At 36.4% G+C, this 55,462-nt stretch overlaps 1 protein-coding gene across 5 annotated transcripts; it reads left to right on the forward strand.

Annotated features, from left to right (window-relative positions):
- The first annotated feature begins 4,750 nt into the window (after positions 1 to 4,750).
- Positions 4,751 to 35,916, forward strand: LOC112392265 (zinc finger protein 566). 5 transcript variants are annotated; one of them, XM_024733907.1, is made up of 5 exons: positions 4,751 to 5,984; positions 15,066 to 15,127; positions 18,280 to 18,406; positions 18,707 to 18,805; positions 33,867 to 35,916. In XM_024733907.1, exons 2-5 carry the CDS (start codon positions 15,119 to 15,121, stop codon positions 34,889 to 34,891), a joined length of 1,260 nt encoding a protein of 419 aa, XP_024589675.1. In that variant the 5' UTR covers positions 4,751 to 5,984; positions 15,066 to 15,118; the 3' UTR covers positions 34,892 to 35,916. The 5 variants fall into 5 exon arrangements, with proteins under 5 accessions (XP_024589675.1, XP_024589676.1, XP_024589673.1 ...); XM_024733908.1 differs by having other exon boundaries at positions 18,710 to 18,805; positions 33,867 to 35,725; XM_024733905.1 differs by lacking the exon at positions 4,751 to 5,984 and adding an exon at positions 11,913 to 11,980.
- The last annotated feature ends 19,546 nt before the right edge of the window (positions 35,917 to 55,462 follow it).

Consider the following 55,462-nt stretch of genomic DNA (forward strand, 5'->3'; position numbering starts at 1 on the left):
GAACCGCAAAAAAAAAAAAAAAAGTTAAAAACAGAACTACTATATGATCCAACAATCCCACTTCTGGGTATATACCCAAAGATAATGGAAACAGGATACTGAAGAGATATATACACTCCCATGTTTATTGCATCGTTATTCACAATAGCCAAGGGGTACGGAAACAACCTAATTTCTCTTCAACAGTGAATGGATAAAAAAGATGTGATATATGTATATATATATATATATATACACACACACATAAACACACAGTGGAATATTATTCAGCCATGAGAAAGAAGGAAATCCTACCATTTTCACAACATGGATGGACCTCGAGGACTTTATGCTAAGCGAGAAAAATCAGGGAGAAAAAGACAAATACTGTATGTTATCACTTATATATGGAATCTAAAAAAAGCCAAATTCATAAGAACAAAGAGTAAAATGGTGGTTACCAGGGGCTGGGGGCATAGGAGAGACATTAAAGATACAAACTTGCAACTAGTAGATAAATAAGTCCTGGTGATCACTGGATCACCATTAGCACAGTACATAGCACAGTACAGTGATTATATGCAACAAATTTGTATTATAAACATCACACCAGCTAACAGACTAGCTCTTAATAATTCCCACCACAAAAACGAAATGATAATTATGTGACATGATAGAGGTGCTATCTAATGCAACAATGGCAATCATATTGCAATATATGAATGTATCAAATCATCATATTGTATACCTTAAACTTACACAATGTTATATATCAAATATAATTCAATGTAAAAAAGAAATTAAATTCATAGTTTAAAAATTCCAAAAAGAGAAAATTCCAACCCAGATGGTTTTGCTATTGAAGTCCACCAAATAGTTAAAGAATACATAATGGAAATTCTGCATAATCTCTTCCAAAAAAACAGAAGGGAAAATGTCCTAACTCATTTTATGAGGCTAGCATTACTCTGATACCAAAACCAGACAAAGACAGCACCAAAAAAAAAAAAGTAAAAGTACAGACCAATACCGTTGTTAACATAGACACAAATATGCTCAACAAAAAGTTAGCAAATCACAACTAGCAATACAGTATGTATCACAAGCAAGTTGGGTTTATCCCAGGAATGCAAAGCTGGTTTAATATTCAGAAATCAATTAATGTAATCCACCATATTAAACTAAAAAAAAGAAAAACCATATGATCATATCAACTTATGCAGAAAAAGCATTTGACAAAATTTAATGTCTATTCATAATAGAAACTCTCAACAACCTAGGAGTAGAAATGACTTTTCTTAACCTAATAGAGGACCTAACACTAGTGGTTAAAGATTGAATGCCTTCTCTCCCAGATCAGGGATAAGACAATGATGTCCACTCTCATTGCTCCTATTCAACATCATACTGGATGTCCTAGCCAGTGAAATAATAATAATACCCCAAAGTCCACTGCAGCACTATTTACAATAACCAGGACATGGAAACAACCTAGATGTCCATCAACAGAGGAATGGATAAAGATGATGTGATACATATATACAACGGAATATTACTCAGCCACAAAAAGGAACAAAATTGGGTCATTTGTAGAGATGTGGGTGGACCGAGAGTCTGTCATACAGAGTGAAGTAAGTCAGAAAGAGAAAAACAAATATTGTATATTAACACATATATGTGGAATCTAGAAACATGGTACAGATGAACCTACTTTCAGGGCAGGAATAGAGATGCACAAGTAGAGAATGGACATGTGGACACAGGGGGGAAAGGGAGGGTGGGACGAATTGGGAGATTAGGATTGACATATATACACTACCATGTGTAAATAGATAGCTAGTGGGAACCTGCTATAAAGCACAGGAAGCTCAATTCGGTGCTCTGTGATGACCTAGATGGGTGGGATGGGGGGGTGGGAGAGAGGTCCAAGAGGGAGGGGATATATGCATATATATAGCTGATTCACTTCATTGTACAACAGAAACTAACACAACATTGTCAAGCAATTATACTCCAATAATAATAATAATGATAATAATAACAACAATGATAACAATATGAAGAAGGAGAAGGAGAAGCAGCAGCAGAAACAGAAGCAGCATACTGTGGAACACAGTACGGTGGTTCATCAAAAAACTTAAACATTTAATTACCATATGATCCAGTAATTCCACTTCTAGGTATACCCACCAATTAATTGAAAGCAGGGTTTCAAAGAGATGTTTGTATACCAGGTTCACAGCAGTATTACAACAACCAGAAGATGGAAACAACCCACATGTCCTTCAAGAGATAAACAGACAAACAAAATATGGTATAAACATACAACGAAATATTATTCAGCCTTCAAAAGGAATGAAATTCTGATACAGGCTACAACATGGGTGAACCACGAAAGCATTTATACTAAGTTAAATAAGCCAGGCACAAAAGAACAAATATTGTATGGTTCTACTTACATGAGGTACCTAGAATAGTCAGATTCATAGAAACAGAAAGTAGTATAGTGGTTACCAGAAGGGAGGGGTGATCACTAATTATTGTTTCGTGTGTACAGAGTTTCAGGTTAGGATGATGAAAAAGTTCTGGAGATGGATAGTGGTGGTGGTTGGACAACAATGTGAATGTACTAATGCCACTAAACTATACATTTAAAAATGATTAAAATGGTAAATTTTATCTTATGCATAATTTATCACATACACAAAAAAGATAGGCCTAGCATGGAAACAAATCTGTTGGTCATGAGTCAGTAAATGTTGCTGAAGCCATCGTAGTGGGATATAGTTGCTCAAAAAGAAAAAAATTACAGATTAAGAGAAGATGGTCAATAACAGAATCCTGACTTTAAGAAGGCCAAGTGGAAAACAATTCACTAATGTTTTTGTTGCTGTTATTTTTGTTTTAGTCATCAGAGGATTAGAATTAGAAAAATGAAAGAGAAGTTTGAAGGAAGTCAAGGAAATTGTCAAGAATGGGGTTGTGATACCTTTCTGAAAAGAAATGTGATGAACACAAAAATCTTGGATATGCATCATCATAACTAGATCTGTAGGATAAAATCCCAGAGGTGGGATTGCTCAGTCAAAGGATAAATGCGATTGGAATTTTGAAAGATGCTGCCAAATTGCCTTCCAAATAGTTTGTACCAATCAGCAGTCCCTCTAACAAGGTAAGTTTTCAAATTTGGGGAATATTTGCCATTCAAGTCTATAAGAAACAGTATCTCTACATAGTTTTAATGGCATTTATCTTCTTATGAATGAGGTTGAGTGTATTTTTGCATACTTGAGAACAATATGTAGACTCTGTTCTGAGTATTTTTTGTTAATCTCGTTCTGTTTTTATTGGGTTGTTAGTCTTTTTTGTTTAATCAATTTTTTTGAGTGCTCCTTATATACTAGGGAGATTAGCTATTTGTAACAAAAAATGCAAATTTTTTCCAGCTTGTCACTTTAACTTTTTTTTTTTTCATGTAGTAGCAATGATTCTCCTTTTACATCTTGATTTTGGGATTTTGAAGTTGGGAAGGCCTTCCTCATTCCATGGTTATAAATTAATTTAAGTTTTCAGACTTTGTAATTTATTTTTTTGTTTAAGTTTTAAGTTTTGACCCATTTGGAGTTAACTCTGGATTCAGTACATGGCATAATCTATTTTCTTTTTTCCAGAAAGGCTACCAAATTGTTCTTATTACCATTATTGAAAAGTTCATTTTTTCCAACTGATTTGAGATGCCCCATTCACCAGACACTACAATTCTTTATTTGGTTCCATTTTTGATACTCTGTTCTGTTCCACTGGTCTGTCCAGTCAGATAACTAGCCCGCATTATTTCAAATCTTGAAGTTTTAGGGTATCTTTTGTGATCTGGTAAGACTAGCCCCAACTACCTCCCACTGCCTTTTTTTCCCCCAGATATACTGTCTATTCCTACCTTTGTCATTCTACTTGAACTTTAGAATAAGCCCTATTTAGAAAAATATATTATTTTCAATGGGATCATATTAAATTCATAAATTAATTTTAAATGACATGTTGATGATGTTAAAGATTTCTATTCAAGAATATGGTATAACTTTTCATTTGTTAATTCTTTGTGTCCTTCATAGTGTTTAAGTTTTTTATGTAGGTTTTATTTATTTATTGCTAAGATAATTCTTAAGCATTTTCCTATTCCAAGGTTTTGTTTGTACATATGAAGTTTATTTACACGAATTTTATACCCAACAGCCTTATTTTCCCCTTTTATTTAAAACTACATTAAAAGTAACTGTAGTAAAATTCTTGGAGAAAGTATCTTTGCAATTAGAAGCAATTTATTTCTACACCTAGCAAAATCCACCTGGCCTGGGGGTGGGGGGTAACCCGGAAAAAAAATTTAGTAAATCCATTGATCTGACTAGGCTCCTTGAAGAACTTTAAACTTAAATTCCTTGATCTCTCTAGACCATGGTGTTTTCATCAGAAAATGGGAATAACACTCCCTAATTCATTTCTCTGCTTGTTTCCAATGGCCGATACTGCCCATCAAACTTTAAAGTCATTTCTTAGTCCAAGACTTCACAAATCAGCTCCCTTAGACCTAAACCCCTCCCCCAGGACATTAAAAGAACACGTAAGATTGAATGGCTATGACTCCAGGGTCTGGGCTCTAAGCAAGAGCAAGCACCCCATTAAAAAAAAAAGAAAATAGAAAAAAGTTCCTTTCAAACCGACTTTCTTTTTAACGAAAGCGCTGTTTTTATTTCTATTCCATGATTGACGCTTCTGGTTTTACATAAAAGTCAAGCTTTCAATAATTTATTAGCTCAGTTACGTAACCTTTCTCCCATCAAATCTAAAAAAAAAAGAGAGAGAAAATGCTTCCAGATCTATCCTTCTTGTTATTGTTTTCCAATGAGGCTCAGGGATTATTTTCCAATATACAATCCCAGTCATACATACGGTGATACTCATTTAAATTATCAATGACACAGACACACACATACAATTCTGTTCCTGCCCCTCTCTACTACCCCCAACACCCTAAGTCACACACATCCGGGCTTTCGTTACTTTGCCTCCTGCACAACCTGCCTCACCGCCCCCTCATTCTCCTCACTCCCCGACTACCACCGAGAAATCAGTAAGTAGCACAGAACAGCATCAACCCCCTTCGCAGCATCGGAAACGCATCCCGTTTTGTTTACCCCTCCCTGTTTCACGTTTAGCGATTCCTCCCCCTTCAACCTCCCCAATATCTTTGCAGGTTCCTGGTTTCCTCCCCTTTGTCCTCCCTGACTAGATTTGGGTCTCAGAAGCTCAGGTCCCAAAAGCCCTCTGCACCGAGGAACCCACAAACCAAACTCATGCCCGAAAAGCCAAAACGGCGACCCAGGATGCCTACGCACTCCTTGGGCGCAGTGACACTCCCAGAAGTCTCCGGGGTGTGACCAAGCGCAGGCTATGAAGAATCAAGACGAATTTCAAACGACCCATCCACCGCTTTTCCTGCTCCCTGACTACATTTCCCAGAAGGCTCGCCTGTGCAAATTATCTCCCTTTGCGGACTAGTTCTTTTCTTCCAGAGCCTGTTCAACTCCAGGGGATAGTAGGGCGGGCCCGGAAAGTCCACTTTCAAACGCTTCAGAGTGAGCTTCTTTGGGAGTCACGGCCCGAGGCTGAGCCAGGCTCCGTGAGGCCTCCGATGCGCGGTTTGATGACGGAATGCAATCCTTTCGGCTGGGTCGCAGCTGAGCTCTGAGAGGAATCCGAGCGGCCGGCGGTCATCTTGCTCACCGCTGCGACGTCTCTGACTACACTTCCCAGAGGACTTCTCGGCAAGAACGTTATTCTCGCTTGAATTCAGCCTCAAAGTCACGCGCTGGCGGGACCCTCAGGTCTGCACGGGTGACTGTTCCAGTCCTGTGGAAGGTTGTGCTGCTTTGGAAGCTTGGAAGACCTGAAGGGCGGAACCAGAGGAGAGGGCGGGACCGGAGCCTCGGCTTTGTACCGCTGAGGGGGTGAGTTTGAAATTGTGTGATTGTGTCTGTGTAGTGGTATGTGATGAATGAACGCGTGATTGTGTCTAGCTGTTCCTGTAGTGAGCGTGTGTGTGATTCCAGTGATAATCGTGTGCAGCAAATCTGAGAGCCTGTGACTGTGCTGGTGTGATGGGATGCGACCCAGTGATGTGCGTGTGATCACGTGCGGCATTGTATGTCGGGGTGTGAGGAGCTTGTGACTCGGTGGATGTGATACCGTTTGTCCCCGTAGAGGGGTGTGACTGTGCGACTGTGGGCTGCAGAGTACACGTGGGGATACCTCTGGATACTGTGTGGTTTTAATCTGTGGTTAGTGTGACTGTGACTGTGCGACCATGTGCAGGTGTGCAGTGCCTGTGACAGTGCCGGTTGTGAATGACTGTCCTCTTGGTAAATGTGTGATTGTGCTTATGTGACCATTTGAGGCCCTGAGTATGCGACCCTCTTGTTGGGTTGTGGGTTATCTCTAGCTGTATGTCACCATGGTGATTTAAGTCTGTGTGTGATTATGTTTGTGTGACTGGCTAAATGTATGAAGTTTTTTCGCTTATGTTTACCTCTTTAAGCATTATACTGTAGTTTCCCCCCGTTTTTAAACTTTATATGAATGCTGCCTTACTGTCTTTTATCTCTAACTTTGCTTATTTGTGCAACTATGTTTTTGAGAATTATGCATATTAGATCTAATAGTGGTTCATTTGTTTTCCTTGCTATATTGTATTCTATCCTTTAAAGTATACTACTATTATTCATCCCTTCTAGTAATGATGGACATTTGAGTTATTTCTAGTTTTTCACTTTATAGGCTATGCTGCCAGGAGCATTCTTTACATAGGGTACAATGCATGAGTTTACCTACCAATCGAGTTGCTAGGTCATATATCTTCCACTTAACCAAATAGTGCCAAAATATTTACAAAAGAGGGTGCCAGATTTATATTTGCACAGCAGTGTTTGAAAAATCTCATTGCTCCATGTCCCTACCAAAACATGGTTCTGATAGTTTTTTAAAACGTTTTTGTGACATATAGCACATATACAGTAAAGCACACAAATCTTCAGTATACAGCAATAAAACAGTTTCCTAGATCAACATAAAGAACTTTGCCAGCACCCCAGAAGTTTCCCTCATGCCCCTTCCCAGTTATTCCTCTCCCAGAATCAGTATTCAGAATTCTATAACCATTAATTAATTTTACCCATTCCTGAATTTCATATATAAATGGAATTATATGGCATGTGTTCTTTTATGCCTGGCTTCTTTTGTTCCACATTATGTCTATGAGATTCATCTATGTTGTTGAGTGTAATTGTACTTAGTTCTCATTACATTTCGGGGTATACTGCAATTTATTAATTGATTACACTGTTCAGGGACATTTGATATTTTCTATTTGGGGCTATTACGAATTGTGTTGCTGCTGTGGTTCTACTGTGGTTTTGGTGAACACGTAAATGCTCTTCTCTTGAGTAAATATTTAGGAGTGGAATTGCTAGATCATTGGGCAGGCATGTTTAATGGATACTACCAATATCTCATGTTGTACCAATTTACATTCCATCCAGTAATGTATGAGAGTTTCAGGTGTTCCCCATCGTTTCCATTATTTGAAATTATCAGTCTTTCAACTATTCTGGTGGATGTGTAGTGGAATTTAATCACAGTTTTAATTTGCATTTCCCTGGTGTGTAATGATGTTCAGCACCTTTTCATATCTTTACTGGCTATTTGAATATCCAATTTTTAAAAGTGTTCTCTTGTCCTTTTAATTTTTTTCATTAAAAAAACTTTTTATTTTCATATTGTAAACATAGTGCAAAGAATTCCAATATACTCTTCATTCAGGTGTTCACAGTACAATTATGAAAACCAGGAAATTTACCCTGATACAAGACGTTTGCTAATTTACAAACCTTATTTAAATTTTGCTAATTGTCTTATCAGTGCCTTGTTCTGTTCCAGAATCCAATCTAAGTTCCCAGATTGATTTAGTTGTCTTGTTTTGTTAGTCTCCTCCCATCTGACATAGTTCTTTAGTCCTTTTTATCTTTTATGACCTTGACACTTTTGAGGAGCACTGGCCAGTTATTTTGTAGAATGTCTTTCATTTGGATTTGTCTGCTGTTTCCTCGTGACTAAATTTAGACTATGCATTTTTGGCAAAAAGATCACAGAAATGATGTTGTGTTCTTCTCAATGTGTCATATCAGGAGTTATATCAGTATATCTCATTACTGGTAATGTTAACTTTGATCACTTGGTTAAAGGTGGTGTCTGCCTGGTTCCTCCTTTGTAAAATTACTGTATTCCTCTTTTTATTTAATAAGTATCTTGTGGGAAGGTGCTTTGGGACTATGCAAAAATACTGTTTCTCATTATACTTTCACTCATCAATTTTAATATCCATTGATAATTCTTTTTTTTTTTCTTGTGGTACGCGGGCCTCTCACCGCTGTGGCCTCTCCCGTTGCGGAGCACAGGCTCCGGACACGCAGGCTCAGCGGCCATGGCTCACGGGCCCATTCGCTCCGCGGCATGTGGGATCCTCCCGGACCGGGGCACGAACCCGCGTACCCCGCATCGGCAGGCGGACTCTCAACCACTGCGCCACCAGGGAAGCCCCACTGATAATTCTTATCTGTAACAATTATTACTGTGATGTTTGCCTAGTGGTGATTTTCCCTTTCCATAATTCCTTCTACATTTATTAATTTAAATTCTAGTGTAAAGAAGAGTTGTCCCTTATTCCTCATATGTTTGTTCAATTATTTATTTATGAACTCATATATATATATATTATTCTATGCGTTCATAATCTATTATTGTTACATATTTTGTTGCTCAAATTGTCCCATATTTGGCCACTAGGAACTCCTTCAGTTTGACTTCTGTGTCCTTTCAACATGCCATTATTTTTTTGAGCACTGTCTTACTTTCTGGCACCAATATGTTCCAGGCTTGTATTTTTCCCTCCACTAGCCCTGGAATCAGCAATTTCTCCAAGGAGCCATGGTTTCTTTTATTGGAGAGTGGATTTATAAACCAAGCTCTGGGCACTTGGTGTGCTCATTTCTACCTGGGTGTAATTCCTCTAGTTCCTGGCAACGGACAGAGCTAGAAAATAAGCAAATGTATATACACACATCTCTATCTATCTATCTATCTATCTTTATTTGTATATATTTAAAAACCACCAGTTCATACTTTCAATTCCAGTCCAATACCGTGGGATTCTGTCAAGAACTGTGAAGTATCTGAGATTTTACCCTACTTATAAGTTAAAAGTTAGCTTGGGCAGCTTCATGGATGCTGGTAGAAGACATGAGATTTCGAGTCAGAGATGAAAGTTTCCTGCTCATGGTGGTAGAAGTAGCCAAAGTATCAGTATTTTCCTTGCACTGGTTCACTTGCACCCATAGGGTGATGCACAATACACAGGTATTTATGTGCTCCCTTGAATTTAGGGAACCTGGATCTTTTATAATGGGTAATAAGCATGCCTGGCTTTTGCTCTAGAGAGAGACTATCTCTGTCCTCCAAGGCTGTTCATTATGTAAACATCTTGCAGAAATTATCCAGAATAATAGCACTTAGTCTCTGATCTGGCAACATGTGCAGAAACATGCAAGACTCATGGAGGATTGTCTTCTTTGAGGTTTGGCCATTTCCTTATTTGTGACTCTTTTCTCCAACAGTGAGAAACCTGCTTCTTAGTATCAATAATTTTTTTACATATATCCTAGAATGTATATAAAGTAGTTGCAGAATTGCTAACCCATACTTATGTAAAAAATAAATGTACTAAGTACAGTAAAGTGTTTGTGTGCAACTTTTTTGTTCTTTAACTTAAACTTATATAGTCAAAACTGTTTCCAAAGTTACTCAATTTAGTTTTCTTCACTACCCTCTTCAGTATAGTTTTGTTACTCATTTTTCCTACATTTAGCTTTGTGTGTTACACTTTGGGTTCCTTCACATCCTGGTTGATTGTAACATGTCATAATATTTTGAGTATGAAAACATTAACATGGTTCCTGCCCACTTCTTGTACATAATCAGTCTCGTTAGTTTCTGTTTTTATCCTTCTGGTATTTCCTTTGCACAAATGAGCAGATACAGGTACTCTTTTGAATGACCTCTTTTTTTTTGCATTAAAGATAACATATTCTAGGTACTCTTTTGAACATTGCTTCTTTCACTTAATGACATATCCTGGACATTATTCTACTGCAATTCAAAGAGATACTAATAATTCTTTTTTACAGCTACATAATATTCCAGTATATGGATTTAATCATAGTTTATTCAACCACTCTCCTATTATGGGAATTTAGGTCAATATTTTACTACTAGAAATAGCGCTGCAATGAATACTTTGTATGTATGTATTTTTGTATTGCTGGAGGTGTATCTTCAGAGTAGAGTCCTAGAAGTGGGATTGCTGGGTCAAAAGGTAGGTGTGTACGCAGTTTTGTTAGGTATTGCTAAATTCTCCTTTAGAGCTGTTGTACCAGTTTTCATTCCCACTTGCAGTGTGTAAGAGTGCCTCTTTCTCCCCACAGCCTAGGAGCAGAATGTGTCCTCATGCATGCCTTTTGTTTTTACCAATCTAAAGCATGAAACATAGTATCTCGGTGTTGTTTTCTAATTTATTTAATTATGAATGTGCTTGAACATTTTAAAATCTTTTTTTGTGATTGCCTATTTATATCTTTCCCCATTTTTCTAGCAGTTTTTTAGCACTTTGTCTTTTAGGGTTAGTGGTTTTTTTATATCTTGAAAAGAAATCTTCGATTATTCCCAAGGTCTTGAAGATACACTCCTATGTTTTCTTTTAGAAGCTTTATAAATTTATCATTCACATTTAAGACTGTGATCCATATTGAATTAATTTTTGTGTATGGTGAGAGGTAAGGATAAAGGTTATTTTTTTTCCATTCAAGTACCCAGTTGTTGCACCACTATTTTATTGAACATACCATCCTTACCCATCTGAATTGAAAGGAGCTTTTATCATAAATCAGGTGGTATTATAAATGTGGCTCTCTTTCTGAACTGTATTCTTTTTTACTTTTTGTCTTTTGGCAGTACCACTGTCTTGAGATCTGTAGTATTAATCCTCTGACTTTTTTTCTTTTTCAAGAAATCAATTTCCTGTAGATGTTAGAATCAACTTGTTAATTCTCACCAAAAAAGAAAAATCGTTGCTGGGATTTTGTTTGTGTATCTATTTGTTAATATGGGAAGAATTGACATCAATATTGCATCTTCCAACTATTAAATATGGCTTATATGTACATTTGTTAAGGTCTTTAATTCCTCTCATCAGTTAGCTATGGTTTTCAGTGCACATCTTTTGTAGATTTATACCTGGGTATTTGCACATTTATTGTTGAAATTGTAAACAGTATTTAAATTTTGAAAAATTTCCAATTGCTGCTAAAAGTACAATTGCTTTTTGTATTTGTCCTTGTATTTAGCATCTACAAAAACACCTATTGTAGATGCTATTTATCAGGTTGAGGGAGTTCTCTTTCTCATTTGCTAAGACTTTTTTACATTAATGAGGACTGAATTTAGTTAAATGCGTTTTCTGTGTCTATGAAAGGATCAAATGTGGTATTGTTTATTATTAATCTGGTAAATTATGTTGATTTTCAAAAGTTGAACCAACCTTTTATTCCTGAAATAAACCCTACTTAGCCATAATTTATTACATTTTCCCCCCAGTGGGTTAGATTTGCTAATACTTTTTGTAGAATTTCTGCATGTGTGTTCATGAGAAATATTGGCCTATAATTTTCTTTTCTTCTAATGTCTTCATTAAGTTTTGGTTTCAGGCTTACATTAGCCTCAGATGAGTTGGGAAGAATTCCTTATGTTCTCTTTTCAATACATTGTAAGACTACAGTTAATCCTTAACTTTGGAAGAATTCACTGATGAAGCTATCTGGGCCTGAAATTTTCTTGATAGGTAAATTTTAAATTATGGAATCAATTTAACTTTTCAGCTATTCTGTTGTTTCTGTTTGTTTTGTCAGTTTTGGTATTTTTTCCAGGAATTTGTCCATTTCATCTAAGCTTTCAAACTTAAGAACATAAAGTTATTAGTATTCTCTTATTATCTTTTTAATGTCAATGCTATCTTTAATAATGTTCCCTTTTTCATTCCTGATTTTGTTTATGTTATCCCTTTCTTTTTTATCAGTGCTGTTGGTAATAGATCTTTCATTCCTCTGGGTACTATCAATAATTTTTCCTTTCTCTTTGGTTTTCAGCAGTTTGACTCTGATATACTTGGTTGTGGTTTTGCTTTTGTTTTGTGTGTTTGTTTTGTTTACCTTATCTATTATTCTTCAGGTTTGCTGAGCTTCTTGAAACTTGTTGAGACTTTTAATCAATTAATCTATTCAAATTTTTTAAAAATGTTTTTTAAATTGAAAAAATTTTTTTCAGATCAGTCTTCCCCATAGGCTCTTTGGTTGTTGTTTAATTTTTTATTTTAATTTTATTTATTTTTTTTATACAGCAGGTTCTTATTAGTCATCAATTTTATACACATCAGTGTATACATCTATTCAAATATTAATTCCTCTCCAATCTCTTCTCCTTCTGAGACTCCACTTAACGTTTGTGGTAGATCTTTTAACTGTGTCTCGTGTGTCCTTTATACTCCTGTTATTTTTTTTCTCCTGCACTTCATGTGGATATTTTTTGTTGGATTGTCTTTGAGTTCAGTGATCCTGTCTTCTGCTTGTCTGATCTCAAAACCATGCAATGACTTCTTTGTTTCTTTTTTTTTTTTTTTTTTTGTTTCTTAATTTGCCGAAATTTTATGGATTTCAATTCTGTTTAGTTTCTTCATCTTATCATCCATTTGCCTATCTTTTCCTTGGTTGCCTTTAACATTTTAATTATAGCCATTTAAAATTATTTGTTTGCCAACTCCAGTATCTAAATTGTCTTTGGTTCTGCTGCTGTTTTCTGTTTTTATCTCCTTGCATGTCTAGTAATCTTTAATTGTATGATAGATATTGTGTCTAAAACAACCATGGGGACCAAAGCCAGCTACTACCTACTTCTAGCCTTCTCATTATATAAGAAAAATTAAACTGCTTTTCAGGTCTCTATTACTAACAGACAACTACAGTTCCTAGCATACAGGAAATTTTCAGGGTAATACTGGGAATATTTAATACATTACATTTTTTTAAATTAAAAGAGGTGTGTTATTTAGAAGAGTGCAAAATTCTCAAAAATTTTAAATCACTTATTAGATTGTAAGACTCTCTTCTGTGTAGTGGTATCTTTTGGCAGTGCTCCATGCCCCAGGTGTGGTCACATTGCAAATATATGATGGTCTTGGCCACAGAGATTGTTGGCTTTAAAAGGGAGGAGCAGATCCTCCAGATGCAAGAATTCAGCCTGGGAGGATACCATCTGGGGCAAAGATGAAGAGGGTTGGGAATGTGACAAACATAGTATGGAGTTATTGAAGTGAGATGTTTCCTGCCCATTCTGCTTGGAAGGTACAGCACTTGAGGAAGTCCCTTTAAAATCAGGGAAAGACCAGGAAGAGAGACCAGAAAGGGGGACTTAAAAGTGAGGCGTATAGCAGAAGGAACTCTTTTCAAGTCTTTCTGGATTACTGTTGATTCTTTAGTATCAACAGTGCCCTCCACAGTCCCCCCTTCTTCTTTTAGCACAATACCTGGCATGTAAGAGGCTATGTGGTTTTTAAAAATACTAAGAACTTAGTAAGTAGTAATAATAGTTATTTAAAGGAATGCCTTCAGGTTTTAAGGAAGAGGCATTTGTGGATTACTTTGGTTTTCATTTCCTGGAATGTGCTTACCTGTGGGGGAATGCAGTGAGTAACTAGGGGTAGAAGTAGCCATTAAATAATTTATAACATGATACCATGGTGTTACTTCCTGAGTGGTTTTACATGAAATTATTGATAAATTGTTTGGTGATCAAGGAGCTTGGTATATATAGAGGATGCTCACTGCCCTTTACACTTTTATAATGCTCAGTTTATTACATTCCTATATCCAATAAACAAAAAACCACAAATTTTCTTAAATATTTAAACTTCGATGACAAATTCAGTTACTCCCCTTAAACAGTTTTAGACTTCTGTTAGTATAGAAGCACACAGAATATACACAATTATTATGAATTTTATTACTATACTTATAGTCAAAAGCTATTCTAAAGCATCAGTGATGTGGGTTTAGTCCATTTCTATGTTATTTCTGTAGTTTTAAACTCCTTTATATTGTTATGATAATTTTAGTATCTTCCCCAAATTACTGTAAATTCTGTAAAATTACTTTGTTTGCTTTTCTGGATTTCAGTTTTCTTAAGTCAAGGCTCATTAACCCCAAAAGTCTTCTCAACTAGGCAAGATTAGAGGATCTGGTTTATCAACTAGATGTTTCTTGGTCAGGACTTGGGACCTGATTGTACAATCCAAGATCATTGAAAATTGGTTTGACCAATGTATATCCAAATTAAAATGCATATGATCAACTTTTAGGAATTAATCATTCAGAATTTATATACAGGTAAAATGATATATGTACAAGAATATATATCACAGCATTGTTTGTTATAGTGAAAGACTGGAAACAACCCAAATGATCATTGGCAGCAAATTGGTTGAATGAATTAATGTGTATTCATTTAGCATAATCCAATGTAGCTAAGAGAATTATGTACCTCTGAATGTACTAGTTGGGATCTGGTCCAAGATATATTAAGTAAAAATAGTAACAGTGTGTATAATGTGCTATAATTTGTACTTTTAAAAAGTACATCTTTGTGTGTATATGTGTATATATACAAGCTATGTTTCTAAGCCATGTCAAGTTGTCCAGATCTATCTGGCTCTAGTCAAAGCTTGAGGTTTCTGGAGTAGGGGATAATGAGAGATTTGCCCATTCTTCTCACTGATACCCCTCAACTGTTTGTGTAGAATGAACAGAGGGGAAATGATCATTCTGGGAGCTATGAGGCAAGTGGGGTCTTATATAGCTTCTTTGTGTTTCCTCCAGCTCTGCCTTTTTCCAGAAGAGGAACCCAGAGGAAGACTGCAAATATCAAAGCCATGGCTCAGGTGAGATACTGTTTCTTTTTGCTCAAATAGAGTCATTTTTACCCAATACGTGTAAATATTTGCTTTCCTCATCATGAGCTTTTAGGTGTTTTAAAAAAACAACTTTCAGACAGTTTAGTTATAAGCAATGTCAAAGTTCTCTTACTCTTGCTCTAAAGAACAGGTCTCTAATAAGCCAATTCAAAAATTTCTCTCTTGGTGGAAATATTTATAGAAAAAATAAGTGGTTAGATAATCATTGTTGGAAAAAAGGAAGGAATGTTTGGTTAAAGATCTTTATACTCTTAAATTACAGATAACTGTTAGAGGGCTGAGGGGTAGCTAACAAGTTCCTCTGAAGGGGTCTTAATCAGATTAAAATCCATTAAAAAATTGCTTATGGAGTTCATCAAGTATCTTTATTTGTTCCCACAAATTGTTAATTACATAATGTAAAAACAGTCTGACTGAGACCAGGTTTGGAAGAAAGTTTTTTTCACTGGTTAACATGGTCCCCCTTCAGGAACCTGACCCCTATTTCCTCCTAAACAACCCAGTGCCCTCCACAGTGCCCCCTTCTTCTTTTAAACAGTGTTTACAAATTCATTTAGTAAGTCCTTCAGCATCTTCTATCAGAGTTGTGTCAGAAATCTTGGTAGAACAGAAATGTGTTTTCCGTTTGTCAATCTAATTTGCTTTGGACAGTGATTTGATAGGATGGAGATGGGTAATTAGGGGCACCTCATAGGGAAAAGCCCTGATCATCTCCATAGACCTAGGTTTTCCAGTAAGAAAGTATGTGGAATGGTTTTGATTTCATTCTTAACACACAGAAAGATCTCCTATGTATGAGACTTTCAGGTTTGAAGGTATGACTGGTGGTTGGTACAAAGCTCTGACACCCTACGAGATCATCCATGATAGACATCAGTAATGCCATTGTGTGAAACTGGATCACGTTCTGCCAATTTCCTGTCGTTCGGAACAAAGGAAATTTACAGTTGAGCAATGGGCAGTTTTAGGTGAGATTGGGCCAATGTTGGGAAAGTCATTAAACATCACCTTCAGCCTCAACGTCTGAAAGCAAAGAAGTTGTCATTTATGTCCGTATTATAGAATATTATTCAGTGAAAAATATATGCTTATGGAAAGAATTTAACAAGGAATAACTTATTATACAGTAGTGTGACATTAGAATGGATCAGTCTTGAATTATATGCAAATTTAAAATATTTTTTAAAGTCATATTATACATGTTCAGAAGTAAATAGTGCTATTTCAATTTGGCTCCACTACCAGTTCCACTCCCAAAAGGTAGCTGCCCTCAACTCTTGAATATTGATAATCAGTTTTACTCATTATCTCCTGACTTACTGCAGAGTGGAAAGGACATTATACTTACATATTGCACCCTTCATTTCCTCTGATTCTGTTATTATATCACAATTTTTGGTTAAATCAATAGTGTACACATTCTTAGGACTGCAAATATCACTCACTGCTGAGCCAACTCATGGCTTTTTTCTGTTACAACCTTTCATTTTTCCTGGGGTTAACTGCTTTCTTCCCCCCATTTTCTTAGTTGTCCATGTATTTACATCCAAAATCTCCAGAATCACTGCCACATGCCAATCAATACGTTTTCCATCTGGTCAAACACATCAATTCCTTTTGAACATGCGTCCCTATTCCCTTTTTCACCCTGCTCCCATCTAGTTGCTCTCTAGGTCTGTTTCCCAAAGATTTCCCTTCCCCCCCACCCCCGGATTTTCCTTCACTGTTCTCCCATGTTAATTCACTTATTTCTTGAATCCCATGTCTTCCTCTTTTCTAGTTTACTCTCTGATTTTGGTGGAGCACAGCCTCTGGTAGTTTCCTAAGAAATTGTGCTGAGTCGTTCCATATCTAGGAATTTCTTTTTTCAATTGTCACAACAGAATGAAAATTTGGTTATAGATTTCTAGATCAGAATTTCTTTTCTTCATCAGCATATTGAATTGTTCTTACCAGTTCTTGTTTTTAGAGGTTTTCTTAAGAACACCATTGCCTCTCTGGTTCTTTTTTTTTTTTTTTTTTAATTTATTTTTAATTATTTTTTTGGCTGCTTTGGGTCTTCGTTGCTGTGCGCAGGCGTTCTGTAGTTGCGGCGAGCAGGGGCTACTCTTCATTGCAGTGCGGGGGCTTCTCATTGCAGTGGATTCTCTGTTGCAGAGCACGGGATCTAGGTGCGCAGGCATCAGTAGTTGTGGCACATGGGCTCAGTAGTTGTGGCTCACAAGCTTAGTTGCTCCGCAGCATGTGGGATCTTCCTGGCCCAGGGCTCAAACCCGTGTCCCCTGCCTTGGCAGGAGGATTCTTAACCACTGCGCCACCAGGGAAGCCCCGCCTCTCTGATTCTTGATGGCTTTTGTCCAACCTGCTTTTAATGTCTTCTTTTTATCCCTTATTCTGAAATTTTACTTATAGCTATTTTGCAAAAGATAGTCATATATATTCATAACATATTACATGACAAGCATTTGCTAGTTGTTTGTGTATACTATTTCATTTAATTAGGAAACTCATCTTGGCTGGATTTTGTACCTTCCCAGACTTACTTGGATAATGGAAGTGTCCCATTATACACAGGCAATTTCCTTGGAGGAAACAGATGACGTGGAAGCTCGGTGATTCAGTCCTGCTTATTTGTTTACAGTCCTCCAGATGCATCCCAGACATTCAGCCCCACTCTGTATGCTTGCTGGTTTTCACTTCTTCTAGCTTTATTTTAATTAATTAATTTATTTTAATAAATACATTTATTTATTTTTGGCTGTGTTGGGTCTTCGTTGCTGCACGCAGGCTTTCTTTAGTTGCGGTGAGCGGGGGCTACTCCTCCTTGCAGTGCCCGGGCTTCTCACTGCGGTGGTTTCTCTTGTTGCAGAGCACGGGCTCTAGAGCGCAGGCTCAGTAGTTGTGGCACACGGGCTTAGTTGCTCCGCGGCACGTGGGATCTTCCTGGACCAGGGATCGAACCTGTGTCCCCTGCATTGGCAGGCAGATTCTTAACCACTGTGCCACCAGGGAATTTCCTCTTCTAGCTTTATTTTTTTCTTCTCTCTTTCTGTCACAAAAACACTTATGTTTATTAATCCAATCTAATTTTTAACAATTTAACATGGTTGTTGTTCCAGGAGTCAGTGATGTTCAGTGATGTGTCCATAGACTTCTCTCAGGAGGAGTGGGAGTACCTGAATGATGATCAGAGAGATTTATACAGAGAGGTGATGTTGGAGAATTACAGCAACCTGGTTTCAATGGGTAAGGATGTCCATAATAATTCAGATTCTGCCTTGAGAAGGTCTCCTTCTTCTGGTGTTATACTCACCTACCTTTCAAGTAACCATTTGGATTTCTACAGCTTGTTTCCAGAGGAATAATTTTAATACTGTAGAGTTAGAAAGAGGAAGCTGCATTGAGTTATGAGGGAAGTTTCAAGTCCTCTGTTATGTTTCATAAATCTGTTGTATCTTTCTTTGACTCTTTCTTAATAATGAAGGGACTGGATTTGAATTCTGGGACATTCTCATCATAAACTTATCTCATTACTTCTTTTGTAAGCAGGACATTCTATTTCTAAACCAGATGTGATCTCCTTCTTGGAGCAAGGGAAAGAACCCTGGTTGGTTGACAGAGAACTAACAACAGACCAGTGGCCAGGTAAGTGAGGCATGGCAGGTAATGACCCAATTGGTCAGTGGAGAGACTGCACCTTTGAGATGAAATCTGGGAAGCTCCCCTTAAAAACTTTAGGCCTGTTGTGCAAAAGTAAGCCTTTTCAGCATGACCTTTCAAATGATCTTACCTTTTCCCCTTAACACACTCCACCTGCTCTTCTCCTCGTGTACTTCTGTCCCAATTCTAAACAACTGGTGCCCTCCTCCACATTCTCTAATAATATTCCTTTCTTTCCAAATTTGGATCTACTTCCTTATCAGCTTCTCATCCTCTTTTGTATTTAGTCTTTAAAAAGCATCACTGTCTCCTGAAATATTTTTTTTTCTACATTACCAAAGACTTATTTCCTTTAGGATTTTTAAGATACAGTAGCTCATACACTCATTGATTCATTCATTTACTGATTTTCTAATGTGTGTGAGGTACTCTACTAGGTACTGAAGAGATTAAAAAACAAATAAGCAGGAATTCCCTGGTGGTCCAGTGGTTAGGACTCCATGCTTCCACTGAAGGGGGCATGGGTTCGATCCCTGGTCGGGGAACTAAGATCCCTTAAGCCACATGGTGCAGCCAAAACTGAAAAACAAAAAATGAATAAGCAATTTCAGAATTTATAGCTTAATAGGGATATTATATATAACTCCTAAAATGTAGAAGCACCATAAGTGAGGTTAAAATAGGGAGCCCAGCAGAAAGTGAGGGCTAAAGAGGTAGAAGAAGAGTTGATCACATAGATGTCATAGAGGGAGATTTGAGCATGCATGTCATTGACTTTAATGGAAAAAAGGAAAAAAGGCTCTGTGCCTCCATTGAGAGCTTAGTGCTAGCAAAGATAAATTAAAAAAAAAAAAAGGAAAAACCAAGACAGCACATTCCTTAATTCAGTATATGTTTTTAAAAAAAAATTTTTATTTTATATTGAAGAACAGTTGATTAACAACGTTGTGTTTGTTTCAGGTGTACAACAAAGTGATTCATTTATATATATACATGTATCTATTCTTTTTCAAATTCTTTTCCCATTTAGGTTATTACAGAATATTGAGCAGAGTTCCCTGTGCTATACAGTAGGTCCTTGTTGGTTACCTGTTTTAAATATAGCAGTGTGTACATGTCATTCCCAAACTCCCAATTTATCCCTCCCCCCCTTCCCCCTGGTAACCATAAGTTCATTCTTTAAGTCTGTGAGTCTATTTCTGTTTTGTAAATAAGTTCATTTGTATTATTATTTTTTAAAATTCCACGTATAATTGATAGCATACGTTATTTGTCTTTCTCTGTCTGACTTCACTTAGTATGATAATCTTCAGGTCCATCCATGTTGCTGCAAATGGCATTATTTCATTGTTTTTAACGGCTGAGTAATATTCCATTGTATATATGTACCACATCTTCTTTATCCATTCATCTGTCGATAGATCAGTATATGTTTATTGAATACCTGTTGCATGCCCAGCACTACTGTCAACCTGAGGTTACAGCAGTGAATAGAATGTGCAGACTCTCTATTTCCAGAGTTTACCCTCTGGTGCAGGGAGAGATACACAAATAAATGAATATATAATATATAATCATGAGTGCTGAAAAGACAAACAAGGTGGAGAAAGGGGATGAGGTGGGTGCTATTTTATGTGACATGGTACAAGAAACTTTTTCCAATAAGATGACATTGGGACAGAGACCTGAAGAAGTATAGCTGTAAATCATTGTATGTGATTACTGGGAGGAAGAACATTCCAGAGAGAGGAAGCCAAACATTCAAGGGCCTGAGGCAGGTATGCATTGGCTGTGTGTGAGGAGCAGCCAGGAGGCCAGTGCTTCATCTATCCCAGTTGTTGTTATTAAAGTATTTTCAAATCCAAGACTTCATGTCATTTCACCCTTGTATAACCTCAATATGTAATTCTAAAAAATATGGAAATTTTCTCCCTTATATAACTTTAATGCTTTATCATCCCTAATAACTTTTACACTGATTTCTTGGTACACTGGATTGTTTTAGTGTCATTCTACTGAGTACTAGTGAGAGTGAACATTTTCACCTTAATGGTGCTACTGTTTTTAACTTGTTGGTGCTATATTTTACACTTTTTATCTATTACTGTCCTAAGTTTTTCAGTCAATTTTTATGGACTTTATGAAATAAAAACATTATATACCCATTTCCACAGGGTGCTTTTTACTTTTTAAATTTTAATTTGGATTGGCATCTTTAAGTGTATGCTTTAATGTGTCTGTAGTCAGCTCTTCTGTGGTTACTACAGTTTCTAATTTTAGAAAATTAACTGACTTCTACAAACTTCATAGATATTTTGTTTTTAAAACATTTTTCTGCTATTTTCAATAGCATTTAAATCCATTTTAAAGTTCTTTTACAATAAGCTGTAAATTGAGAGTCCAAATCAGTCCCCCCACCCGTGCCCCCATACCTTATTTTAGCACCGTTTACTGAACAGCTGCTTATATCATCATTGTTTTATCTGCCTGTTCAGTTATAAGTTCTGATTTATGTTAGCTTGTATTTCAGGGCCTCTTTTTCTATTTCTTTTATCCATCTATCCACTTGTACCTGCAGAGATAGACAGGCGCAGGAGACAGTTTAATATATTTTAATTCTTTTTATTGGAAATTATCTCAAGTACAGAAAACTAACAAACTATAGGCAGATATTCAAACAGTTATAGAATGAATTCTCATGGAACCATCACCCAGGTCAAGAACTACAACACTATCAGCACAGATCTCTCTTTGTCCACAGTATCTTTGTGTCCCTTTATACTTTTACCACCTAAGAGAGCCACACAATTTTTTATAGTCAGAGTTGATTCATTTGATTATATGAATATACCACAGTTTATTTTTCAGTTCTACTTTTCATAGGCAGTTAGGTTGTTTCCAGTTTTTGACAGTTATAAATCACTACTATGAACATTTTCTATGTTACTTGAAAAGGATAGAAATGAATGGATCATAAGACATCATATCTTTAGCTGTCCATTTTTCAACTTTTCTTTAATGCTTATACTAGTTTACAATCCCATCAGCAGTATATAGGAGCTCCCATTGTTGCACATGCTTCCTAATGTATGGTATTGTCAAACTTAGATTTTTACCAATTGCTGAGCATATAGTGATACTTTAGTGTGGTTTAATTTGCATTTCCCTTTTTACTGATGAGTTTGAACACGTTTTCATATCATTATTCGTCTTTTGAAATTCTTCTTTAGTCAATTGCCTGTTTGTCTTTTTTACCTGTTTTTCTGTTAGATTGCCTGTATTTTTCTTAGTGATGTGTAAGAGTTCTTTATATATTTTGCTTATGAGTATATTCCATGTTCTAAAAATTGCTAATATCTTCTACTCTGAATTGTTTTTTAGCTCTCTTTATGGTTTCTTTTTGTGAACAGAAGTTCTTAATTTTGGTCAAATTTATCAATCTTTCTTTTGTGCTTCACACTTATTAGGACTTATGTAAGAAATTCTTCCTTGGCCTATATTTGAATCTTATATAAACAGATCATGCTATCTGTACTTTTAGTCCTGTTTAAGAAACCTTTGCTTACCATAAGACCATAAAGATATTCTCCAATGTTTTCTTCTCGATGTATGATTGTCGTTCCTTTATAAACTTTTCTTCTAAGGGGCTAAATTTTTACTCTAATATTCAGGTGTGGTTACCTTTATTCTGCCATATTTTGCTTCTGGTTGTATTTTTAAATCTGAGGAGTTATATCTGTTTCTTGTGATAGGAAATCCTTGGCAGTCATCTCTTCAAACATTACCTTGCTACCATTTCCTTTTCTTTCTTAAGCTCCTATTAAACAGACATTAGAACATCTGAATCACCTCCAATGGCTTAAACTCTTCATCTCTTTTTCCATTTATACTGCCTTTACGTAGAATTCCTTGCCTCGATTTGTATTGATTCACTAATATATTCAGTTATGTGTGACCTTTTGGCTCTTCAGCTTATCCACTGTTTTTTTTTATTAGTATAGTTATTTATAAAATATAGTACATGCACAATAGGATATATATAACATTTAACTAACATAAAATTATAAGATAATAACATGTAAATCTCTAGATTTGCATACACAAGAGATTTGCTAGGAAATACACCTAGGAATATAATTGCTGGGTCTTGGCATACATTCTTTTTTTCTTTTCCCCCACCTTTAAAGAGTGATTTTTATTAAACTTTTTAAAGTTTGCTTTAAAAAATCAGTTAACCTGTTGGATCCTGATATCTCTAGATAGTCACTTCAAGTCTCTATTCCACTTAGCTTGTATAGACATATAGCCAAAAAAGAGGGTAAAGTCCTCTGGGGCTTTGTCGGAGAATTTAGTGGACATTAAAACACACCAGACAGGCTGTGTGGCCCAGTTGACTTTAAATAGGCATACTTTCTTATTCAGCTTTACCACGTAATACCAAACTGTTTTCCAAGTGTCTGTATCACCATCTTTCCCTGTAACTGATACTGTAAGATTTTTTTCATTTTTTAACAATTTGATTGGTGAGTATAAAATCTCATTTTGGGGCTTCCCTGGTGGCACAGTGGTTAAGAATCTGCCTGCCGCAGCCGCATAGCACAGGGAGTTCAGCTCGGTGCTCTGTGACCACCTAGAGGGGTGGGATAGGGAGGGTGGAAGGGAGACGCAAGAGGGAGGGGATATGGGGATATGTGTATATGTAGAGCTGATTCATTTTGTTATACAGCAGAAACTAACACACCATTGTAAAGCAATTATACTCCAATAAAGATGTAAAACAAAAAGTATCTGCCTGCTGGGACTTCCCTGGTAGCACAGCGGTAAAGAATCCGCCTGGCAATGCAGGGGACACGGGTTCGATCCCTGGTCCGGGAAGATCCCACACGCCGCGGAGCAACTAAGCCCATGTGCCACAACTACTAAGCCTGTGTGCCACAACTGCTGAAGCCTGCATGCCTAGAGTCCATGCTCCACAACAAGAGAAGGCACTGCAATGAGAAGTCCGTGCACAGCAACAAAGACACAATGCAGCCATAAATAAATAAATAGAATAGAATCTGCCTGCCAATGCAGGGGACATGGGTTCGAGCCCTGGTCCGGGAACATCCCACGTGCCACGGAGCAACTAAGGCCATGTGCCACAACTACTAAGGCCCACGCGCCTAGAGCGCATGCTCCGCAGCAAGAAAAGCCACCGCAATGAGAAGACCGTGCACTGCAACGAAGAGTAGCCTCTGCTTGCCGTGTGCAACAATGAAGACCCAACGCAGCCAAAAAAAAAAATCTTATTTCATTGTTTTAAATTGAGTTTTCCTGGTTACTGTTGAAGATGATTATTTTTCCACATGTTTGGCCAATAGTGTCTCTTCTGTGTAATGCCATTTTTTTTTAAACTGCTATCTCTCCCTTCTCTTAATTGCAGTAGCTGACCCTATGCTCCATTTCATCTGATTTGATAATCTGCACTTTTTTTTTTAAGATTTATTTATTATTTATTATGGTCCGGGAACATCCCACGTGCCACGGAGCAACTAAGGCCATGTGCCACAACTACTAAGGCCCACGCGCCTAGAGCGCATGCTCCGCAGCAAGAAAAGCCACCGCAATGAGAAGACCGTGCACTGCAACGAAGAGTAGCCTCTGCTTGCCGTGTGCAACAATGAAGACCCAACGCAGCCAAAAAAAAAAATCTTATTTCATTGTTTTAAATTGAGTTTTCCTGGTTACTGTTGAAGATGATTATTTTTCCACATGTTTGGCCAATAGTGTCTCTTCTGTGTAATGCCATTTTTTTTTAAACTGCTATCTCTCCCTTCTCTTAATTGCAGTAGCTGACCCTATGCTCCATTTCATCTGATTTGATAATCTGCACTTTTTTTTTTAAGATTTATTTATTATTTATTTTATTTATTTTTGGCTGTGTCGGGTCTTAGGTGCAGCACACCGGATCCTCGTTGAGGCATGCAGCATCCTTCACTGTGGTGCACAGCCTCCTCACTGTGGCACGCATGCCTTTCTCCAGTTGTGGTGTGCAGGCCTTCTCCTCTCTAGTTGTGGCATGCAGGCTCCAGGGCACATGGGCTCTGCAGTTGTGGCACGCGAGCTCATCAGTTGTGGTGCGTGAGCTCAGCAGTTGTGGCGTGCGGGCCCAGCTGCCCCGTGGCATGTGGGGTCCCAGTTCCCCAACCAGGGGTCGAATCCACATCCCCCGCACTGTAAGATGGATTCTCTACGATTGGACCACTACAGAAGTCCCTATAATGCCATTTTGATCATTTTTTTATTAGACTATTTGTCTTTTTCCTAAAATTTATAGGAATTCCTTATATATTTTCTAGGTACTAATTTTTCGTCAGTAGCATGTTTTATAGACATCTTTTCCTATTGTAGCTTATTTATTCATTTTCTTTATGACATCTTTTGATGAACAGTAATCCTTTGTGTTATTATGGTTACATTATATATTTAATAGTTAAATTATATATAATTATATAATTTTATATAATTATACATAATTATAATTATATAAGTTTATTAAAAAATTCTGCTTGTTTTCCTTCACAGGCTTCACACTTTTGGGGTCATAAGAAACCTTTTCCTAGCCCCATTTTCTCCTGTTTTTTCTTCCAAGAATGTTTATGTTTTTACTTTCTTATTAAAGCCCTGTTAAGGTACCTGGAGTTGATTTTCACAAATGGTATGAGATCAGTTATAATTTTTTCCCCGTAGAGAAAACAAATTATTTTTGCCCCACTGAATGAAGAGTCCATTTGTTTTCCACTGATCCACAGTCACATATTAAAATTCCATGTATACATAGGTCAGTCTTATTCCATTGGCCTTTTTATCTGTACCTGTCCTAATTACTCTTGCTTTTATCAAGAGTCCTGATCTCTGATGGGACAGGTCCCTCCACCTTTTTCTTCAGAAGTATTTGGTTATACTTGTCTTTTTGGTCTTCCATATAAATTATAAAATTACATTAAGTAAAATTTCATTTATGTTGTTTTTTTGTCAACATCCATTCATGATAAAAACTCTGAACAAAGGGGGAACATATCTCAACATACTAAAGTCCATTTGTGACAAGCCCACAGCTAGCATCATACTCAGTGGTAAAAAATTGAAAGTTTTTCCTTTAAGATCAGGAATGAGACACGGATCCCCACTCTCACCACTTTTATTCAACATAGTACCGGAAGTCTAAGCCAGAGCAACTACGGAAGAAAAAGAAATATAAGTCATCCAAATCAGAAAGGAAGAAGTAAAACTGTCACTATTTGCAGATAACATGATATTATATATAGAAAATCCCAAAGCCTCCACTAAAAAAAGTTAGAATTATTTATTTAATTTTATTGAAGTATAGTTGATTTACAATGTGGTGTTAATTTCTGCTGTACAGCAAAGTGGTTCAGTTATACATATATACATTTTTAAAAGCACTATTTCTTCTTTATGTTTTCTTTTTTAAAATATTTTCTTTTATTTATTTATTTTGTTTGGCTACGTTGGGTCTTCATTGCTGTGCGCGGGCTTTCTATAGTTGCGCCAAGTGAGGGTTACTCTTCGCTGTGGTGTGCAGGCTTCTCATTGCAGTGGCTTCTCGTTGTGGAGCACAGGCTCTAGGCATGTGGGCTTCAGTAGTTGTGGCACGCGGGCTCAGCAGTTGTGGCTCACGGGCTCTAGAGCACAGGCTCAGTAGTTGTGGTACATGGGCTTAGTTGCTCTGTGGCACATGGGATCTTCCTGGACGAGGGCTTGAACCTGTGTCCCCTGCATTGACAGGTAGATTCTTAACCACTGCGCAACCAGGGAGGTCCATTATTTTACTATTCTTTTCCATTATGGTTTGTCATAGGATACTGAATATAGTTCTCTGTGCTATACAGCAGGACCTTGTTGTTTATCCATTCCATATATAATAGCTTACATCTGCTAACCCCAACCTCCCACTCCATCCCTTCCCAAATCCCCTCCTCCTTGGCAACCACAAGTCTGTTCTCTATGTCCGTGAGTGTGTTTCTGTTTCATAGATAGGTTCATTTGTGTCATATTTTAGATTCCACATATAAGTGATATCATGTGGTATTTGTCTTTCCTTTTTTGATTTCACTTAGTATGATAATCTCTAGTTTCACCTATGTTGCTGCAAATGGCATTATTTCATTCTTTTTTATGGCTGAGTAGTATCCCATTGTATATATTTACCACATCGTCTTTATCCATTCCTCTGTCAATGGAAACTTAGATTGTTTCCATGTCTTGGCTGTTGTGAATAGTGCTGCTGTGAACATAGGGGTGCATGTATCATTTTGGATTAGAGTTTTGTCTAATCCAAATGCCCAGGAGTGGGATTGCTGGATCATATGGTAATTCTGTTTTTAGAAAAACTGTTAGAATTAATAAATGAATTCAGTAAAGTTGCAGGATACAAAATCCACATACAAAAATCAGTTGCATGTCTATACACTAGTAATGAACACTCAGAGAAATTAAGAAAAAAAATCTCATTTACAAGTGTATCAAAAAAAAAGAATAAAATACCTAGAAATAAATTTAACTAAGGAGGTGAAAAGACCTGTACATTGAACACTATAAGACACTGATGAAAGAAATTGAAGAATTCACAAATAAATGGAAGGCTACTCCATTTTCATGGATTGGAAGAATTAATATTGTTAAAATGTTCATACAACCCAAAGTAGTCTACAGATTCAGTGCACTCCCTATCAAAATTCCAAGGCATCTTTCAGAGAAATAGAACAAACAATTCTAAAATTTGTATGAAACCTACAAAAGACCCTAAATTGTCAAAGTAATCTTGAGAAAGAAGAATAAAGCTGGAGGCATCATGCCTCTTGATTTCAAACTAGATTACAAAGCTGTAGTAAAAATAGTATGGTATTGGCATAAAAACAAACACATAGATCAATGGAACAAAAGAGAGCCAAGAAATAACTGTGCTTTGCAAATAATTCCATCTGTACCATTTTTCTAGATTCCACATATAAGTGATACTATATGATATTTGTCTTTCTCTTTCTGACTTACTTTATATGACAATCTCTAGGTCCATCCATGTCACTGCAAATGGCATTACTTTGTTTCTTTTTATGGCTGAGTAATATTACACTATATGATATTTATCTTTCTCTTTCTGACTTACTTTATATGACAATCTCTAGGTCCATCCATGTCACTGCAAATGGCATTACTTTGTTTCTTTTTATGGCTGAGTAATATTCCATTGTATATATGTACCACATCTCCTTTATCCATTCCTGTCGATGGATATTTAAGTTGCTACCATGTCCTGGCTATTGTACATAGTGCTGCAATGAACATTGGGTGCATGCATCCTTTTGAATTATGGTTTTCTCCAGATATATGCCCAGGAGTGGGATTGCTGGGTCATATGGCAGCTCTATTTTTAGTTTTTTAAGGGACCTCCATACTGTTCTCCATAGTGGCTGTACCAATTTACATCCCCACCAACAGTGTAGGGGTGTTCCTTTTTCTCCACACCCTCTCCAGCATTTACCATTTGTAGATTTTTTGATGATGGCCATTGTGACCAGTGTGAGGTGATACCTCATTATAGTTTTGATTTGCATTTCTCTTAGTGATATTGAGCATCTTTTCATTTGTTTTTTGCCCATCTGTATGTCTTCTTTGGAGAAATGTCTATTTAGATCTTGTACCCAGTTTTTAATTGGGTTGTTTGTTTTTTTGATATTGAGCTGTATGAGCTGTTTGTATATTTTGGAGATTAATCCCTTGTCAGTTGCTTCATTTGCAAATATTTTCTCCTGTTCTGTGGTTTGTTTTTTAACTGAGATATCCCTCCTCTAACCCTCTGTTCTTCCTCCCCAGGTGTGATTGTAACATAGCTTTATTTTAGAATTTTCCTTTATTATCATCCAGTGGATTCCCTTAGGATCATCCCTTTGATTCCCTTAACTCCTCCCCTTTGAATTTGTTTTGATTCTCTTCTGTATTTGCATGCCTTGGATACTTTTGTATACCTAGACTGTTGGATCTCTTGCCTTCCTCTTTCTTGATTTGTTTCCTTATTATTCTGAAGCACATCTTTCAAAAGCAACCAAGGGAAGGATGCAAAAGAAGTAAATAGAAAGTATATTTTGTGAATCCTTTCATGAATAAAAATGTTTTCATTTCACTCTCCTAATTTGATTGATAATTTGACTGGAGATGTCATTTTAGGTGGAAAAACTTACTTCAACTTTTTAAAGGCATTGCTCCGAGGATTTCTAAAATCTTCTGTTATCTAGTGTTGTAGAGAAGTCTAAAACCCATTCAGGTTCTTAATTCTTTTAAGTGACCTGTTTAATCTCTTTGGAAGCTTTTAGCATTTGTTATTTATTTATGATGTTCTAATATTTCATGTTGAGGTATCATGATGTTGATTTTATTCTTTCATGTACCAGGGCACTCACTTATTCCAGAAACTAAAAATCTCTGAAATTTTCTTCTGTAATTTTGTTGATCATTTGTTCCGTATTGTTTTCTCTTTTTCTCTGTTCTCTATGTTTCAATGTTTATTGATCATTTTTTATGTCCAGTGCTTGGCACCATGTCTGACACATAGTAAGAGCTAATTAAATTTTTTGAATGATTGAACACTCGTAATTCAGATCTTAAATTTTTTGTGCTACCTCTAGAATTTCTTTTTCTTTTTTATAAATTGAAGTATAGTTGATTTACAATGTTGTGTTAGTTTCTGGTGTATAGTGAAGTGATTCAGTTATACATGTATATATACATATTATTTTTTCATATAGTTCTCTGTGTTATACAGTAGGACCTTATTTATCTATTGTTGTTTATCTATTTTATATATAGTAGTTTGTCTCTGCTCTTTTTTCTTTTTTCTAGTTTCCATCTCTCTCTCTCTCTCTCTCTTTTTTTTTTTTTTTTGCGGTCCGCCGGCCTCTCACTGTTGTGGCCTCTCCCGTTGCGGAGCACAGGCTCCGGACGCGCAGGCTCAGCGGCCATGGCTCACGGGTCCAGCCGCTCCACGGCATGTGGGATCTTGCCGGACCGGGGCCCAAACCTGTGTCCCCTGCATCAGCAGGCGGACTCTCAACCACTGCGCCATCAGGGAAGCCCTCCATCTCTCTTTTTATGTTGTACTTTCTGTGAGGTTTTATTAAGTTCTCATCTTTGTATTTTTATTTAAAAAAACACTTTCAGTATTTCTTTTTCTGACATCATTCTCTATGGAATTGCTATATAACATTGTTTTTAGAAGCATTTTCTTTCCTTTTTTATTTTAGAAACATTCTTCTTTTGAATTTTGGTTTTTTTCCCTCCATTGTCTCTCCTGTTTCTGTTTGTGTATTTTAAGCTCTTATTTTTTGTTTTTAATTAATTTATTTATTTTTGGCTGTGTTGGGTCTTCGTTGCTACACACTGACTTCTTCTAGTTGCGGCGAGTGGGGGCTACTCTTCGTTGTGGTGCACAGGCTTCTCATTGCGGTGGCTTCTCTTGTTGCCGAGCACGGGCTCTAGGCACACGGGCTCCAGTAGTTGTGGCATGCAGGCTCAGTAGTGTGGCTCACGGGCTCTAGAGCGCAGGCTCAGTAGTTGTGGCACATGGGCTTAGTTGCTCTGTGGCATGTGGGATCTTTCCGGACCAGGGCACGAACCTGTGTCCCCTGCATTGGCAGGCAGATTCTTAACCACTGCACCACCAGGGAAGTTCCTTAAGCTCTTATAATTAATGTTTTCCTGTAATAGCTAGTGACTCAAAGCTATTTGCTCATATAAAACTGTGGCATTAAAAAGCTGATTTGAGCTTGCTTGTGACAGGATTTGTAGATTTATTGGTGGTAGTTACTGTAGAGTGATCTGCCTAGAACAGTTCATTGGCTGACACCACCTATCAGGTCTTTTCTCTTGGACTGATTTTCTCCAGAATGGGATCCTCTACTTTCTGGAATTAATAAAATAAGTGTGGCTGCCCGATTCTTGAGAGTTTACTGGGTATAGTGGACTGTGGAATCAGCCTGCTATATGGAATAGGTTTGAGAATGTGAAGTCTGTCTATTTCTTACAGATTTTCAAGTAATTATCCTTTTTGCAACCCTTATGCACCCTAGTTTCAAGGGTACCTGGTGTTTGCATTCTTGAAAATATCTGGTATTCTACAGTAAGACTAATCTGTGACTTAGGTTTCAAGGCTCAAGGTTAATACATCATTTATTACTATTCCATCTATTCTCTAGTTTCCAAATTTTTGTCGGTGCTTTTTTCCCCACTCTCATTGTCCTTATGGAGTTTCTTCTTTTGTTGAATCTCATTACTATCTTTAGTGGTACCTCATGAAAGAGCAGTAATAAATGCATATATTCAATGTGCCATATTTGCAAAAAGTGTGTCCTTTTTATTTTTAATCAGTTAATTTTTGGACCACGTTGGGTCTTTGTTGGTGTGTGCAGTCTTTCTCTAGTTGCAGCGAGCGGGGGCTGCTCTTCGTTGTGGTGTGTGGGCTTCTCATTGCAGTGGCTTCTGTTGTTGCAGAGCACAGGGTCTAGATGTGTGGGCTTCAGTAGTTGTGGTGCCTGAGCTCAGTAGTTGTGGCTCAACGGGCTCTAGAGCACAGGCTCAGTAGTTGTGGCACATGGGCTTAGTTGCTCTGTGGCATGTGGGATCTTCCCGGACCAGGGATTGAACCTGTGTCCCCTGCATTGGCAGGTGGATTCTTAACCATTGCGCCACCAGGGAAGTCCCTGGAGGAAATTTTTAGACGTTTTTCATTAAGGAGTATATATTTAAATACTTTCTTATCGAGTCAGTCAGTAAATACTTGATCTTCCAATATGTACCATGTACCATGCTCAGAGTTGGATACACATTGATGAAGACAATAGACATTTTCCTTGCCTTCACAGAACTTAAGACCTATTGAAGGAAAAGATAGTAAATGAACCTAAATAAGTATGTAATTATAAATTATGAAAATCCTGTTAAGGAAGAGAACAGAGTGCTAAAAATATAATTACAAGGAGGGTGTAATTTGGTCATAGGATCAGAGAAGACCTCAAAAAGTATGATCTTTATGTAGAGATTTGGAAAATGAGTAATAGTTACCAAGGCCAAGAGTAAAAGAAAATACCTTCTATACTAAAGGAAAAGTACCTAGAAAGATCTAAACAGGGACTAATAATTAGGAGCATTTGAAGAACTATAAAATAGGACCAACGTGGATGGAGCTTAGAAACCAAAATGGAGCATAGTGTGAGATTTGGTTGAAAGGCAGGCAGGAACAAGATCATTCAGAGTTTTGTAGACCACATTCAGGAGTTTGGCTTTTATTGTAAGAGTAATAAAAGGAAACCACCAACGGATTTTAAGCAGAGCATTGGCAGGCTAATGCCATTCTAGTGACATGGATTCAAGACTACAAACCTCAAGTGGAGAAACTAGGTTGGAGGCTATTCCAGTATTCCAAGGGAGAGATATTTCATATTAGGTATTATATTGAATATAAAGGGAAGAGTGTCAGGATATATTTAGGAACAATATTAAACAGTATTTGTTAAATAATTATATGAGAGTAAGATGAATAAGATGATACTAGAATGATCTTCACTTTTTTGGCTTGAGGTTTTTCCTCTGGGTCCATAGCGTGGTCCTCAAAACACTTCACTTGCCTAACATCCGTATTTTTATATGGAAATTCTTCCATAATATTATCTCCCAAATACTAAATAATTATTTAATACCAAGTATTTTTTCATGTAGTATTCCCAGTCCTCACAATGATTATAAGAGTTAGTTATCATTCCTGTCATATAGACAGACAGTTGGGGGCTCAGAAAGATGAACTAATTTGCCCAAGGAATCAAAGCTTGTAATTAACTGAGTTTGAGTTCAAAACTCATACAACTGAATCTTGTACCTCTGATCTTTCAATAGCAATACACTGCCTCCCATTATATTCTTTTCACTTCTCTTTGAACCTACAAAGCCCTACAGTGCTTGTGCACTTGTTAAGTACTCTCCTCTTTTTTCGTAAGTTCAGAATTACAGAATTCCAAGGCATAGTATTTTCATCAAACCCCAAGCATATACCATATCGAGCCACAGAAAATCCTCCCTATATAACACTCATGCTAGGTTCTTTCAGCACCTGACTTTTCTTAAGGTACTCTCCCATCTGCATTGCCACCTTCTATTTCCCTGTCATTGGTTGAAGAGAACGTAAGCCTCTAGTTACTTAATCTAGAGTTTTCAGCAATGATGGAAATGTCTGATATTTGTGATTTCCAGTATGGTAGACACTAGCCATATATGGCTATTTCTAACACTAGAAATGCGGATATTGTCACTGAGGAACTGAATTTGAATTTTTATTTAATCTTAATTATGTTAAATTCAAATAGACATATATGCTAGTAGCTACTGTAATGGACAATACAGATCTAACCAGGGCCTGGCAAACTTTTCAACAGGCCAGATAGTAAGTATTTTAGGCTTGCAGTCAATGTGGTCTCTGTTGCAACTGTAGCTCAAAAACAGCCATAGACAATACATAAGGGAATAAATGTGGCTGTGTTCCAATAAAACTTTACTTATAAAAATTACTGCAGGGCTGCAGTACATAGTTTGCCAACCCCTGAACATTCTTCCTTAGACATATTCATTTAATCCTGACAACCACCCTATTAAGTGCTATGATCATTCCCCTTATTTTACAGTTCATGCTGTGCGCCGCTTTTATATGTGTGTTTGCATATGATGTGAGATTTTGTGTGTGTGTATGTATGATTAGAGCCATCCTATAACAAGGGAGTCTAAGGCATCTGTATATTGAGCAAGCTCCCATAAGTAATTCTGATATAGCAACGTTTAGAAACCAGTGGCTTACTTACTGTCCTCACCTTACTATGTCATCTCTCTTCACTCTTCTTTTCTTGTCCATTTTTAAAATTTTCAGTTTAATGCTCCCACTTTAATTGAAGTTTTATTTCTCCCAAACAAGAAAAATGTGAGTGATTGCTTTCATATTTTCTTTCAGTCCTGGAGTCAAGATGTGAGACCAAGAAATTATTTCTGAAGAAGGAAATTTATGAAATAGAGTCAGCCCAGTGGGAGATAATGGAAAGACTTACAAGACATGACCTTCAGTGCTCTAGTTTCAGAGATGATTGGGAATGTAATGGCCAGTTTGAGAAACAACATGGCTCTCAGGAGGGACATTTCAGTCAACTGATATTCACCCATGAAGGCATGCCCACTTTTAGTCAACATCCATCCTTTACATTACAGCGAATCATTAGTAATAAAGAGAAATACTGTGCAGCTAAGGAATATAGGAAAACCTTTAGACATGACTCACAGCTTACCACCCATCAGAGAACTCATACTGTTGAGAAACCCTATGAATGTAAGGAGTGTGGAAAGGCCTTTAGACATCCCTCAAGACTCAGTCATCATCAGAAAATTCATACTGGCAAGAAACCCTTTGAATGTAAGGAATGTGGAAAAACCTTTATTTGTGGCTCAGACCTTACTCGACATCACCGAATTCACACTGGTGAGAAACCCTATGAATGTAAGGAATGTGGAAAGGCCTTTAGTAGTGGCTCCAACTTCACTCGGCATCAGAGAATTCACACTGGTGAAAAGCCCTATGAATGTAAAGAATGTGGGAAGGCCTTTAGTAGTGGCTCCAACTTTACTCAACATCAGAGAATTCATACAGGGGAGAAACCCTATGAATGTAAGGAATGTGGCAATGCCTTTAGTCAGAGCTCACAACTTATTAAACATCAGAGAATCCACACAGGTGAGAAACCCTATGAATGTAAGGAATGTGAAAAGGCTTTTCGCTCTGGTTCAGACCTTACTCGACATCAGAGAATTCATACTGGTGAGAAGCCCTATGAATGTAAGATATGTGGGAAAGCCTATTCTCAGAGTTCACAACTTATTAGTCACCATAGAATTCATACTAGTGAGAAACCCTATGAATATAGGGAATGTGGGAAGACCTTTAATTATGACTCACAGCTGATTCAACATCAAAATTTGTACTGGTGATAAAACATAGAATATATGAAATGTGTGCAAATGCTTTTATTTACAGCTCAAAACTATTAACATCAACTATTTAACAAAAGAGAATTTATCTCTATATTAATCCCTCTAAATAGAATAAGGTAGAAACATCTTATTTGCTGACTACAGCTTGTTCAGCCCAAGAAAAATCATGTAGGAGAAACACCCTATGAGTAGAATACATTTTGGAAGCCATTTAATAAAAGCCCCTATTTCCCTTGCCATCAGGTAATTCAGTCTAGTAAATACTCAAAATGACAACAGCCCTTCTGGCACCTTTCTAACCTTATCTTAAACATCAGAGAATACATGCTGAAGTGTAATCCTGTGACTTTCATTTTATTTCCCCCCCAATTTTTCTATAGTTGTAATATTCTTAATCTTTTAATCCATTTAAATTTATATAACTGTAAAGTCCATCTGCGTATATCATGGTTTATAAAATATCTTTATTTTTAAGATAGCTTTAATACCCAAGAGCAGTGACCTCTTTATTTTTGAAGATAGCTTATTCCTTTTGCTCTTTACAAAATTTAGATTTTCTTGTTGTAAAAACGTTCATGTTATGACTTACCACTCAGTAAATAGAGATCCTTTACTATCTTCATGGTGTTTTCCTTGTGTTGCTGTAATATCATTTCATCAAATCCCTATTGATAGACATTGTAGTTTCCTCCAGTGTTTTTGCCATTATACACAGTGCCCTGATGGGCATTCTCCCTAGGTATATCTTTGTGTCATGTCTTTTATTTTAATTGCAGAAATAAAGCCTCAATATATATTTTCCTTATAATAGGTTTAAACATTACAAGTAAGGCCTTTGACCACTATCCTTGTACCCATATCCCTCCTTGTTTAGTATTTATCCTTCCTGAGCATTTTTCTATGTTTTTATACATATATGTTTTGGTAGAAATTATAAAATGGGGATCATTATAATACCTACCTCATAATTTTGTGTGAGGATCAAATAAAGAGTCACCAAGTGCTTAGAATCGTGCCTGTCATATAATAAATAGATACCCACAGAATGTTGGTCATTGTTAATTGTATTCATCGTTGTCATTATTAGTATTATTTGTTGAAAAGCAACTGTTTCTACAGACCTTACTCAACATCAGACAGGATAGATAATTGAAGAAAGACCCATTGAAGGTAATGAATTAAGAAATTTTCCATTATCACTTACTTCCTATGGAACATGAAGTAATCCTGGGTGTTGGTGGGGAAAGTAATGTGTGTAATGAGTAGGAAAGGCTGTATTCAGACTGGTATCCTTTTCACTACATCATATAATACCTAATATAAAGACAGATGATAATATAGACAAGACATTGGTGACACTGATGAAAAAGTATGAAAAGACAAACAGCATTATGTTTGAAAATGAACACGCATATGTACATAAAGAGAAACCTTATAGTGACTGATTTTTAATGTTATACTGAATACAGTACTTCCAATACATTTGAAAACCTAAACAAAATTATTTTTTAGGAAAATAAAAATTACAGTATTGACTCAAAGAGAATTAAACTCTTGAGAGACTCATAAACAGGGGTAAAAGGGGAAATTTAGCGTGAGATATAGTAGCTATTACTAATGAAGCATCAAACCCAATTTCTTTTCAGGCAGAACTCTTTTTTAAAAAAATTGGGGTATAATTGATACCAACATTATATTAGTCTCAGGTGCACGACATAATAATCTGATGTTTGTATACATTGGAAAATGACCGGCGTAATAAGTCTAGTTAACATCCGCCACCATGCATACTTACAGAATGTTTTTTCTTGTGCTGAGAACAGGAAAGACTTTATCAAGTATTCAAGGAACTTTTTGTTATATAGAAGTAGACATCTCATAACATACTCTAACATAAGCCTGATGTTAGATAAGGATTAGGAGAACACAAACAGGAAGCTATTTTTCAGGGTCATCCATGAAGATATATACAAACATACTAAAGAAAATAGCAAACTGTAGGTATCTATTAAATGAACAGAAATGAACCTGCATTGGGACAGTAACTGAAGAGGATCCCCAGTGCCTAGTTCCAGCTAATGAGTGCTATGATAAAATGCAGGCCTTGTTTTGCCAGCTCTTCTGACTTTGGGAAAATCCAGAAATCTACATTTTTTCCAGTGTGTGATAGCCCTTGATTTTTTAAATGGCAGCTAGGGTTTTGTTTCGTTTTTTTTTAAACATGGTATGGACCAAAGATATATTGACGCTGCAAGTAGCAAGTGACCCATAGCTTACTTTTGTTCTGGACACTAGAGCAGTGAGTGTGCAAAAGGCTCACAGGAGGAGCTTTTAATAGTGCAAATCCCTTAGCCCCAAGGAGAATTAAGGGTGGCAGGGGAATAGTGAAATACAAGATAATTTATCTGGAATTTCTTAGATGTGAAAAGTATTTTCAGAGATAAAGTAGCTAAGCTCCAAATACAGTTTATTTTTAAGGACTTGATCCAGTCCCATATTTTCTACATGCAGGTTTTTATTCTCAGCATCATTTCATTTAAAAACTAGGGTATATTTTATATGTTGTAATCCCATTCTTGAGCTATATAACTATACACATGCAGCTGAAAATAAGAATAAAGAGTTAACCTATTGACAAAAATAAATAGCCAGACCATCACTCTAGCAGCAAATATGTCACTGGAATTATGCATTCTGTTTTAGACCAAGGGTCAGCAAACTTTCTGTAAAGGGCCGGAAAATAAATATTTTACCCTCTGTATGTCATACTATTTCTGTTGCAACTACTCACCTCTGCCATTATAGTGTGGAAGCCTACTAAAGTTTCTTAAGAAATCCTGAAGTTAAAAAAAAAAGTCCCACCGCTTAGCTTTGTTTAGGTTTAGGTTAGTGTTTGAGATGGGCCTTTACTGTGCCTCAATTTCCATGCTCAGCTAGCAGCTTCCTACATTGAATGGTACCATTCTGTGGAAGGAAAATCCATAATCCAAAGTTACTATAGATCTGTCCTTCTATGCCCCACTCTCTTTTTTTCTTAGATCCCATATTAGAGGACTTTAAAAAACAAAACAGAACATTGAGCTACTTTATTTTTTACGAGGCATGAAGAAGTAAAATATTTAATAATCAATTTGAGATAAGTAGAGTGAGCAACATATCTGCAGATGGTAGAATTAGTAAAGAGGCTGTTTTATTCTAATATTCTGCATTACACTAAAATGAGAACTAAGTGAAGTTTTATATTCTTTTGTCATTTTAAAGTCATGTATTGAGTTCCTCATCTAAAATTACAGAAGTAATGCATTTGCATTTGAACCAATGCCAGTAAAAAGAAAAAAACAGTATCTCTGCTCCTCTCCATTCCGCACTCCCTTCCCTTTTGTCTATTTCCTTCTGAGTAAGGTCTAAACCTCGTGTATCTCCCCCATATACTTCTTCAAGCTTAAACAGTAACACAAATAAATGATTTTAGTATTTTTTACCCCCCAAATGGATGATACTTTATACATTTCTCTGTAATTTGCTTTTTCACATTCAACAGTACATTTTGGATTTTCTTTCAAGTCAGTAAATGATGATTGAACTTAGTTGTTTTAATGCTTACAGTATATTCCACAGTATGCTTATACCAACACCTACTCAACTACAGTATTTCCCCAGTTGTGATATTTCATATTATCTCCTTTGCCATTTAAAATTAGTGCTGCAATAAACATTCATATATTATATTCTTGTCTATTTATTTTATTTCTATAAAATAGGTTTCCCAAAACATTTCCAATGTTTTCCATGTTTCTTAGAAAATTTCAGAGGACAAGAGGATAAAGGAAAAAAGTACAGGTTTTCATATATGTGTTTATGTGGGTGTGTACACACACAGATTTAACACTTAATCCATCTGGATTGATTATTATATATGGTGTGATATAGTATGTTGGCTTGTTCTCATCCAGAAATAAAGCCAATTATGCCAGAAACAATTATTAAAGTATTGAACTATTCATCTTCTACTGAATTAAAACACTATCTATCATATAGTAAATGCTCATATCCTCAGACCTATTTGCCAGCAATCTTTGATTTATACTTTTCAGTAACTTATTACTTGTAAATAAAAATACATATAATTACATAGTTTTTATTTGAAAGTAAAGACAAATGTTTCTTCATTAGAATTAAAAATTTTTTTAATCCAGTTCCAGTAAAAATCCTCATTGGGATTATATTTTGAATTATTAAGTTTAAATATAGGGTATCCCAAATGAATGCATCATTGACACTGACTGGATATTCATTAATATATATGTATGTCTTGAAATTTCTTTGAGAGCTCTTCATCCTCCTTACTCTCTAATATCTTTATAATGTATATAAAATATAATATATAGTCCTTAAGATATGCTAGTAATAATTGAAAGTTTAACATATTTTATTAGGGTATTGATTATAAGGAGATAGATTCTTTTGATCTTTTATAATGTGCAGATAAAAGATATACCCATCTCACAGTATTACACCTATTTTCTTGTCTTATTTCATGTTGTAGACCTGATGACAGTGGATTTTGAGCAGGACTTCTTTTTAAACAGATTTTCCCCATTTTTACAGACTGAAGAGTTGGATTTTGAGGATAATTTCTGCTTCCTGTTTTCATCCCTACTCTTGTTTGTGTGTCATAAGAGAAATGATTTATTACCTTGGTGAAATGTATTAAAACACATAAATTACCTCCCTTTATTTGACCCTGAATTTCTCATGTTTCCTGGGGCAGGCTATGATTCTCTATGCTGACTCTGCAGACCCATTCCTCTGCTGGTATACATCCCAATATCTAGAGTTTGAATGAAGTATTAGGTTATGCATTTTAACTCCAGGTTCAAGCTGCCTCTTTCAATAAAGCATTACAAAAAAAATGACTTATTTCTCAATCAGTCTAGAAATCAGGATGAGAGAGTTATAGCTAATTATCACCCACAAAAAATTTTTCTATAGCCATTTTTGTTTTATTTCTAATTTTAGTGAAAACACATTAGTTACAGTCAATATGTTTTACATTTTATTAATTTGAGTGGATAAAGAATTCATTCAAATGGTTTTGAGTTGCTCATGGAAAATCTTAATGTGCTGAAGAACAAAGATACAGAACCAGAAACAATGTTCCAAATGATGACATAGAGCTTGTGTGGTGAGATCACCACTGCTGCTGCTGTACACAGAATCCCCAGCTTACACTACTGACACCATGAGTGCTGGGCTCTGGATGTTCCTGCTACTGCCACCTGTGTACCTGGGGTTACCCATCACCCAGATGGAATTTCCACAGTCCTTGTTCCTTTGTACTATCAGCTTGCTGTTTGGAGAGGAGTGTGTTTGAGTGTTGAAGCCTAGGTTCCATCCCTGTGCATTAGCTGCTGGGAAGACAGATACATTTTCAGATTAGCGAGGATCAACCTCTGCTGCTTTTATATTTATTTATTTATTTATTTTTGGCTGCGTTGGGTCTTTGTTGCTGTGCGTGGGCTTTCTCTAGTTGTGGCAAGTGGCGTCTACTCTTTGTTGCGGTGCGCGGGCTTCTCATTGCAGTGGCTTCTCTTGTGGCAGAGCACGGACTCTAGGTGTGCGGGCTTCAGTAGCTGTGGCAGGTGGGCTCCAGTACTTGTGGTTCGCGGGCTCTAGAGCGCAGGCTCAGTAGTTGTGGCTCACGGGCTTAGTTGCTCCTCAGCATGTGGGATCTTCCCGGACCGGGGCTCGAACCCGTGTCCCCTGCATTGGCAGGTGGATTCCTAACCACTGAGCCACCAGGGAAGCCCCCAGCCTCTGCTTCTTAAAGACGGATGTTTCCCATCATAGCAAGGGTACACATGAACTGGGCAGCCAAATGAATGGCCAGCGTTTATAAGATGGCATCCCATTAATCATACATAATTCTTCCCACAGATGAAAATGAAAACCTCACTTAAAATAATATGGCCATTCCCCCACTCAACTGAAAATGTGCTGGGTAATATCTATACCTGTTCTCTATCTGTCAGGATCCTTTGTAGACATTCCGTAAACTTTGTCTTAAGTGGTAACAACCTACATAGAAGAAAACGAGTAAGAAGAAATGTAATCATAATATATAGGTATATATAAATTAGATAGATGCTCCAGTCTTCTTCTCTGTAAATGACAGTTGTGACACACTCCCTTTTAATTTAGTAGATTGGGGAGTTTTTATAGGTAAAGTGACCTAAACCTTTATGAAAAAAGGATCTGAATCCTTGTTGGTTATTATAGTTTTCTATTAACTTTTACTACTGGAAATGATTTAGAAGTAGGAGTTGACCCAGGGGAATCTTTGTGTTCTGTCCATGTTCCATTTGAAAATTTCAAACCTATCTTTCCCTTGAGAGCCAGGATCAATCAGCCTGGCAAACACCAGCCTACACCTTCTTCTTCTTCCACCCCAGCCTTTGGTCTGTTGTCCAGGGTCACAAGGAGCTCTAAATAGCCAAGTTATAGGCTCACTTTACATTGTATTGGAATCACTGTTGTGTCCACTGGTGAAAGTATTTCTTCATATATTCTCTACATTATCCTTAGACGATGTTTCTGATATTTAGGTTTGACTTTCAGAATATGCTGAGATTTGATTATAATTTATGGTCTCGATATAAGGGGAGGGGAGCATGAGAAAAGTAACACTATTGCAAGATAACTACATCAGACAAGATCTTCAAACAGGTATCTCTATTAATGCATCTTGGCTTAAAGTTTAGGTTGTCTGCTAGTAGTATAGTTACATGAATTGCTTATTGTTTGTATGATATAATTTAATTTCAATTAATTAAATTTCAATTTTTTTAATTTCAATTTTTTGTATCCTTAAGTTATAGATGTGTTTTCTAAACACAATATAGTTGCATTTTTAAAATTCAATATGACATTCTTTGTCTTTTAAATAGAGTATTAGATCTAATTTATTCAATGTAATTACTGATATATTTAGCTTTAAATCTACCATCTTTAATCTTTTGTTTATTTTGCCAATTCTATATTCTTTTTTCTCTTTGTTTTCTTCATGATTTTAAAAATTGTCATTTTGTTTTTACCTCTATTATTGGAAATTCTACATACTATTTCTATGCTTTAAGGGTTACTTCAGAAAATATCATGAATACTAAAACTTATCAAGGTCTAAAACAGTTCATATCTTTATTCACTCCCATGACAATAGAACATACTTAGAGTACTTTAGCTACATTTATCCACCCATATACCAATGTAGATTATTGTTTTCTTGCATATTTATTATCTTTTTTTAACCTCATAGACATAATTTTTTATAGTCAATGTTCATTTACATTTGCCCCCATAATTCCTATATTGCTTTTCATTTATTCTTGTTTCTCAACACTTCCATTGGGGATCATTTTCCCTATGTCTCATTATTATTTTATTTCAGTGGATAGTATTTTATTTCAGCTATCATTCCACTCTTCTAACTTTCATTGCTACTGTGAAAAGTCAGCTGTCAGTCTAATGGCTAATTTGAAGGTAACTTATCCTTTTTTGTTTGCTGTTTTAAGATTTTCTCATTGTCTTTGATTTTATGCAGTTTCTCCATAATGGGTCTAGGTTGAAGGATTTGAGTCAATGGTTTAGAGACTGTCATCATCTTTGGGAATTGTTCATTTATTGTTTCTTCTAATATTGAAGTTTAGTTGCAACTCCAACTCTATATGGCATATCTTTAAACTCTCTTTTATATATAGCCTCATTTTGTCTCTCTGTGATAGATTCTGTGTATTTTTATCTTTCTTCCAGTTAAGTAATTCTCTTTTCTGTTTTGTCCAATTTTGTGCCCAACCTGTACAATAAGTATCTAATTTCGGTTATTGTACTTTTCCCATATGAAAGTTTTACTTTGTTCTTTTTCAAATCTGTAATTTTTATAGTTCCCTACACGTATTTTAAAGAAATAAAATTGAGGTTTAAACATAAGCAAAGTTCTTTGGTAACTTGTATCTATGATTCAAATGAAAGCCTATTGTCACTATCTTGTGTTTCTGCTGGTTCTCTTTCATAATACCTTGTTTCACTGAGGGCTTAGTTTCTTTTACCACATGCTTCTCATTGACCTTGAAAATAATTATTTGTGAAGATTCCCTGAGATCAAGAAATAATTAATATTACTTCTGCCAGCAAGATAAGGGTACCTGTTGGAGATTACCTTAAACCATGTTCAGGGCTTGAATTCCTGTCCCATACAGGCTTTGTCTACTCAGACTCTAAATATGCTTGAGGGCTAGTAGGCATGATATCTTATGCTTTTAGAATTCCAGTGTTTGTTCATTCTCTGTGTAACTGGAACAGCTTTCCAGCAAATACAAATGTTTTCAGGCTTGAGTGGCTTTCAACAGCACTGACTTTTCCCCTCCATGTTTACATGCTGTGAAGGAGGAGAAAAGTTATAATTCCTGAGACTCTGTTGTTCATCGTTGTTGTTTTTTTTAATCTTCTTTTATTGCAAAAATAAAACACACACAGAAAAACCACAAAAATACACCAAAATGAATTGTTATAAGACAAATACCCCTGTAACCATCACTCAGGTCAAAAAATAGAAATTTACCAGATAAGTCAGAAATTCCTCCCTATGTTCTGTCCCAATCATTACCTTGCCCTGTCTCCAAAAGTAACCACTACCACTCTCCTAACTTTTCTTCCGTGTGTTATTTTTTCTTTGTGTTTCTTTATAATTTATCCATTTGTACATCTCTAAACACTATGTTTTACCTTACTGCTTTTTTTAATTTGACACGTCTTTTAAGTTTCTTTTAACCTACAATATTTCTCCATATTCATATGTTAATAACTGTTTTTTAGTTTTGCTGGGTATAAAATATTTGGCTCATATTTTCTTTCGTTGAGTATTTAAAATATGCTAATCCATTTTATATTTCTAAATATACTGTATTTACTCTCAAAATGTCTGATGATAACCTGACATTTTTTTTTCCTTTTAAAAGTCACTTATGGACTTCTCTGATGGTGCAGTGGTTAAGACTCCATGCTTCCAATGCAGGGGGCGTGGGTTTGATCCCTGGTTGGGGAAGTTCCACATGCCAAGCAGTGCAGCCAAAAAAAAAAAAAGTCACTTATATTTATTTCTCCCTAGGTGCCCAAATAATTTTTTTCTTTTCTTTAAAGTAATTTTACTAATATGACTTGTAGTTTGTTGTTCTGAATTGATATTCTCAGGTACACCATCTACTTTTTCAATATGCAATTGCAAATCTTTTTTATATCAGTATTATTATTATTATTCTAAGTTTTTAGTATTCTGTTCCTTTGCTTTTGTTTTCTTCTTCAGGAACTTCTGTTAATATGTTTGATCTTCTTTGTCTGTCTCCAATATTTTTCTCTGTCTCAAGTCTTTTTAAATTTCTTTCTTCATTTCTTTCCAATTTTAGAAATTTTCCTAATTTTTACCTTCTATTTCTCTTAGGCATTTCTTGGTTTAGTCATTGTTGTATTCCTTCTGGTTGAGTCTTTATTTCCTTTTTTTAAAAAAATTTTTATTAGAGTATAGTTGATTTACAATGTTGTGTTAGTTTCAGATGTAGAGCAAAGTAAATTAGTTATACATATACATAAATCCACTCTTTTTTTAGATTCTTTTTCCATATAGGCCATTACAGAGTACTGAGTTCCCTGTGCTATACACTAGGTCCATATTAGTTATCTATTTTATATATAGTGGTGTGATATATCAATCCCAATTTCCCAGTTTATTCCTCGCCCCCCATCCCCTGGTAACCATAAGTTTTGCTTTATACATCTGTGACTCTATTTCTGTTTTGTAAATAAGTTCATTTGTACCCTTTTTTTAGATTCTACATATGTGATATTATATGATATTTGTCTTTCTGTGTCTGACTTACTTCACTCAGTATGGCAATCTCTAGGTCCATCCACATGTTGCTGCAAATGGCATTATTTTGTTCTTTTTATGGCTGAGTAATATTCCATTGTATATATGTACCACATCTTCTTTACCCATTCTTCTATTGATGGACATTTAGTTTGCTTCCATGTCCTGGCTATTGTAAATAGTAAATAGTGCTGCAATGAACATTGGGGTGCATGTATCTCTTCAAATTATGGTTTTCTCTGGGTATATGCCTAGGAGTGGGATTGCTGGGTCATATGGTAGTTCTATTTTTAGCTTTTTAAGGAGAGTCTTTATTTCTGAAATGACTTTTATTTCTAATTCTTTTCTGAGTTAGTATCCCATTTCTGATTTTTTTGGTTCTAATTTATATTGTTCTTTCATATTTTGTATCGTTTTCTAAATGCAGTATTAGCTCATTTTGGAATAGTCGGTTCCAATTTTGATCTTTCTGATATGCTTTCATTGTCTGTAAGGATGTTATTGCATTCCTTATTCTCTCTCTCTCTCTCTTTTAAAATAGTAACTTTTATGGAGTTGGTCTGATACCTTTCTGTTACTTATTTTTATATAGTAGTTTCCCTGAACCACTTTAGAAGGAGGTTTGATTCAGGGTAATTTTTTATACCTACAGAGCTGTTTCTGTAGGCTTCACACAGTGTTGAAAAAGAAATACACACACACACACACACACACACACACACACACACATATGGCCTTTCTGACACTTAATTTCTCTCTTCTTCCCTCCCACTTTTATCTGGACCTTGACTTCGATTCTGTTTTCCCTGTCCAGCTCAATTATGATTCCCCATTCTTTGCATTTTCTCCTCAGGGAGGAACTTTCTCCTGGAAAGAAATTTGGGCTGTCTACTTTGAAAGTTCTCACAGACAAAGCTTCACAAGCCCCTTCAGATCTTCCGTCGTGGACAACTTGCACTCCTCTCCCATTGGTGTGTGCAAAACTGCATCCCGTTTCAGCTGTTGTTCTCAACTTGGCCCACTCTGCTTTCCAGTGAGTATGTTTTGGTGTTCTCTTGCTTTCAAGTTACTTCAGATGTCCAATTACTTGGCTTGCCTTCCTTCTTCATAGATGCACAGATTTACCATGCAGGTATTGCATTATGATTTTTCCCTATCTGCTTTTATTTGGGGATTAATGGGTATGTTATCTGTATTAGTTTGCTGGGGCTGTCATAACAAATTACCACAGGCTGGGTGGCTTAAGCAACAGAAATTTATTTTCTCACAGTTCTGGTTGCTATTAGTCCAAGATCACGATGTCAGGAAGTCTTTTCCTACCTCTTTCCTTGACTTGCAGATGGCCACCTCTTCTCACTGTGTCCCCACATAGCCTTTCCACTGGGCCAGCACTTCCCTAGTGTTTCTCAGAGTATCCAAATTTCCTCTTTTTATAAGAAGAGACTGGATTAGGGCCCACACTAATCATCTTAATTTAATCATCTCTTTAAAGCCCCTGTCTTCAAATATGGTCACATTCTGAGGTACTGGGAGTTAGGGTTTCAACATATGAATTTGAGGGGAGGTGCAATTGAGCCCATAAAATTGTTTCATCCAGTTTTACTTAAATGTTGCCAATAGGTTTTTGGTTTTACTGGCTGCTTGCTCTATATATATGTGGGGATTTGGGACGATTTAAAAACTTTGCTAATGTAACTCCTATTTTTCTAGAATCTTTTTTACTTTTTATTGGCGTTGTTTAATCAGCTTTATTGAGGTACAATTTACATGCAGTAAAACTCACCAATTTTAAGTGTACAATTTGATGACTTTTGAAAAATGTATACAATCATGTAATCGTTACCACAAGCTGATTTAGAATGTTCCCTTCACTTCAAAGAGTTCCTTCAGGGACTTCCCTGGTGGTCTAGTTGTTAAGACCCCATGCTTCCAATGCAGGGGATGCAGGTTCGATCACTGGTTGGGGAACTAAGATCCCACATGCTGTGTGGCACAGCCAAAAAAAAAAAAAAGTTCCTTCATGCCTTTTTGTCATCAACCCCTTCCCCAATCCCTGGCCCTGGCCTCTGGTAGCCACTAATCTACTTTCTGTCCACAAAAATTTCAACTTTTTTAGAATTTAATATAAATGGAACCATACAGTACATAATGTATTATGTAAGACTTCTTGTATTTAACATAATTCTTTAGAGATTCATTCATGTTGTTCTGTGTATCAGTAGATTATCTAATTCTTTTTTTCTTTCTGAGTAATACAGCATTGTACGGAAATACTCTGATTTGTTTATCCCTTCACTGATTGATGCACATTGGGTGGTTTCCATTTTTTGGCAGTATGAATAAAGCTACTATGAACATTCAAGTGCAACTCTTTGGATAAGCAGGTATTCATTTCTCTCGGGTAAATAAAGTCATATCTGGGTCATATGCTGAGTATATCTTTAACTTTATAAGAACATTGACATGTACCATCAATGTTTGAGAGTTCCAGTTGTTCCATAAACTTTCCAACACTTAATATTTTCAGTTAAAAATTTTAACCATTTTAATGAGTGTGTAGTATCATCTCGTTTTAATTTACATTTTATTTATATTTTAATTTACATCTCACTGTTTTAATCTACTAGTGATGTTGAGCATCTCTTCATGTGGGTTTTTGTTCTATTTTGTTTTGTTATGCCATTCACATATAATTTTTGGTGTAGTATCTGTTAAATCTTTTACCAGTCCTTATTGGGTTATTTGCCTTCTTATTGTGTCATGCATTATTTGTATATTCAAGATACAAGTCCTTTATTAGACATATGGTCAGCAACTATTTTCTGCCAATCTGTAGCTTGATTTTTCATTTACTTAACACTGGATTTTGTAGAGAAAATGTTTTTAGTTTTGATGAAATCAATTTATCATTTTTTTCTTTCATGGTTCATGCTTTTTACATCCTATCTAAGAAATATTTCCTAAACCAGGGTAACTAAGATTTATCACTTTTATTTTTAAATGGATTGAAAGAATTCAGGTTTGGGCAGTGAATAAAAAAGAAGCTCAAGTCGTAAGTTTAAGTAATATATCAATTATAATGAAAATATGGGAGTCAGGGAAGACTACTCTATAATAATAGTCTATGGTATGAGCATATCAAAATTCATTTGCCCACATTTTTTTGAGACTTCAAACACAATTCTTTAATTACTTGGGTTTGCTTCCCCCATACCTTCCAACACTAGGCAACCACTAATCTATTTTCTGTCTTTATAGATTTGCCTATTCAATATGTTTAATGTAAATGCAATCATATAATATGCTGTCTTTTGTGTCTGCATTCTTTCACAGAGCATGTTTTCAAGGTTCATCCATGTTGTAGCTGTGTCAGTACTTCATTCTTTTTATGGCTGAATAGTATCATGTTGTATGTATACTACATTTCATTCCCTCATTCATTAGTTGCTGGACATCTAGGTTGTTTTCACTTTTTGGTTATGATTAATAATGCTATGAACATTCATGAAATTTTTCTGTGGACATATAGTTCATTTCTCTTGGGTATATATATCTAAGAGTGGAATTGCTGGATTGTATGTTTATATGGCTTTAACAGTTCGAGGAACTTCCAGACTGTTTTCCAAAGAGGCTGCACCATTTTATATTTCCACCAGGAGTGTATGAGTGTACTGATTTCTTCACAGCCTTGTCAACAATTGTTATTATCTGTCTTTTTTATTACAACTATCCTAATACATGAAGTGGTATCTCATAGTTTTGACTTGCAGTTCCCTGGTGACTAGTGATGTTGAGCATATTTTCATGTGCTTATTGGCCTGTATATATCTTCTTTGCAGAAACGTCTATTCAGATATATTGTCCATTTTTAAGTTGGGTTGTCTTTTTATTGTTAAGTTGTAAGAGGTCTTTATATAATTCTAGATGAAAGTTCCTTATCAGATATATGACTTGCAAAATTTTTTCCCATTCCGTGAGATGTCTTTTCACTTTCTATATTTATTGATTTATTTTTATTTTTTTAATTAAAAAATTTTTTTGGCTGCTTTGGGTCTTTGTTGCTGCACATGGGCTTTCTCTAGTTGTGGTGAGTGGGGGCTACTCTTCGTTGTGGTGCGTGGGCTTCTCGTTGTGGTGGCTTCTCTCATTGCAGAGCATGGGCTCTAGGCATGTGGGCTCAGTAGTTGTGGCACGTGGGCTCTAGGGCACGTGGGCTTCAGTAGTTGTGGCGCATGGGCTTAGTAGTTATGGCTTGCAGGCTCTAGAGCACAGGCTTAGTAGTTGTGGCACATGGGCTTAGTTACTCTGCGGCATGTGGGATCTTCCCAGACCAGGGATTGAACCCATGTCCCCTGCATTGACAGGCAGATTCTTAACCACTGCACCACCAGGGAAGTCCTCTTTTCACTTTCTTTCACCAGTGTCTTTTGAAGCACAAAATTGTTTTTTAAATTTGATAAAGAACAATTCACATATCTTTTCCTTTATTACTTGTGCTTTTAGTTTCATATCTAAATCATTGCCTAATCTAAAGTTTCACAGATTTACAGCCATGTTTTCTTTTAGATGTTCTATACTTTTTAGCTCTTATATTTAAGTATTCGATCAAATTTGAGTTACTTTATGTTTATGGTGTGATGTAGGGGTCCAACTTCATTCGTTTCCATGTGAAAATGTGGTCTCAAGATGATTTGTTGAAAGACTATTACTTCCCCTATGGAATTGTTTTGACACCCTTCTCAAAAATCAGTTGATTGTAGGGCTTCCCTGGTGGAGCAGTGGTTAAGAATCCACCTGCCACTGCAGGGCACATGGGTGTGAGCCCTGGTCTGGGAAGATCCCACATGTCATGGAACAACTAAGCCCATGCGCACAACAACTGAGCCTGCGCTCTAGAACCTGTGAGCCACAACTACTGAGCCTGCATGCCACAACTACTGAACCCCGCATGCCTAGAACACATGCTCTGCAACAAGAGAAGCCACCACAATGAGAACACCGCACACTGCAACAAAGAGCAGCCCCTGCTTGCCGTAGCTAGAGAAAGAATGTGCAAATCAATTGATTGCAATCTGAGGGTTTATTTCTGAATTCTCAGTTCTATTCCATTGATCCATTGATCCTTATACCACTATCATACTATCTTGACTACTGTAGCCTACTGTTTTGTATTTAGGAAATGTGAGTCCTCCATCTTTGTTCTTTTTCAAGATTGTTTTGACTATTCTATGTCCCTTGTATTCAAATATGAATGTTCAGATCAGCTTGTCAACTTATCAAGGAAGCCAGGTGGGATTTTTATAGGGATTGCACTGAACCTATAGATCAATTTAGGAAATTTGCCACTTTAACAATATTAAGTGTTCTGACTCATGAACATGAAATGCCTTTCCATTTATTTAGATTTTCTTTAATTTCTTTCATCAATACCTTATAGTTTAAACAGTATAAGTTTTACACTTATTTTGTTGAAGTTATTCCTAGATATTTAATTTTTGATGCTATTACAAATGGAATTTTTTCTTATTTTCAATTCTGATACTCATTGCAAGTCTATAGAAATACAATTAATCTTTGTATATTGATCATGTACCCTGCAAATTCTTTAAACTCATTTATTAGTTCTAACAGTTTTTTAGTGGATTCCTTAAGATTTTCTATACACAAGACCATGTCATCTTCAAACACCTTTTATTCTTATTTTATTTTCTCTTGCCTAATTGCTGTACCTATAACCTCCAGTACAATGTCAAACAGAAGTGGTGAGAATAGACATCCTTATCTTGTTCTTACTTTTAGGAGGAAAGCGTCTTTTTGGCATTAAATATGATGTTATCTGTGAATTTTTTGTAGAAGAACATTATCAGGTTGAAAAAAAATCCCTTCTATTCCTGGTTTGTTTAGCATTTTTGTCATGAAGGGGAACTGGATTTTGTCAAATGCTTTTTGTGCATCTATTGAGATGATTGGGACTTTTTTGTCCTTTATTTCATTGATATGGTGTACTACATTAATAGATTTTTGAATGTTAAGCCAATCTTGCATTCCCAGGATAAATTCCACTTGGTCATGGTGTATATGTATAGCTGGATTTGGTTTGGTAATACTTTGTTGAGGAGTTTTGCATCATATTCATAACAGATACTGATTTGTAGAATTTGTTCCTTGTGATATCTTTTTCTGGTTTGAAATTAGGCTAATATTGGACTTAAAGCAAAGTTGGGAAGTATAACCTCCCCTTCTATTTTTTGGAAGAGTTTGTGAAGAATTGGTTGTAATTTTCTACAAGTTTGGTAGAATTCACCAGTAAAGGCATCTCAGCCCAGTCTTTTCTCTTTGGGTGGTGGTTAAATTACTAATTCAATCTCTTTATTTTTTATGAAACTATTCAGACTTTCTGTTTCTTCTTCAGTCAGTACTTTATGTCTTTCTAAGTATGTTCCCATTTCACCTCAGTTATTTAATATATTGGTATATAATTGTTCATAGTATTCCTTTATAATTTAAAAAAACTTTTGTATGGTCAATAATGATGTCCTCTTTTTCATTCCTGATTTTGGTAATTTGAGTCTTTCCTTTTTCTTAGTCAATGTAGGTAAGAGTTCGTTAATTTGGTTGATCTTTTCAAAGAACCAACATTTAATTTTTTATTATTTATTTATTTTTGTGGTACGCAGGCCTCTCACTGTTGTGGCCTCTCCCGTTGCGGAGCACAGGCTCAGGACGCACAGGCTCAGCGGCCATGGCACACGGGCCTAACTGCTCCGGGGCATGTGGGATCTTCCCGGACAGCGGCACGAACCCGCGTCCCCTGCATAGGCAGGCGGACTCTCAACCACTGTGCCACCAGGGAAGCCCACCAACATTTTATTTTTGTTGATTTTCACTTTTGTTTTTCTATTCTCTATTTCATTCATTTCCACTCTAATCTTTATTTCCTTTCTTTTGTTTCTTGTACATTTAGTTTGCTCTTCTTTTTCCAGTGTCATAAGGTAGAACTTTAGATTTTTTTTTTTTTTTAAGTTAGGCTGTGTTGGGTCTTCGTTTCTGCGCCCGGGCTTTCTCTAGTTGCGGCGAGCAGGGGCTGCTCTGCGTTGTGGTGCGCAGGCTTCTCATTGCTATGGCTTCTCTTGTTGTGGAGCAGGGGCTCTAGGGGCGTGGGCTTCAGTAGTTGTGGCACACGGGCTAAGGAGTTGTGGCTCACAGGTTCTAGAGAGCAGGCTCTAGTAGTTGTGGTGCATGGGCTTAGTTGCTCCATGGCATGTGGGATCTTCATGGACCAGGACTCGAACCCGTGTCCCCTGCATTGGCAGGTGGATTCTTAACCACCAGGGAAGTCCAGAACTTTAGATTACTGATTTCAGATCTTTTTTTTTTAATATATGCATTTTAATGCTATTAGCTTTAGCTGCTTCCTGTAAGTTTGGTAGGCTGTGTCTTCATTTTCATTTATTTCAAAGTACTTGCTAATTTCCTTTGTGAGTTTTTTTCTTTCGTCCATTGATTCTTTAGGAGTGTGTTCTTTAATTTCCACATATTTGTGAATTTCCCAAATTTTCTTCTGTTATTCGTTTTTAATTTCATTCCATTGTAATCAGAGAACATGACGCACATGATTTCAATCCTTTTACATTTATTGAGGCTTATTTTATAACCCAGCATGTGGTCTGCCCTGTAGAAAATTCCATGTATACTTGGGGAGAATATGTATTCCAGAATTGTTGGATGGTGTATTCTATAGATGTCTGTTAGGTTTAGTCAGTGTACAGTGTTGTGCAAGTCCTCCATTTCCTTGCTGATCTTCTACTTAGTTTTTCTATCCATTATTGAAAATGGGGTATTGCATTCTCCAACTGTTATTGTTGAATTGTGTATTTCTCTTTTCATTTTTTTCTAATTTTTAAGTCATGTATTTAGGGGCTCTATTATTAGGTGCTCATGCGTTTCAAATTGTTATATCTTCCTGATGGATTGACCCTTTTAACATAGATACAATTTTTTTAAATATTTATTTTATTTATTTTTGGCTGCATTGGGTCTTTGTTGCTGCACGCGGACTTTCTCTAGTTGCGGTGAATGGGGGCTACTCTTCGTTGTGGTGCATGGGCTTCTCATTGTGGGGGCTTCTCTTGTTGCAGAGCACCACAAGCTCTAGGCGCACAGGCTTCAGTAGTTATGGCTTGGAGGCTCAGTAGTTGTGGCTCGCAGGCTCTAGAGCGCAGGCTCAGTAGTTGTGGTGCACGGGCTTAGTTGCTCTGCGGCACGTGGGATTTTCCCAGACCAGGGCTCAAACCTGTGTCCCCTGCATTGGCAGGCAGATTCTTAACCACTGTGCCATCAGGGAAGCCCCCTTTCATCATAATAAATTGTCCCTCTTTATCTCTAGTAACATTTTTGTTTTACTTTTTTTTTTTTTTTCCATGCGTGGGGCCTGTGGGATCTTAGTTCCCTGGCCCCATGGCAGTGAAAGCGCAGAGTCTTAACCACTGGACCAACAGGGAATTCCCATGTTTTACTCTATCTTTGACTGGTATTAGTATAGCCAATCTAGCTTTGTTATGGTTGGTTTACAACTAACTTTTTTGTATCTTTAAATCGAAAGTGTAGCTCAGGTAGACAGCATATAGTTGGATCTTTAAAAAATAAATACCGTCTGACAATCTCAGCTTTTTGATTGGATTGTTTAATTCATTCACATCTAATGTTATTGATATTGTTGCATTTACTGCTGCCTTGTTTTCTATGTCTTATGCCCTTTTTGTTCCTCTATTATTATTCTTTCTTTTGCATTAAGTGAATATTTTCTAACATAACATTTAAATTCTTTTAATGATTTTTTTTTTTTTTTTTGCGGTAGGTGGGCCTCTCACTGTTGTGGCCTCTCCCACTCTTGTTGCGGAGCATGGGCTCTAGGGTGTGCAGGCTTCAGTAGTTGTGGCTCACGGGCTCTAGAGCACAGGCTCAGCAGTTGTGGCACACAGGCTTAGTTGCTCCACAGCATGTGGGATCTTCCCGGACAAGGGATCGAACCTGTGTCCCCTGCACTGGCAGGTGGATTCTTAACCCCTGCGCCATAAGGGAAGTCCCTCCCTCTCCTGCTTTTTTTGCTATATTGTTATACATATTATACTTATATATGCTACATAACCCACAATACATTATTTTAACTATTGCTTTACATGATTTTATGGTTATTAAAGAAGCTGAGGTAAGAAAGGAGAAGTATATATTTATAGAGTTTGCTATAGTAACCTTGTTGACCATTTATGGGTCTCATTTGTTCCTGTGGATTTGAGTTTCCACCCTTTATTGGGTGTTGTTTCCTTAGACTGGTACATCTTTGCTCCCATTCACCTTCTTTGTGCTGTTAGTGGCAAATATATTTCTATATGTTATAGGTCCTAAATACTATTATATACATATTGTTTTATTCAATTGATTTTTAAATGAGTAAAGAGAAGAATAGAAAAGAAATATGCATTTATATACTTTTATAATTATGTAATTATCTTTACTGGTACTCTTTGTTTTTTTCATGTGGATTTGAATTACTGTATGAGGTCACTTGCTTTTAACCTGAAAAGCTTCCTGTAGTATTTCTTATCTTTTAAAAAATATTTATTTATTTATGTGGCTGTGCCGAGTCTTAGTTGGTGCATGTGGGATATTCGTTGCAGCATGTGGGATCTTTTTAGTTGCGGCACACGGGCAGGATCTTTTAGTTGTGGCATGCGGGCAGGATCTTTTAGTTGCGGCATGTGGGCTCTTAGTTGCAGCATGCGAGATCTAGTTCCCTGACTAGGGATCGAACCCGGGCCCCTTTCATTGGGAGCACGGAGTCCTAACCACTGGATCACCAGGGAAGTCCCCCTGTAGTATTTCTTATAAGGTGTATCTGCTAGTAAATAAATCTCTCAGTTTTTATCTGTTCTCCATTTGTTCTATTGAAAAGTCAGCTATTCATCTTACTGGTGTTCTCTTATACATTACAAGTTGGTTTGCTCTGTTGCTTTCAATAGATTTCTTTGTGTTTAGCTTTCAGTGTTTCTATTATGATGTTTCTATGTGTCGATATCTTTGTGATTAACCATCTTGCAGTTCATTAAGTTTCTTGGCTGTGTAAATTCATGTTTTTCATCAAATTTAGGAATTTTTCTTCTGTGATTTCTTTGAATATTTTTCTGCTCTTCTCCTTCTCTCCTTTCCTTCTGTTACTCACATTATGCATATTTTGGTGCTCTTACTGGTGTCCCATATTTCTCTGAGGCGCTGTCTACTTTTCTTCATTTCTCTCTCTGTTCTTTGGATTGTTAGATCTCTCTCAATCTACAAGTTTGCTAATTCCTTCTTCACCAATTCAAATCTATTACTGAGCCACTCTAGTAAATTTTTAATTTTGATTATTGTTATTTTCAACTCCAGAATTTCCATTTGGCTTTCTTATTTCTTTCTCTTTATTTATATTATCTATTTTTTAACAACTTTATTGGAGTATAATTGCTTTACAATGATGTGTTAGTTTCTGCTTTATAACAAAGTGAATCAGCTATACATATACATATATCCCCATATCTCCTCCCTCTTGCATCTCCCTCCCACCCTCCCTATCCCACCCCTCTAGGTGGTCACAGAGCACCGAGCTGATCTCC

Source organism: Neophocaena asiaeorientalis, unplaced genomic scaffold (assembly GCF_003031525.2).
Source record: "Neophocaena asiaeorientalis asiaeorientalis breed wild unplaced genomic scaffold, Neophocaena_asiaeorientalis_V1.1 scaffold280, whole genome shotgun sequence".
Classification (NCBI taxonomy): Eukaryota; Metazoa; Chordata; class Mammalia; order Artiodactyla; family Phocoenidae; genus Neophocaena; species Neophocaena asiaeorientalis.

Excerpts from the sequence above, each read along its gene's own strand:
- LOC112392265 (XM_024733905.1), top strand. The coding sequence starts at position 11,947 with ATGAAGCTATCTGGGCCTGAAATTTTCTTGATAG. Across the intron at positions 11,981-15,065 it reads GCCTGAAATTTTCTTGATAG|CTCTGCCTTTTTCCAGAAGA; the intron begins GTAAATTTTAAA and ends TGTTTCCTCCAG. Across the intron at positions 18,407-18,706 it reads CAGCAACCTGGTTTCAATGG|CAGGACATTCTATTTCTAAA; the intron begins GTAAGGATGTCC and ends TTCTTTTGTAAG.